Here is a 72,089-nt window from a genome sequence, read left to right on the forward strand (position 1 = left end):
ATGAAGTGTTGTCAGCTGAAGTCGGATGATGCAGACGACGGTAAGGACGAAGTACCCAACAGTACCGCTAGGCCGCGCCTCTTTAGCTCAGCGGTAGAGCTGTGCTCTAATAAACCAGGAGTCGTAAGTTCCATCCTAACAGGAGAAAGATGAATTTTGGAAATCAGTTGCGCGTCGTGGCCGTATAGCAAACAGTATCTGTTATGACGAACAATTAGCGACAGGCGTTTTTTTAAGAATTACTCTCAGATGTGATTAAGGCGAATGGCGCAGATAAAGCATTTACCAAAGCGGTACAGCATACGGTGGTACGAGGCAGTCTGAATTACATTTTATAGATGTATTTCTCACATATCTCAGAGCCTCTCGCGGTCGTCGTCGTCGTCGTCGTCGGCGCTTCTGAAGAAGTAGCAAATGGCCAGCGTAGCAAATCCGGCGAGGGACGCCCTGCCTTCGATTCCGAATGCACAAAGTGTGTGGTCTTGTTTCTCAGTCTATATTTGGTCGGTCTCGTAAGAGGTTGAATGTACCGAGTGGGTGGGAAAGAGCAAGCGGCAGCGGCTGTGTAGAACGAAAACACAAATCCTCAGGGGTGTGAGCGTTTCGAGATGAGTCGTATACATGTTACAGTTGGTCGTCAGTGACCGTGTGGCCTAATGGATAAGGCGTCGGACTTCGGATCTGAAGATTACAGGTTCGAATGCTGTCACGCTCGTGTTTTTCCAGTTCTGAAAAAGAAACATACCGTTTTAATGTAGCAATTGAGCACTACGAAACCGTCTGAATGTTGCTGTTGACCATTTTTTGCTTGGAGATGCTCTTGAGCTTGAAACACACACAACAAGACCGGTGTTAACTAGCGAAATGGTCGGCAGAGTGCCGACACCGCGAGTTTTGACTGGCACTTACACATCTAAAACGGAAAGTAACTCCTTCGGCTTTTGAGTCACATAAAGTATGTGTGTTAATTTTGATGCAACTAGCTCTGCATGTTGTCATGCAATTTCCTTACCTCTCAGAAATGATTATGACATAAAAGTGAAGTACGTGACGAGTGTGACGTTAGGAAAACATTAGGCAGCATGGAGAGATTCTGTATGGGACCAACCAACCCAAACGAGTACTGTGTGACGTGCTACCCGGCAGGTATTCGCCGAGGTAGCCGGCTAGCGCAGTCGGTAGAGCGTCAGACTCTTAATCCCAGGGTCGTGGGTTCGAGCCACACGCTGGGAGGAACGGAATTTTGTTCCGCTGCAGATGTAAATTACCGTTTTTCTGATTAACGAGATGTAATGGAAAAAGCAACTTTAAACTTTGCCTATGTCTCTGTCAGTCACAAGAAAACTGTATTTGAAGGTGAAGGTGATTTTGTAGACATGTGTGAAAGACATGTTCTGAAATGCAAGTGTTGTTGTTTGGAGAGAACATTGGTTAGGTGTTAGATGTGTAGCTTAGCAGTAATGGGTCGTCATAGCTGCAAATATTAGCCGGTAATATGAAGTGTTGTCAGCTGAAGTCGGATGATGCAGACGACCGTAAGGACGAAGTACCCAAGAGTACCGCTAGGCCGCGCCTCTTTAGCTCAGCGGTAGAGCAGTGTTCTAATAAACCAGGAGTCGTAAGTTCCATCCTAACAGGAGAAAGATGAATTTTGGAAATCAGTTGTGCGTCGTGGCCGTATAGCAAACAGTATCTGTGATGACGAACAATTAGCGACAGGCGTTTTTTTAAGAATTACTCTCAGATGTGATTAAGGCGAATGGCGCAGATAAAGCATTTACCAAAGCGGTACAGCATACGGTGGGACGAGGCAGTCTGAATTACGTTTTACAGATGTATTTCTCACATATCTCAGAGCCTCTCGCGGTCGTCGTCGTCGTCGGCGCGGCCGCCGCCGCTTCTGCAGAAGTAGCAAATGGCCAACGTAGCAAATCCGGCGAGGGACGCCCTGCCTTCGATTCCGAATGCACAAAGTGTGTGGTCTTGTTTCTCAGTCTATATTTGGTCGGTCTCGTAAGAGGTTGAATGTACCGAGTGGGTGGGAAAGAGCAAGCGGCAGCGGCTGTGTAGAACGAAAACACAAATCCTCAGGGGTGTGAGCGTTTCGAGATGAGTCGTATACATGTTATAGCTGGTCGTCAGTGACCGTGTGGCCTAATGGATAAGGTGTCGGACTTCGGATCTGAAGATTACAGGTTCGAATGCTGTCACGCTCGTGTTTTTCCAGTTCTGAAAAAGAAACGTACCGTTTTAATGTAGCAATTGAGCACTACGAAACCGTCTGAATCTTGCTGTTGACCATTTTTTGCTTGGAGATGCTCTTGAGCTTGAAACACACACAAAAAGACCGGTGTTAACTAGCGAAATGGTCGGCAGAGTGCCGACACGGCGAGTTTTGACTGGCACTTACACATCTGAAACAACGTCGGAAAGTAACTCGTTCGGCTTTTGAGTCACATAAAGTATGTGTGTTAATTTTGACGCAACTAGCTCTGCATGTTGTCATGCAATTTCCTTACCTCTCAGAAATGATTATGACATAAAAGTGAAGTACGTGACGAGTGTGACGTTAGGAAAACATTAGGCAGCATGGAGGGATTCTGTATGGGACCACCCAACCCAAACGAGTACTGTGTGACGTGCTACCCGGTAGGTATTCGCCGAGGTAGCCGGCTAGCGCAGTCGGTAGAGCGTCAGACGCTTAATCCCAGGGTCGTGGGCTCGAGCCACACGCTGGGAGGAACGGAATTTTGTTCCGCTGCAGATGTAAATTACCGTTTTTCTGATTAACGAGATGTAATGGAAAAAGCAACTTTAAACTTTGCCTATGTCTCTGTCAGTCACAAGAAAACTGTATTTGAAGGTGAAGGTGATTTTGTAGACATGTGTGAAAGACATGTTCTGAAATGCAAGTGTTGTTGTTTGGAGAGAACATTGGTTACGTGTCAGATGTGTAGCTAAGCAGTAGTGGGTCGTCATAGCTGCAAATATTAGCCAGTAATATGAAGTGCTGTCAGCTGAAGTCGGATGATGCAGACGACCGTAACGACGAAGTACCCAAGAGTACCGCTAGGCCGCGCCTCTTTAGCTCAGCGTTAGAGCAGTGTTCTAATAAACCAGGAGTCGTAAGTACCATCCTAACAGGAGAAAGATGAATTTTGGAAATCAGTTGTGCGTCGTGGCCGTATAGCAAACAGTATCTGTGATGACGAACAATTAGCGACAGGCGTTTTTTTAAGAATTACTCTCAGAAGTGATTAAGGCGAATGGCGCAGATAAAGCATTTACCAAAGCGGTACAGCATACGGAGGGACGAGGCAGTCTGAATTACATTTTATAGATGTATTTCTCACATATCTCAGAGCCTCTCGCGGTCGTCGTCGTCGTCGTGGTCGTCGTTGCCGTCGTCGTCGTCGTCGCCGTCGCCGCCGCCGCCGCTTCTGCAGAAGTAGCAAATGGCCAGCGTAGCAAATCCGACGAGGGACGCCCTGCCTTCGATTCCGAATGCACAAAGTGTGTGGTCTTGTTTCTCAGTCTATATTTGGTCGGTCTCGTAAGAGGTTGAATGTACCGAGTGGGTGGGAAAGAGCAAGCGGCAGCGGCTGTGTAGAACGAAAACACAAATCCTCAGGGGTGTGAGCGTTTTGAGATGAGTCGTATACATGTTATAGTTGGTCGTCAGTGACCGTGTGGCCTAATGGATAATGCGTCGGACTTCGGATCTGAAGATTACAGGTTCGAATGCTGTCACGCTCGTGTTTTTCCAGTTCTGAAAAAGAAACATACCGTTTTAATGTAGCAATTGAGCACTACGAAACCGTCTGAATGTTGCTGTTGACAATTTTTTGCTTGGAGATGCTCTTGAGCTTGAAACACACACAACAAGACCGGTGTTAACTAGTGAAATGGTCGGCAGAGTGCCGACACCGCGAGTTTTGAATGGCACTTACACATCTAAAACAACGTCGGAAAGTAACTCGTTCGGCTTTTGAGTCACATAAAGTATGTGTGTTAATTTTGACGCAACTAGCTCTGCATGTTGTCATGCAATTTCCTTACCTCTCAGAAATGATTATGACATAAAAGTGAAGTACGTGACGAGTGTGATGTTAGGAAAACATTAGGCAGCATGGAGAGATTCTGCATGGGACCACCCAACCCAAACGAGTACTGTGTGACGTGCTACCCGGCAGGTATTCGCCGAGGTAGCCGGCTAGCGCAGTCGGTAGAGCGTCAGACTCTTAATCCCAGGGTCGTGGGTTCGAGCCACACGCTGGGAGGAACGGAATTTTGTTCCGCTGCAGATGTAAATTACCGTTTTTCTGATTAACGAGATGTAATGGAGAAAGCAACTTTAAACTTTGCCTATGTCTCTGTCAGTCACAAGAAATCTGTATTTGAAGGTGAAGGTGATTTTGTAGACATGTGTGAAAGACATGTTCTGAAATGCAAGTGTTGTTGTTTGGAGAGAACATTGGCTACGTGTCAGATGTGTAGCTAAGCAGTAATGGGTCGTCATAGCTGCAAATATTAGCCGGTAATATGAAGTGTTGTCAGCTGAAGTCGGATGATGCAGACGACGGTAAGGACGAAGTACCCAACAGTACCGCTAGGCCGCGCCTCTGTAGCTCAGCGGTAGAGCAGTGCTCTAATAAACCAGGAGTCGTAAGTTCCATCCTAACAGGAGAAAGATGAATTTTGGAAATCAGTTGCGCGTCGTGGCCGTATAGCAAACAGTATATGTGATGACGAACAATTAGCGACAGGCGTTTTTTTAAGAATTACTCTCAGATGTGATTAAGGCGAATGGCGCAGATAAAGCATTTACCAAAGCGGTACAGCATACGGTGGGACGAGGCAGTCTGAATTACATTTTATAGATGTATTTCTCACATATCTCAGAGCCTCTCGCGGTCGTCGTCGTCGTCGTCGTCGGCGCTTCTGCAGAAGTAGCAAATGGCCAGCGTAGCAAATCCGGCGAGGGACGCCCTGCCTTCGATTCCGAATGCACAAAGTGTGTGGTCTTGTTTCTCAGTCTATATTTGGTCTGTCTCGTAAGAGGTTGAATGTACCGAGTGGGTGGGAAAGAGCAAGCGGCAGCGGCTGTGTAGAACGAAAACACAAATCCTCAGGGGTTTGAGCGTTTTGAGATGAGTCTTATACATGTTATAGTTGGTCGTCAGTGACCGTGTGGCCTAATGGATAAGACGTCGGACTTCGGATCTGAAGATTACAGGTTCGAATGCTGTCACGCTTGTGTTTTTCCAGTTCTGAAAAAGAAACATACCGTTTTAATGTAGCAATTGAGCACTACGAAACCGTCTGAATGTTGCTGTTGACAATTTTTTGCTTGGAGATGCTCTTGAGCTTGAAACACACACAACAAGACCGGTGTTAACTAGTGAAATGGTCGGCAGAGTGCCGACACCGCGAGTTTTGAATGGCACTTACACATCTAAAACAACGTCGGAAAGTAACTCGTTCGGCTTTTGAGTCACATAAAGTATGTGTGTTAATTTTGACGCAACTAGCTCTGCATGTTGTCATGCAATTTCCTTACCTCTCAGAAATGATTATGACATAAAAGTGAAGTACGTGACGAGTGTGACGTTAGGAAAACATTAGGCAGCATGGAGAGATTCTGTATGGGACCACCCAACCCAAACGGGTACTGTGTGACGTGCTACCCGGCAGGTATTCGCCGAGGTAGCCGGCTAGCGCAGTCGGTAGAGCGTCAGACTCTTAATCCCAGGGTCGTGGGTTCGAGCCACACGCTGGGAGGAACGGAATTTTGTTCCGCTGCAGATGTAAATTACCGTTTTTCTGATTAACGAGATGTAATGGAAAAAGCAACTTTAAACTTTGCCTATGTCTCTGTCAGTCACAAGAAAACTGTATTTGAAGGTGAAGGTGATTTTGTAGACATGTGTGAAAGACATGTTCTGAAATGCAAGTGTTGTTGTTTGGAGAGAACATTGGTTACGTGTCAGATGTGTAGCTAAGCAGTAATGGGTCGTCATAGCTGCAAATATTAGCCGGTAATATGAGGTGTTGTCAGCTGAAGTCGGATGATGCAGACGACCGTAAGGATGAAGTACCCAACAGTACCGCTAGGCCGCGCCTCTTTAGCTCAGCGGTAGAGCAGTGTTCTAATAAACCAGGAGTCGTAAGTTCCATCCTAACAGGAGAAAGATTAATTTTGGAAATCAGTTGCGCGTCGTGGCCGTGTAGCAAACAGTATCTGTGATGACGAACAATTAGCGACAGGCGTTTTTTTAAGAATTACTCTCAGATGTGATTAAGGCGAATGGCGCAGATAAAGCATTTACCAAAGCGGTACAGCATACGGTGGGACGAGGCAGTCTGAATTACATTTTATAGATGTATTTCTCACATATCTCAGAGCCTCTCGCGGTCGTCGTCGTCGTCGTCGTCGTCGCCGTTTCTGCAGAAGTAGCAAATGGATAGCGTAGCAAATCCGGCGAGGGACGCCCTGCCTTCGATTCCGAATGCACAAAGTGTGTGGTCTTGTTTCTCAGTCTATATTTGGTCGGTCTCGTAAGAGGTTGAATGTACCGAGTGGGTGGGAAAGAGCAAGCGGCAGCGGCTGTGTAGAACGAAAACACAAATCCTCAGGGGTGTGAGCGTTTCGAGATGAGTCGTATACATGTTATAGTTGGTCGTCAGTGACCGTGTGGCCTAATGGATAAGGCGTCGGACTTCGGATCTGAAGATTACAGGTTCGAATGCTGTCACGCTCGTGTTTTTCCAGTTCTGAAAAAGAAACATACCGTTTTAATGTAGCAATTGAGCACTACGAAACCGTCTGAATGTTGCTGTTGACCATTTTTTGCTTGGAGATGCTCTTGAGCTTGAAACACACACAACAAGACCGGTGTTAACTAGCGAAATGGTCGGCAGAGTGCCGACACCGCGAGTTTTGACTGGCACTTACACATCTAAAACGGAAAGTAACTCCTTCGGCTTTTGAGTCACATAAAGTATGTGTGTTAATTTTGATGCAACTAGCTCTGCATGTTGTCATGCAATTTCCTTACCTCTCAGAAATGATTATGACATAAAAGTGAAGTACGTGACGAGTGTGACGTTAGGAAAACATTAGGCAGCATGGAGAGATTCTGTATGGGACCACCCAACCCAAACGAGTACTGTGTGACGTGCTACCCGGCAGGTATTCGCCGAGGTAGCCGGCTAGCGCAGTCGGTAGAGCGTCAGACTCTTAATCCCAGGGTCGTGGGTTCGAGCCACACGCTGGGAGGAACGGAATTTTGTTCCGCTGCAGATGTAAATTACCGTTTTTCTGATTAACGAGATGTAATGGAAAAAGCAACTTTAAACTTTGCCTATGTCTCTGTCAGTCACAAGAAAACTGTATTTGAAGGTGAAGGTGATTTTGTAGACATGTGTGAAAGACATGTTCTGAAATGCAAGTGTTGTTGTTTGGAGAGAACATTGGTTAGGTGTTAGATGTGTAGCTTAGCAGTAATGGGTCGTCATAGCTGCAAATATTAGCCGGTAATATGAAGTGTTGTCAGCTGAAGTCGGATGATGCAGACGACCGTAAGGACGAAGTACCCAAGAGTACCGCTAGGCCGCGCCTCTTTAGCTCAGCGGTAGAGCAGTGTTCTAATAAACCAGGAGTCGTAAGTTCCATCCTAACAGGAGAAAGATGAATTTTGGAAATCAGTTGTGCGTCGTGGCCGTATAGCAAACAGTATCTGTGATGACGAACAATTAGCGACAGGCGTTTTTTTAAGAATTACTCTCAGATGTGATTAAGGCGAATGGCGCAGATAAAGCATTTACCAAAGCGGTACAGCATACGGTGGGACGAGGCAGTCTGAATTACGTTTTACAGATGTATTTCTCACATATCTCAGAGCCTCTCGCGGTCGTCGTCGTCGTCGGCGCGGCCGCCGCCGCTTCTGCAGAAGTAGCAAATGGCCAGCGTAGCAAATCCGGCGAGGGACGCCCTGCCTTCGATTCCGAATGCACAAAGTGTGTGGTCTTGTTTCTCAGTCTATATTTGGTCGGTCTCGTAAGAGGTTGAATGTACCGAGTGGGTGGGAAAGAGCAAGCGGCAGCGGCTGTGTAGAACGAAAACACAAATCCTCAGGGGTGTGAGCGTTTTGAGATGAGTCGTATACATGTTATAGTTGGTCGTCAGTGACCGTGTGGCCTAATGGATAATGCGTCGGACTTCGGATCTGAAGATTACAGGTTCGAATGCTGTCACGCTCGTGTTTTTCCAGTTCTGAAAAAGAAACATACCGTTTTAATGTAGCAATTGAGCACTACGAAACCGTCTGAATGTTGCTGTTGACAATTTTTTGCTTGGAGATGCTCTTGAGCTTGAAACACACACAACAAGACCGGTGTTAACTAGTGAAATGGTCGGCAGAGTGCCGACACCGCGAGTTTTGAATGGCACTTACACATCTAAAACAACGTCGGAAAGTAACTCGTTCGGCTTTTGAGTCACATAAAGTATGTGTGTTAATTTTGACGCAACTAGCTCTGCATGTTGTCATGCAATTTCCTTACCTCTCAGAAATGATTATGACATAAAAGTGAAGTACGTGACGAGTGTGATGTTAGGAAAACATTAGGCAGCATGGAGAGATTCTGCATGGGACCACCCAACCCAAACGAGTACTGTGTGACGTGCTACCCGGCAGGTATTCGCCGAGGTAGCCGGCTAGCGCAGTCGGTAGAGCGTCAGACTCTTAATCCCAGGGTCGTGGGTTCGAGCCACACGCTGGGAGGAACGGAATTTTGTTCCGCTGCAGATGTAAATTACCGTTTTTCTGATTAACGAGATGTAATGGAGAAAGCAACTTTAAACTTTGCCTATGTCTCTGTCAGTCACAAGAAATCTGTATTTGAAGGTGAAGGTGATTTTGTAGACATGTGTGAAAGACATGTTCTGAAATGCAAGTGTTGTTGTTTGGAGAGAACATTGGCTACGTGTCAGATGTGTAGCTAAGCAGTAATGGGTCGTCATAGCTGCAAATATTAGCCGGTAATATGAAGTGTTGTCAGCTGAAGTCGGATGATGCAGACGACGGTAAGGACGAAGTACCCAACAGTACCGCTAGGCCGCGCCTCTGTAGCTCAGCGGTAGAGCAGTGCTCTAATAAACCAGGAGTCGTAAGTTCCATCCTAACAGGAGAAAGATGAATTTTGGAAATCAGTTGCGCGTCGTGGCCGTATAGCAAACAGTATATGTGATGACGAACAATTAGCGACAGGCGGTTTTTTTAAGAATTACTCTCAGATGTGATTAAGGCGAATGGCGCAGATAAAGCATTTACCAAAGCGGTACAGCATACGGTGGGACGAGGCAGTCTGAATTACATTTTATAGATGTATTTCTCACATATCTCAGAGCCTCTCGCGGTCGTCGTCGTCGTCGTCGTCGGCGCTTCTGCAGAAGTAGCAAATGGCCAGCGTAGCAAATCCGGCGAGGGACGCCCTGCCTTCGATTCCGAATGCACAAAGTGTGTGGTCTTGTTTCTCAGTCTATATTTGGTCTGTCTCGTAAGAGGTTGAATGTACCGAGTGGGTGGGAAAGAGCAAGCGGCAGCGGCTGTGTAGAACGAAAACACAAATCCTCAGGGGTTTGAGCGTTTTGAGATGAGTCGTATACATGTTATAGTTGGTCGTCAGTGACCGTGTGGCCTAATGGATAAGACGTCGGACTTCGGATCTGAAGATTACAGGTTCGAATGCTGTCACGCTTGTGTTTTTCCAGTTCTGAAAAAGAAACATACCGTTTTAATGTAGCAATTGAGCACTACGAAACCGTCTGAATGTTGCTGTTGACAATTTTTTGCTTGGAGATGCTCTTGAGCTTGAAACACACACAACAAGACCGGTGTTAACTAGTGAAATGGTCGGCAGAGTGCCGACACCGCGAGTTTTGAATGGCACTTACACATCTAAAACAACGTCGGAAAGTAACTCGTTCGGCTTTTGAGTCACATAAAGTATGTGTGTTAATTTTGACGCAACTAGCTCTGCATGTTGTCATGCAATTTCCTTACCTCTCAGAAATGATTATGACATAAAAGTGAAGTACGTGACGAGTGTGACGTTAGGAAAACATTAGGCAGCATGGAGAGATTCTGTATGGGACCACCCAACCCAAACGGGTACTGTGTGACGTGCTACCCGGCAGGTATTCGCCGAGGTAGCCGGCTAGCGCAGTCGGTAGAGCGTCAGACTCTTAATCCCAGGGTCGTGGGTTCGAGCCACACGCTGGGAGGAACGGAATTTTGTTCCGCTGCAGATGTAAATTACCGTTTTTCTGATTAACGAGATGTAATGGAAAAAGCAACTTTAAACTTTGCCTATGTCTCTGTCAGTCACAAGAAAACTGTATTTGAAGGTGAAGGTGATTTTGTAGACATGTGTGAAAGACATGTTCTGAAATGCAAGTGTTGTTGTTTGGAGAGAACATTGGCTACGTGTCAGATGTGTAGCTAAGCAGTAATGGGTCGTCATAGCTGCAAATATTAGCCGGTAATATGAGGTGTTGTCAGCTGAAGTCGGATGATGCAGACGACCGTAAGGATGAAGTACCCAACAGTACCGCTAGGCCGCGCCTCTTTAGCTCAGCGGTAGAGCAGTGTTCTAATAAACCAGGAGTCGTAAGTTCCATCCTAACAGGAGAAAGATTAATTTTGGAAATCAGTTGCGCGTCGTGGCCGTGTAGCAAACAGTATCTGTGATGACGAACAATTAGCGACAGGCGTTTTTTTAAGAATTACTCTCAGATGTGATTAAGGCGAATGGCGCAGATAAAGCATTTACCAAAGCGGTACAGCATACGGTGGGACGAGGCAGTCTGAATTACATTTTATAGATGTATTTCTCACATATCTCAGAGCCTCTCGCGGTCGTCGTCGTCGTCGTCGTCGTCGCCGTTTCTGCAGAAGTAGCAAATGGATAGCGTAGCAAATCCGGCGAGGGACGCCCTGCCTTCGATTCCGAATGCACAAAGTGTGTGGTCTTGTTTCTCAGTCTATATTTGGTCGGTCTCGTAAGAGGTTGAATGTACCGAGTGGGTGGGAAAGAGCAAGCGGCAGCGGCTGTGTAGAACGAAAACACAAATCCTCAGGGGTGTGAGCGTTTCGAGATGAGTCGTATACATGTTATAGTTGGTCGTCAGTGACCGTGTGGCCTAATGGATAAGGCGTCGGACTTCGGATCTGAAGATTACAGGTTCGAATGCTGTCACGCTCGTGTTTTTCCAGTTCTGAAAAAGAAACATACCGTTTTAATGTAGCAATTGAGCACTACGAAACCGTCTGAATGTTGCTGTTGACCATTTTTTGCTTGGAGATGCTCTTGAGCTTGAAACACACACAACAAGACCGGTGTTAACTAGCGAAATGGTCGGCAGAGTGCCGACACCGCGAGTTTTGACTGGCACTTACACATCTAAAACGGAAAGTAACTCGTTCGGCTTTTGAGTCACATAAAGTATGTGTGTTAATTTTGACGCAACTAGCTCTGCATGTTGTCATGCAATTTCCTTACCTCTCAGAAATGATTATGACATAAAAGTGAAGTACGTGACGAGTGTGACGTTAGGAAAACATTAGGCAGCATGGAGAGATTCTGCATGGGACCACCCAATCCAAACGAGTACTGTGTGACGTGCTACCCGGCAGGTATTCGCCGAGGTAGCCGGCTAGCGCAGTCGGTAGAGCGTCAGACTCTTAATCCCAGGGTCGTGGGTTCGAGCCACACGCTGGGAGGAACGGAATTTTGTTCCGCTGCAGATGTAAATTACCGTTTTTCTGATTAACGAGATGTAATGGAAAAAGCAACTTTAAACTTTGCCTATGTCTCTGTCAGTCACAAGAAAACTGTATTTGAAGGTGAAGGTGATTTTGTAGACATGTGTGAAAGACATGTTCTGAAATGCAAGTGTTGTTGTTTGGAGAGAACATTGGCTACGTGTCAGATGTGTAGCTAAGCAGTAATGGGTCGTCATAGCTGCAAATATTAGCCGGTAATATGAAGTGTTGTCAGCTGAAGTCGGATGATGCAGCCGACCGTAAGGAGGAAGTACCCAACAGTACCGCTAGGCCGCGCCTCTTTAGCTCAGCGGTAGAGCAGTGCTCTAATAAACCAGGAGTCGTAAGTTCCATCCTAACAGGAGAAAGATGAATTTTGGAAATCAGTTGCGCGTCGTGGCCGTATAGCAAACAGTATCTGTGATGACGAATAATTAGCGACAGGCGTTTTTTTAAGAATTACTCTCAGATGTGATTAAGGCGAATGGCGCAGATAAAGCATTTACCAAAGCGGTACAGCATACGGTGGGACGAGGCAGTCTGAATTACATTTTATAGATGTATTTCTCACATATCTCAGAGCCTCTCGCGGTCGTCGTCGTCGTCGGCGGCGGCGCTTCTGCAGAAGTAGCAAATGGCCAGCGTAGCAAATCCGGCGAGGGACGCCCTGCCTTCGATTCCGAATGCACAAAGTGTGTGGTCTTGTTTCTCAGTCTATATTTGGTCGGTCTCGTAAGAGGTTGAATGTACCGAGTGGGTGGGAAAGAGCAAGCGGCAGCGGCTGTGTAGAACGAAAACACAAATCCTCAGGGGTGTGAGCGTTTTGAGATGAGTCGTATACATGTTATAGTTGGTCGTCAGTGACCGTGTGGCCTAATGGATAAGACGTCGGACTTCGGATCTGAAGATTACAGGTTCGAATGCTGTCACGCTCGTGTTTTTCCAGTTCTGAAAAAGAAACATACCGTTTTAATGTAGCAATTGAGCACTACGAAACCGTCTGAATGTTGCTGTTGACCATTTTTTGCTTGGAGATGCTCTTGAGCTTGAAACACACACAACAAGACCGGTGTTAACTAGCGAAATGGTCGGCAGAGTGCCGACACCGCGAGTTTTGACTGGCACTTACACATCTGAAACAACGTCGGAAAGTAACTCGTTCGGCTTTTGAGTCACATAAAGTATGTGTGTTAATTTTGACGCAACTAGCTCTGCATGTTGTCATGCAATTTCCTTACCTCTCAGAAATGATTATGACATAAAAGTGAAGTACGTGACGAGTGTGACGTTAGGAAAACATTAGGCAGCATGGAGAGATTCTGTATGGGACCACCCAACCCAAACGAGTACTGTGTGACGTGCTACCCGGCAGGTAATCGCCGAGGTAGCCGGCTAGCGCAGTCGGTAGAGCGTCAGACTCTTAATCCCAGGGTCGTGGGTTCGAGCCACACGCTGGGAGGAACGGAATTTTGTTCCGCTGCAGATGTAAATTACCGTTTTTCTGATTAACGAGATGTAATGGAAAAAGCAACTTTAAACTTTGCCTATGTCTCTGTCAGTCACAAGAAAACTGTATTTGAAGGTGAAGGTGATTTTGTAGACATGTGTGAAAGACATGTTCTGAAATGCAAGTGTTGTTGTTTGGAGAGAACATTGGTTACGTGTCAGATGTGTAGCTAAGCAGTAATGGGTCGTCATAGCTGCAAATATTAGCCGGTAATATGAAGTGTTGTCAGCTGAAGTCGGATGATGCAGACGACCGTAAGGATGAAGTACCCAACAGTACCGCTAGGCCGCGCCTCTTTAGCTCAGCGGTAGAGCAGTGTTCTAATAAACCAGGAGTCGTAAGTTCCATCCTAACAGGAGAAAGATTAATTTTGGAAATCAGTTGCACGTCGTGGCCGTGTAGCAAACAGTATCTGTGATGACGAACAATTAGCGACAGGCGTTTTTTTAAGAATTACTCTCAGAAGTGATTAAGGCGAATGGCGCAGATAAAGCATTTACCAAAGCGGTACAGCATACGGTGGGACGAGGCAGTCTGAATTACATTTTATAGATGTATTTCTCACATATCTCAGAGCCTCTCGCGGTCGTCGTCGTCGTCGTCGTCGTCGTCGGCGTTTCTGCAGAAGTAGCTAATGGATAGCGTAGCAAATCCGGCGAGGGACGCCCTGCCTTCGATTCCGAATGCACAAAGTGTGTGGTCTTGTTTCTCAGTCTATATTTGGTCGGTCTCGTAAGAGGTTGAATGTACCGAGTGGGTGGGAAAGAGCAAGCGGCAGCGGCTGTGTAGAACGAAAACACAAATCCTCAGGGGTGTGAGCGTTTCGAGATGAGTCGTATACATGTTATAGTTGGTCGTCAGTGACCGTGTGGCCTAATGGATAAGGCGTCGGACTTCGGATCTGAAGATTACAGGTTCGAATGCTGTCACGCTCGTGTTTTTCCAGTTCTGAAAAAGAAACATACCGTTTTAATGTAGCAATTGAGCACTACGAAACCGTCTGAATGTTGCTGTTGACCATTTTTTGCTTGGAGATGCTCTTGAGCTTGAAACACACACAACAAGACCGGTGTTAACTAGCGAAATGGTCGGCAGAGTGCCGACACCGCGAGTTTTGACTGGCACTTACACATCTAAAACGGAAAGTAACTCGTTCGGCTTTTGAGTCACATAAAGTATGTGTGTTAATTTTGACGCAACTAGCTCTGCATGTTGTCATGCAATTTCCTTACCTCTCAGAAATGATTATGACATAAAAGTGAAGTACGTGACGAGTGTGACGTTAGGAAAACATTAGGCAGCATGGAGAGATTCTGCATGGGACCACCCAATCCAAACGAGTACTGTGTGACGTGCTACCCGGCAGGTATTCGCCGAGGTAGCCGGCTAGCGCAGTCGGTAGAGCGTCAGACTCTTAATCCCAGGGTCGTGGGTTCGAGCCACACGCTGGGAGGAACGGAATTTTGTTCCGCTGCAGATGTAAATTACCGTTTTTCTGATTAACGAGATGTAATGGAAAAAGCAACTTTAAACTTTGCCTATGTCTCTGTCAGTCACAAGAAAACTGTATTTGAAGGTGAAGGTGATTTTGTAGACATGTGTGAAAGACATGTTCTGAAATGCAAGTGTTGTTGTTTGGAGAGAACATTGGCTACGTGTCAGATGTGTAGCTAAGCAGTAATGGGTCGTCTTAGCTGCAAATATTAGCCGGTAATATGAAGTGTTGTCAGCTGAAGTCGGATGATGCAGCCGACCGTAAGGAGGAAGTACCCAACAGTACCGCTAGGCCGCGCCTCTTTAGCTCAGCGGTAGAGCAGTGCTCTAATAAACCAGGAGTCGTAAGTTCCATCCTAACAGGAGAAAGATGAATTTTGGAAATCAGTTGCGCGTCGTGGCCGTATAGCAAACAGTATCTGTGATGACGAATAATTAGCGACAGGCGTTTTTTTAAGAATTACTCTCAGATGTGATTAAGGCGAATGGCGCAGATAAAGCATTTACCAAAGCGGTACAGCATACGGTGGGACGAGGCAGTCTGAATTACATTTTATAGATGTATTTCTCACATATCTCAGAGCCTCTCGCGGTCGTCGTCGTCGTCGGCGGCGGCGGCGCTTCTGCAGAAGTAGCAAATGGCCAGCGTAGCAAATCCGGCGAGGGACGCCCTGCCTTCGATTCCGAATGCACAAAGTGTGTGGTCTTGTTTCTCAGTCTATATTTGGTCGGTCTCGTAAGAGGTTGAATGTACCGAGTGGGTGGGAAAGAGCAAGCGGCAGCGGCTGTGTAGAACGAAAACACAAATCCTCAGGGGTGTGAGCGTTTTGAGATGAGTCGTATACATGTTATAGTTGGTCGTCAGTGACCGTGTGGCCTAATGGATAAGACGTCGGACTTCGGATCTGAAGATTACAGGTTCGAATGCTGTCACGCTCGTGTTTTTCCAGTTCTGAAAAAGAAACATACCGTTTTAATGTAGCAATTGAGCACTACGAAACCGTCTGAATGTTGCTGTTGACCATTTTTTGCTTGGAGATGCTCTTGAGCTTGAAACACACACAACAAGACCGGTGTTAACTAGCGAAATGGTCGGCAGAGTGCCGACACCGCGAGTTTTGACTGGCACTTACACATCTGAAACAACGTCGGAAAGTAACTCGTTCGGCTTTTGAGTCACATAAAGTATGTGTGTTAATTTTGACGCAACTAGCTCTGCATGTTGTCATGCAATTTCCTTACCTCTCAGAAATGATTATGACATAAAAGTGAAGTACGTGACGAGTGTGACGTTAGGAAAACATTAGGCAGCATGGAGAGATTCTGTATGGGACCACCCAACCCAAACGAGTACTGTGTGACGTGCTACCCGGCAGGTAATCGCCGAGGTAGCCGGCTAGCACAGTCGGTAGAGCGTCAGACTCTTAATCCCAGGGTCGTGGGTTCGAGCCACACGCTGGGAGGAACGGAATTTTGTTCCGCTGCAGATGTAAATTACCGTTTTTCTGATTAACGAGATGTAATGGAAAAAGCAACTTTAAACTTTGCCTATGTCTCTGTCAGTCACAAGAAAACTGTATTTGAAGGTGAAGGTGATTTTGTAGACATGTGTGAAAGACATGTTCTGAAATGCAAGTGTTGTTGTTTGGAGAGAACATTGGTTACGTGTCAGATGTGTAGCTAAGCAGTAATGGGTCGTCATAGCTGCAAATATTAGCCGGTAATATGAAGTGTTGTCAGCTGAAGTCGGATGATGCAGACGACCGTAAGGACGAAGTACCCAAGAGTACCGCTAGGCCGCGTCTCTTTAGCTCAGCGGTAGAGCAGTTTTCTAATAAACCAGGAGTCGTAAGTTCCATCCTAACAGGAGAAAGATGAATTTTGGAAATCAGTTGTGCGTCGTGCCCGTATAGCAAACAGTATCTGTGATGACGAACAATTAGCGACAGGCGTTTTTTTAAGAATTACTCTCAGATGTGATTAAGGCGAATGGCGCAGATAAAGCATTTACCAAAGCGGTACAGCATACGGTGGGACGAGGCAGTCTGAATTACATTTTATAGATGTATTTCTCATATATCTCAGAGCCTCTCGCGGTCGTCGTCGTCGTCGTCGTCGGCGGCGGCGGCGGCGGCGCCTCCGCCGCCGCTTCTGCAGAAGTAGCAAATGGCCAGCGTAGCAAATCCGTCGAGGGACGCCCTGCCTTCGATTCCGAATGCACAAAGTGTGTGGTCTTGTTTCTCAGTCTATATTTGGTCGGTCTCGTAAGAGGTTGAATGTACCGAGTGGGTGGGAAAGAGCAAGCGGCAGCGGCTGTGTAGAACGAAAACACAAATCCTCAGGGGTGTGAGCGTTTCGAGATGAGTCGTATACATGTTATAGTTGGTCGTCAGTGACCGTGTGGCCTAATGGATAAGGCGTCGGACTTCGGATCTGAAGATTACAGGTTCGAATGCTGTCACGCTCGTGTTTTTCCAGTTCTGAAAAAGAAACGTACCGTTTTAATGTAGCAATTGAGCACTACGAAACCGTCTGAATGTTGCTGTTGACCATTTTTTGCTTGGAGATGCTCTTGAGCTTGAAACACACACAACAAGACCGGTGTTAACTAGCGAAATGGTCGGCAGAGTGCCGACACCGCGAGTTTTGACTGGCACTTACACATCTGAAACAACGTCGGAAAGTAACTCGTTCGGCTTTTGAGTCACATAAAGTATGTGTGTTAATTTTGACGCAACTAGCTCTGCATGTTGTCATGCAATTTCCTTACCTCTCAGAAATGATTATGACATAAAAGTGAAGTACGTGACGAGTGTGACGTTAGGAAAACATTAGGCAGCATGGAGAGATTCTGTATGGGACCACCCAACCCAAACGAGTACTGTGTGACGTGCTACCCGGCAGGTATTCGCCGAGGTAGCCGGCTAGCGCAGTCGGTAGAGCGTCAGACTCTTAATCCCAGGGTCGTGGGTTCAAGCCACACGCTGGGAGGAACGGAATTTTGTTCCGCTGCAGATGTAAATTACCGTTTTTCTGATTAACGAGATGTAATGGAAAAAGCAACTTTAAACTTTGCCTATGTCTCTGTCAGTCACAAGAAAACTGTATTTGAAGGTGAAGGTGATTTTGTAGACATGTGTGAAAGACATGTTCTGAAATGCAAGTGTTGTTGTTAGGAGAGAACATTGGCTACGTGTCAGATGTGTAGCTAAGCAGTAATGGGTCGTCATAGCTGCAAATATTAGCTGGTAATATGAAGTGTTGTCAGCTGAAGTCGGATGTTGCAGACGACCGTAAGGACGAAGTACCCAACAGTACCGCTAGGCCGCGCGTCTATAGCTCAGCGGTAGAGCAGTGCTCTAATAAACCAGGAGTCGTAAGTTCCATCCTAAAAGGAGAAAGATGAATTTTGGAAATCAGTTGCGCGTCGTGGCCGTATAGCAAACAGTATCTGTGATGACAAACAATTAGCGACAGGCGTTTTTTTAAGAATTACTCTCAGTTGTGATTAAGGGGAATGGCGCAGATAAAGCATTTACCAAAGCGGTACAGCATACGGTGGGACGACGCAGTCTGAATTACATTTTATAGATATATTTCTCACATATCTCAGAGCCTCTCGCGGTCGTCGTCGTCGTCGTCGTCGTCGTCGGCGCTTCTGCAGAAGTAGCAAATGGCCAGCGTAGCAAATCCGGCGAGGGACGCCCTGCCTTCGATTCCGAATGCACAAAGTGTGTGGTCTTGTTTCTCAGTCTATATTTGGTCTGTCTCGTAAGAGGTTGAATGTACCGAGTGGGTGGGAAAGAGCAAGCGGCAGCGGCTGTGTAGAACGAAAACACAAATCCTCAGGGGTTTGAGCGTTTTGAGATGAGTCGTATACATGTTATAGTTGGTCGTCAGTGACCGTGTGGCCTAATGGATAAGACGTCGGACTTCGGATCTGAAGATTACAGGTTCGAATGCTGTCACGCTTGTGTTTTTCCAGTTCTGAAAAAGAAACATACCGTTTTAATGTAGCAATTGAGCTCTACGAAACCGTCTGAATGTTGCTGTTGACAATTTTTTGCTTGGAGATGCTCTTGAGCTTGAAACACACACAACAAGACCGGTGTTAACTAGTGAAATGGTCGGCAGAGTGCCGACACCGCGAGTTTTGACTGGCACTTACACATCTAAAACGGAAAGTAACTCGTTCGGCTTTTGAGTCACATAAAGTATGTGTGTTAATTTTGACGCAACTAGCTCTGCATGTTGTCATGCAATTTCCTTACCCCTCAGAAATGATTATGACATAAAAGTGAAGTACGTGACGAGTGTGACGTTAGGAAAACATTAGGCAGCATGGAGAGATTCTGTATGGGACCACCCAACCCAAACGAGTACTGTGTGACGTGCTACCCGGCAGGTATTCGCCGAGGTAGCCGGCTAGCGCAGTCGGTAGAGCGTCAGACTCTTAATCCCAGGGTCGTGGGTTCGAGCCACACGCTGGGAGGAACGGAATTTTGTTCCGCTGCAGATGTAAATTACCGTTTTTCTGATTACCGAGATGTAATGGAAAAAGCAACTTTAAACTTTGCCTATTTCTCTGTCAGTCACAAGAAAACTGTATTTGAAGGTGAAGGTGATTTTGTAGACATGTGTGAAAGACATGTTCTGAAATGCAAGTGTTGTTGTTTGGAGAGAACATTGGTTACGTGTCAGATGTGTAGCTAAGCAGTAATGGGTCGTCATAGCTGCAAATATTAGCCGGTAATATGAAGTGTTGTCAGCTGAAGTCGGATGATGCAGACGACCGTAAGGATGAAGTACCCAACAGTACCGCTAGGCCGCGCCTCTTTAGCTCAGCGGTAGAGCAGTGTTCTAATAAACCAGGAGTCGTAAGTTCCATCCTAACAGGAGAAAGATTAATTTTGGAAATCAGTTGCACGTCGTGGCCGTGTAGCAAACAGTATCTGTGATGACGAACAATTAGCGACAGGCGTTTTTTTAAGAATTACTCTCAGAAGTGATTAAGGCGAATGGCGCAGATAAAGCATTTACCAAAGCGGTACAGCATACGGTGGGACGAGGCAGTCTGAATTACATTTTATAGATGTATTTCTCACATATCTCAGAGCCTCTCGCGGTCGTCGTCGTCGTCGTCGTCGTCGTCGGCGCCGCCGCCGCCGTTTCTGCAGAAGTAGCTAATGGATAGCGTAGCAAATCCGGCGAGGGACGCCCTGCCTTCGATTCCGAATGCACAAAGTGTGTGGTCTTGTTTCTCAGTCTATATTTGGTCGGTCTCGTAAGAGGTTGAATGTACCGAGTGGGTGGGAAAGAGCAAGCGGCAGCGGCTGTGTAGAACGAAAACACAAATCCTCAGGGGTGTGAGCGTTTCGAGATGAGTCGTATACATGTTATAGTTGGTCGTCAGTGACCGTGTGGCCTAATGGATAAGGCGTCGGACTTCGGATCTGAAGATTACAGGTTCGAATGCTGTCACGCTCGTGTTTTTCCAGTTCTGAAAAAGAAACATACCGTTTTAATGTAGCAATTGAGCACTACGAAACCGTCTGAATGTTGCTGTTGACCATTTTTTGCTTGGAGATGCTCTTGAGCTTGAAACACACACAACAAGACCGGTGTTAACTAGCGAAATGGTCGGCAGAGTGCCGACACCGCGAGTTTTGACTGGCACTTACACATCTAAAACGGAAAGTAACTCGTTCGTCTTTTGAGTCACATAAAGTATGTGTGTTAATTTTGACGCAACTAGCTCTGCATGTTGTCATGCAATTTCCTTACCTCTCAGAAATGATTATGACATAAAAGTGAAGTACGTGACGAGTGTGACGTTAGGAAAACATTAGGCAGCATGGAGAGATTCTGCATGGGACCACCCAATCCAAACGAGTACTGTGTGACGTGCTACCCGGCAGGTATTCGCCGAGGTAGCCGGCTAGCGCAGTCGGTAGAGCGTCAGACTCTTAATCCCAGGGTCGTGGGTTCGAGCCACACGCTGGGAGGAACGGAATTTTGTTCCGCTGCAGATGTAAATTACCGTTTTTCTGATTAACGAGATGTAATGGAAAAAGCAACTTTAAACTTTGCCTATGTCTCTGTCAGTCACAAGAAAACTGTATTTGAAGGTGAAGGTGATTTTGTAGACATGTGTGAAAGACATGTTCTGAAATGCAAGTGTTGTTGTTTGGAGAGAACATTGGCTACGTGTCAGATGTGTAGCTAAGCAGTAATGGGTCGTCATAGCTGCAAATATTAGCCGGTAATATGAAGTGTTGTCAGCTGAAGTCGGATGATGCAGCCGACCGTAAGGAGGAAGTACCCAACAGTACCGCTAGGCCGCGCCTCTTTAGCTCAGCGGTAGAGCAGTGCTCTAATAAACCAGGAGTCGTAAGTTCCATCCTAACAGGAGAAAGATGAATTTTGGAAATCAGTTGCGCGTCGTGGCCGTATAGCAAACAGTATCTGTGATGACGAATAATTAGCGACAGGCGTTTTTTTAAGAATTACTCTCAGATGTGATTAAGGCGAATGGCGCAGATAAAGCATTTACCAAAGCGGTACAGCATACGGTGGGACGAGGCAGTCTGAATTACATTTTATAGATGTATTTCTCACATATCTCAGAGCCTCTCGCGGTCGTCGTCGTCGTCGTCGTCGGCGGCGGCGCTTCTGCAGAAGTAGCAAATGGCCAGCGTAGCAAATCCGGCGAGGGACGCCCTGCCTTCGATTCCGAATGCACAAAGTGTGTGGTCTTGTTTCTCAGTCTATATTTGGTCGGTCTCGTAAGAGGTTGAATGTACCGAGTGGGTGGGAAAGAGCAAGCGGCAGCGGCTGTGTAGAACGAAAACACAAATCCTCAGGGGTGTGAGCGTTTTGAGATGAGTCGTATACATGTTATAGTTGGTCGTCAGTGACCGTGTGGCCTAATGGATAAGACGTCGGACTTCGGATCTGAAGATTACAGGTTCGAATGCTGTCACGCTCGTGTTTTTCCAGTTCTGAAAAAGAAACATACCGTTTTAATGTAGCAATTGAGCACTACGAAACCGTCTGAATGTTGCTGTTGACCATTTTTTGCTTGGAGATGCTCTTGAGCTTGAAACACACACAACAAGACCGGTGTTAACTAGCGAAATGGTCGGCAGAGTGCCGACACCGCGAGTTTTGACTGGCACTTACACATCTGAAACAACGTCGGAAAGTAACTCGTTCGGCTTTTGAGTCACATAAAGTATGTGTGTTAATTTTGACGCAACTAGCTCTGCATGTTGTCATGCAATTTCCTTACCTCTCAGAAATGATTATGACATAAAAGTGAAGTACGTGACGAGTGTGACGTTAGGAAAACATTAGGCAGCATGGAGAGATTCTGTATGGGACCACCCAACCCAAACGAGTACTGTGTGACGTGCTACCCGGCAGGTAATCGCCGAGGTAGCCGGCTAGCGCAGTCGGTAGAGCGTCAGACTCTTAATCCCAGGGTCGTGGGTTCGAGCCACACGCTGGGAGGAACGGAATTTTGTTCCGCTGCAGATGTAAATTACCGTTTTTCTGATTAACGAGATGTAATGGAAAAAGCAACTTTAAACTTTGCCTATGTCTCTGTCAGTCACAAGAAAACTGTATTTGAAGGTGAAGGTGATTTTGTAGACATGTGTGAAAGACATGTTCTGAAATGCAAGTGTTGTTGTTTGGAGAGAACATTGGTTACGTGTCAGATGTGTAGCTAAGCAGTAATGGGTCGTCATAGCTGCAAATATTAGCCGGTAATATGAAGTGTTGTCAGCTGAAGTCGGATGATGCAGACGACCGTAAGGACGAAGTACCCAAGAGTACCGCTAGGCCGCGCCTCTTTAGCTCAGCGGTAGAGCAGTTTTCTAATAAACCAGGAGTCGTAAGTTCCATCCTAACAGGAGAAAGATGAATTTTGGAAATCAGTTGTGCGTCGTGCCCGTATAGCAAACAGTATCTGTGATGACGAACAATTAGCGACAGGCGTTTTTTTAAGAATTACTCTCAGATGTGATTAAGGCGAATGGCGCAGATAAAGCATTTACCAAAGCGGTACAGCATACGGTGGGACGAGGCAGTCTGAATTACATTTTATAGATGTATTTCTCATATATCTCAGAGCCTCTCGCGGTCGTCGTCGTCGTCGTCGTCGGCGGCGGCGGCGGCGGCGGCGGCGCCTCCGCCGCCGCTTCTGCAGAAGTAGCAAATGGCCAGCGTAGCAAATCCGTCGAGGGACGCCCTGCCTTCGATTCCGAATGCACAAAGTGTGTGGTCTTGTTTCTCAGTCTATATTTGGTCGGTCTCGTAAGAGGTTGAATGTACCGAGTGGGTGGGAAAGAGCAAGCGGCAGCGGCTGTGTAGAACGAAAACACAAATCCTCAGGGGTGTGAGCGTTTCGAGATGAGTCGTATACATGTTATAGTTGGTCGTCAGTGACCGTGTGGCCTAATGGATAAGGCGTCGGACTTCGGATCTGAAGATTACAGGTTCGAATGCTGTCACGCTCGTGTTTTTCCAGTTCTGAAAAAGAAACGTACCGTTTTAATGTAGCAATTGAGCACTACGAAACCGTCTGAATGTTGCTGTTGACCATTTTTTGCTTGGAGATGCTCTTGAGCTTGAAACACACACAACAAGACCGGTGTTAACTAGCGAAATGGTCGGCAGAGTGCCGACACCGCGAGTTTTGACTGGCACTTACACATCTGAAACAACGTCGGAAAGTAACTCGTTCGGCTTTTGAGTCACATAAAGTATGTGTGTTAATTTTGACGCAACTAGCTCTGCATGTTGTCATGCAATTTCCTTACCTCTCAGAAATGATTATGACATAAAAGTGAAGTACGTGACGAGTGTGACGTTAGGAAAACATTAGGCAGCATGGAGAGATTCTGTATGGGACCACCCAACCCAAACGAGTACTGTGTGACGTGCTACCCGGCAGGTAATCGCCGAGGTAGCCGGCTAGCGCAGTCGGTAGAGCGTCAGACTCTTAATCCCAGGGTCGTGGGTTCGAGCCACACGCTGGGAGGAACGGAGTTTTGTTCCGCTGCAGATGTAAATTACCGTTTTTCTGATTAACGAGATGTAATGGAAAAAGCAACTTTAAACTTTGCCTATGTCTCTGTCAGTCACAAGAAAACTGTATTTGAAGGTGAAGGTGATTTTGTAGACATGTGTGAAAGACATGTTCTGAAATGCAAGTGTTGTTGTTTGGAGAGAACATTGGCTACGTGTCAGATGTGTAGCTAAGCAGTAATGGGTCGTCATAGCTGCAAATATTAGCCGGTAATATGAATAGTTGTCAGCTGAAGTCGGATGTTGCAGACGACCGTAAGGACGAAGTACCCAACAGTACCGCTAGGCCGCGCCTCTATAGCTCAGCGGTAGAGCAGTGCTCTAATAAACCAGGAGTCGTAAGTTCCATCCTAACAGGAGAAAGATGAATTTTGGAAATCAGTTGCGCGTCGTGGCCGTATAGCAAACAGTATCTGTGATAACAAACAATTAGCGACAGGCGTTTTTTTAAGAATTACTCTCAGATGTGATTAAGGCGAATGGCGCAGATAAAGCATTTACCAAAGCGGTACAGCATACGGTGGGACGAGGCAGTCTGAATTACATTTTATAGATGTATTTCTCACATATCTCAGAGCCTCTCGCGGTCGTCGTCGTCGTCGTCGGCGGCGGCGCTTCTGCAGAAGTAGCAAATGGCCAGCGTAGCAAATCCGGCGAGGGACGCCCTGCCTTCGATTCCGAATGCACAAAGTGTGTGGTCTTGTTTCTCAGTCTATATTTGGTCGGTCTCGTAAGAGGTTGAATGTACCGAGTGGGTGGGAAAGAGCAAGCGGCAGCGGCTGTGTAGAACGAAAACACAAATCCTCAGGGGTGTGAGCGTTTTGAGATGAGTCGTATACATGTTATAGTTGGTCGTCAGTGACCGTGTGGCCTAATGGATAAGACGTCGGACTTCGGATCTGAAGATTACAGGTTCGAATGCTGTCACGCTCGTGTTTTTCCAGTTCTGAAAAAGAAACATACCGTTTTAATGTAGCAACTGAGCACTACGAAACCGTCTGAATGTTGCTGTTGACCATTTTTTGCTTGGAGATGCTCTTGAGCTTGAAACACACACAACAAGACCGGTGTTAACTAGCGAAATGGTCGGCAGAGTGCCGACACCGCGAGTTTTGACTGGCACTTACACATCTGAAACAACGTCGGAAAGTAACTCGTTCGGCTTTTGAGTCACATAAAGTATGTGTGTTAATTTTGACGCAACTAGCTCTGCATGTTGTCATGCAATTTCCTTACCTCTCAGAAATGATTATGACATAAAAGTGAAGTACGTGACGAGTGTGACGTTAGGAAAACATTAGGCAGCATGGAGAGATTCTGTATGGGACCACCCAACCCAAACGAGTACTGTGTGACGTGCTACCCGGCAGGTAATCGCCGAGGTAGCCGGCTAGCGCAGTCGGTAGAGCGTCAGACTCTTAATCCCAGGGTCGTGGGTTCGGGCCACACGCTGGGAGGAACGGAGTTTTGTTCCGCTGCAGATGTAAATTACCGTTTTTCTGATTAACGAGATGTAATGGAAAAAGCAACTTTAAACTTTGCCTATGTCTCTGTCAGTCACAAGAAAACTGTATTTGAAGGTGAAGGTGATTTTGTAGACATGTGTGAAAGACATGTTCTGAAATGCAAGTGTTGTTGTTTGGAGAGAACATTGGCTACGTGTCAGATGTGTAGCTAAGCAGTAATGGGTCGTCATAGCTGCAAATATTAGCCGGTAATATGAATAGTTGTCAGCTGAAGTCGGATGTTGCAGACGACCGTAAGGACGAAGTACCCAACAGTACCGCTAGGCCGCGCCTCTATAGCTCAGCGGTAGAGCAGTGCTCTAATAAACCAGGAGTCGTAAGTTCCATCCTAACAGGAGAAAGATGAATTTTGGAAATCAGTTGCGCGTCGTGGCCGTATAGCAAACAGTATCTGTGATAACAAACAATTAGCGACAGGCGTTTTTTTAAGAATTACTCTCAGATGTGATTAAGGCGAATGGCGCAGATAAAGCATTTACCAAAGCGGTACAGCATACGGTGGGACGAGGCAGTCTGAATTACATTTTATAGATGTATTTCTCACATATCTCAGAGCCTCTCGCGGTCGTCGTCGTCGTCGTCGGCGGCGGCGCTTCTGCAGAAGTAGCAAATGGCCAGCGTAGCAAATCCGGCGAGGGACGCCCTGCCTTCGATTCCGAATGCACAAAGTGTGTGGTCTTGTTTCTCAGTCTATATTTGGTCGGTCTCGTAAGAGGTTGAATGTACCGAGTGGGTGGGAAAGAGCAAGCGGCAGCGGCTGTGTAGAACGAAAACACAAATCCTCAGGGGTGTGAGCGTTTTGAGATGAGTCGTATACATGTTATAGTTGGTCGTCAGTGACCGTGTGGCCTAATGGATAAGACGTCGGACTTCGGATCTGAAGATTACAGGTTCGAATGCTGTCACGCTCGTGTTTTTCCAGTTCTGAAAAAGAAACATACCGTTTTAATGTAGCAATTGAGCACTACGAAACCGTCTGAATGTTGCTGTTGACAATTTTTTGCTTGGAGATGCTCTTGAGCTTGAAACACACACAACAAGACCGGTGTTAACTAGCGAAATGGTCGGCAGAGTGCCGACACCGCGAGTTTTGACTGGCACTTACACATCTGAAACAACGTCGGAAAGTAACTCGTTCGGCTTTTGAGTCACATAAAGTATGTGTGTTAATTTTGACGCAACTAGCTCTGCATGTTGTCATGCAATTTCCTTACCTCTCAGAAATGATTATGACATAAAAGTGAAGTACGTGACGAGTGTGACGTTAGGAAAACATTAGGCAGCATGGAGAGATTCTGTATGGGACCACCCAACCCAAACGAGTACTGTGTGACGTGCTACCCGGCAGGTATTCGCCGAGGTAGCCGGCTAGCGCAGTCGGTAGAGCGTCAGACTCTTAATCCCAGGGTCGTGGGTTCGAGCCACACGCTGGGAGGAACGGAATTTTGTTCCGCTGCAGATGTAAATTACCGTTTTTCTGATTAACGAGATGTAATGGAAAAAGCAACTTTAAACTTTGCCTATGTCTCTGTCAGTCACAAGAAAACTGTATTTGAAGGTGAAGGTGATTTTGTAGACATGTGTGAAAGACATGTTCTGAAATGCAAGTGTTGTTGTTTGGAGAGAACATTGGTTACGTGTCAGATGTGTAGCTAAGCAGTAATGGGTCGTCATAGCTGCAAATATTAGCCGGTAATATTAAGTGTTGTCAGCTGAAGTCGGATGATGCAGACGACCGTAAGGACGAAGTACCCAAGAGTACCGCTAGGCCGCGCCTCTTTAGCTCAGCGGTAGAGCAGTTTTCTAATAAACCAGGAGTCGTAAGTTCCATCCTAACAGGAGAAAGATGAATTTTGGAAATCAGTTGTGCGTCGTGCCCGTATAGCAAACAGTATCTGTGATGACGAACAATTAGCGACAGGCGTTTTTTTAAGAATTACTCTCAGATGTGATTAAGGCGAATGGCGCAGATAAAGCATTTACCAAAGCGGTACAGCATACGGTGGGACGAGGCAGTCTGAATTACATTTTATAGATGTATTTCTCATATATCTCAGAGCCTCTCGCGGTCGTCGTCGTCGTCGTCGGCGGCCGCGGCGGCGGCGGCGCCTCCGCCGCCGCTTCTGCAGAGGTAGCAAATGGCCAGCGTAGCAAATCCGTCGAGGGACGCCCTGCCTTCGATTCCGAATGCACAAAGTGTGTGGTCTTGTTTCTCAGTCTATATTTGGTCGGTCTCGTAAGAGGTTGAATGTACCGAGTGGGTGGGAAAGAGCAAGCGGCAGCGGCTGTGTAGAACGAAAACACAAATCCTCAGGGGTGTGAGCGTTTCGAGATGAGTCGTATACATGTTATAGTTGGTCGTCAGTGACCGTGTGGCCTAATGGATAAGGCGTCGGACTTCGGATCTGAAGATTACAGGTTCGAATGCTGTCACGCTCGTGTTTTTTCAGTTCTGAAAAAGAAACGTACCGTTTTAATGTAGCAATTGAGCACTACGAAACCGTCTGAATGTTGCTGTTGACCATTTTTTGCTTGGAGATGCTCTTGAGCTTGAAACACACACAACAAGACCGGTGTTAACTAGCGAAATGGTCGGCAGAGTGCCGACACCGCGAGTTTTGACTGGCACTTACACATCTGAAACAACGTCGGAAAGTAACTCGTTCGGCTTTTGAGTCACATAAAGTATGTGTGTTAATTTTGACGCAACTAGCTCTGCATGTTGTCATGCAATTTCCTTACCTCTCAGAAATGATTATGACATAAAAGTGAAGTACGTGACGAGTGTGACGTTAGGAAAACATTAGGCAGCATGGAGAGATTCTGTATGGGACCACCCAACCCAAACGAGTACTGTGTGACGTGCTACCCGGCAGGTAATCGCCGAGGTAGCCGGCTAGCGCAGTCGGTAGAGCGTCAGACTCTTAATCCCAGGGTCGTGGGTTCGAGCCACACGCTGGGAGGAACGGAGTTTTGTTCCGCTGCAGATGTAAATTACCGTTTTTCTGATTAACGAGATGTAATGGAAAAAGCAACTTTAAACTTTGCCTATGTCTCTGTCAGTCACAAGAAAACTGTATTTGAAGGTGAAGGTGATTTTGTAGACATGTGTGAAAGACATGTTCTGAAATGCAAGTGTTGTTGTTTGGAGAGAACATTGGCTACGTGTCAGATGTGTAGCTAAGCAGTAATGGGTCGTCATAGCTGCAAATATTAGCCGGTAATATGAATAGTTGTCAGCTGAAGTCGGATGTTGCAGACGACCGTAAGGACGAAGTACCCAACAGTACCGCTAGGCCGCGCCTCTATAGCTCAGCGGTAGAGCAGTGCTCTAATAAACCAGGAGTCGTAAGTTCCATCCTAACAGGAGAAAGATGAATTTTGGAAATCAGTTGCGCGTCGTGGCCGTATAGCAAACAGTATCTGTGATAACAAACAATTAGCGACAGGCGTTTTTTTAAGAATTACTCTCAGATGTGATTAAGGCGAATGGCGCAGATAAAGCATTTACCAAAGCGGTACAGCATACGGTGGGACGAGGCAGTCTGAATTACATTTTATAGATGTATTTCTCACATATCTCAGAGCCTCTCGCGGTCGTCGTCGGCGGCGGCGCTTCTGCAGAAGTAGCAAATGGCCAGCGTAGCAAATCCGGCGAGGGACGCCCTGCCTTCGATTCCGAATGCACAAAGTGTGTGGTCTTGTTTCTCAGTCTATATTTGGTCGGTCTCGTAAGAGGTTGAATGTACCGAGTGGGTGGGAAAGAGCAAGCGGCAGCGGCTGTGTAGAACGAAAACACAAATCCTCAGGGGTGTGAGCGTTTTGAGATGAGTCGTATACATGTTATAGTTGGTCGTCAGTGACCGTGTGGCCTAATGGATAAGACGTCGGACTTCGGATCTGAAGATTACAGGTTCGAATACTGTCACGCTCGTGTTTTTCCAGTTCTGAAAAAGAAACATACCGTTTTAATGTAGCAATTGAGCACTACGAAACCGTCTGAATGTTGCTGTTGACCATTTTTTGCTTGGAGATGCTCTTGAGCTTGAAACACACACAACAAGACCGGTGTTAACTAGCGAAATGGTCGGCAGAGTGCCGACACCGCGAGTTTTGACTGGCACTTACACATCTGAAACAACGTCGGAAAGTAACTCGTTCGGCTTTTGAGTCACATAAAGTATGTGTGTTAATTTTGACGCAACTAGCTCTGCATGTTGTCATGCAATTTCCTTACCTCTCAGAAATGATTATGACATAAAAGTGAAGTACGTGACGAGTGTGACGTTAGGAAAACATTAGGCAGCATGGAGAGATTCTGTATGGGACCACCCAACCCAAACGAGTACTGTGTGACGTGCTACCCGGCAGATATTCGCTGAGGTAGCCGGCTAGCGCAGTCGGTAGAGCGTCAGACTCTTAATCCCAGGGTCGTGGGTTCGAGCCAGACGCTGGGAGGAACGGAATTTTGTTCCGCTGCAGATGTAAATTACCGTTTTTCTGACTAACGAGATGAAATGGAAAAAGCAACTTTAAACTTTGCCTATGTCTCTGTCAGTCACAAGAAAACTGTATTTGAAGGTGAAGGTGATTTTGTAGACATGTGTGAAAGACATGTTCTGAAATGCAAGTGTTGTTGTTTGGAGAGAACATTGGTTACGTGTCAGATGTGTAGCTAAGCAGTAATGGGTCGTCATAGCTGCAAATATTAGCCGGTAATATGAAGTGTTGTCAGCTGAAGTCGGATGATGCAGCCGACCGTAAGGAGGAAGTACCCAACAGTACCGCTAGGCCGCGCCTCTTTAGCTCAGCGGTAGAGCAGTGTTCTAATAAACCAGGAGTCTTAAGTTCCATCCTAACAGGAGAAAGATGAATTTTGGAAATCAGTTGTGCGTCGTGGCCGTATAGCAAACAGTATCTGTGATGACGAACAATTAGCGACAGGCGTTTTTTTAAGAATTACTCTCAGATGTGATTAAGGCGAATGGCGCAGATAAAGCATTTACCAAAGCGGTACAGCATACGGTGGGACGAGGCAGTCTGAATTACATTTTATAGATGTATTTCTCACGTATCTCAGAGCCTCTCGCGGTCGTCGTCGTCGTCGTCGTCGTCGTCGTCGTCGTCGTCGTCGTCGTCGGCGCCGCCGCCGCCGCTTCTGCAGAACTAGCAAATGGCCAGCGTTGCAAATCCGGCGAGGGACGCCCTGCCTTCGATTCCGAATGCACAAAGTGTGTGGTCTTGTTTCTCAGTCTATATTTGGTCGGTCTCGTAAGAGGTTGAATGTACCGAGTGGGTGGGAAAGAGCAAGCGGCAGCGGCTGTGTAGAACGAAAACACAAATCGTCAGGGGTGTGAGCGTTTCAAGATGAGTCGTATACATGTTATAGTTGGTCGTCAGTGACCGTGTGGCCTAATGGATAAGGCGTCGGACCTCGGATCTGAAGATTACAGGTTCGAATCCTGTCACGCTCGTGTTTTTCCAGTTCTGAAAAAGAAACATACCGTTTTAATGTAGCAATTGAGCACTACGATACCGTCTGAATGTTGCTGTTGACCATTTTTTGCTTGGAGATGCTCTTGAGCTTGAAACACACACAACAAGACCGGTGTTAACTAGTGAAATGGTCGGCAGAGTGCCGACACCGCGAGTTTTGAATGGCACTTACACATCTGAAACAACGTCGGAAAGTAACTCGTTCGGCTTTTGAGTCACATAAAGTATGTGTGTTAATTTTGACGCAACTAGCTCTGCATGTTGTCATGCAATTTCCTTACCTCTCAGAAATGATTATGACATAAAAGTGAAGTACGTGACGAGTGTGACGTTAGGAAAACATTAGGCAGCATGGAGAGATTCTGTATGGGACCACCCAACCCAAACGAGTACTGTGTGACGTGCTACCCGGCAGGTATTCGCCGAGGTAGCCGGCTAGCGCAGTTGGTAGAGCGTCAGACTCTTAATTCCAGGGTCGTGGGTTCGAGCCACACGCTGGGAGGAACGGAATTTTGTTCCGCTGCAGATGTAAATTACCGTTTTTCTGATTAACGAGATGTAATGGAAAAAGCAACTTTAAACTTTGCCTATGTCTCTGTCAGTCACAAGAAAACTGTATTTGAAGGTGAAGGTGATTTTGTAGACATGTGTGAAAGACATGTTCTGAAATGCAAGTGTTGTTGTTTGGAGAGAACATTGGCTACGTGTCAGATGTGTAGCTAAGCAGTAATGGGTCGTCATAGCTGCAAATATTAGCCGGTAATATGAAGTGTTGTCAGCTGAAGTCGGATGTTGCAGACGACCGTAAGGACGAAGTACCCAACAGTACCGCTAGGCCGCGCCTCTATAGCTCAGCGGTAGAGCAGTGCTCTAATAAACCAGGAGTCGTAAGTTCCATCCTAAAAGGAGAAAGATGAATTTTGGAAATCAGTTGCGCGTCGTGGCCGTATAGCAAACAGTATCTGTGATGACAAACAATTAGCGACAGGCGTTTTTTTAAGAATTACTCTCAGTTGTGATTAAGGCGAATGGCGCAGATAAAGCATTTACCAAAGCGGTACAGCATACGGTGGGACGACGCAGTCTGAATTACATTTTATAGATGTATTTCTCACATATCTCAGAGCCTCTCGCGGTCGTCGTCGTCGTCGTCGTCGTCGGCGCTTCTGCAGAAGTAGCAAATGGCCAGCGTAGCAAATCCGGCGAGGGACGCCCTGCCTTCGATTCCGAATGCACAAAGTGTGTGGTCTTGTTTCTCAGTCTATATTTGGTCGGTCTCGTAAGAGGTTGAATGTACCGAGTGGGTGGGAAAGAGCAAGCGGCAGCGGCTGTGTAGAACGAAAACACAAATCCTCAGGGGTGTGAGCGTTTTGAGATGAGTCGTATACATGTTATAGTTGGTCGTCAGTGACCGTGTGGCCTAATGGATAAGGCGTCGGACTTCGGATCTGAAGATTACAGGTTCGAATGCTGTCACGCTCGTGTTTTTCCAGTTCTGAAAAAGAAACATACCGTTTTAATGTAGCAATTGAGCACTACGAAACCGTCTGAATGTTGCTGTTGACCATTTTTTGCTTGGAGATGCTCTTGAGCTTGAAACACACACAACAAGACCGGTGTTAACTAGCGAAATGGTCGGCAGAGTGCCGACACCGCGAGTTTTGACTGGCACTTACACATATGAAACAACGTCGGAAAGTAACTCGTTCGGCTTTTGAGTCACATAAAGTATGTGTGTTAATTTTGACACAACTAGCTCTGCATGTTGTCATGCAATTTCCTTACCTCTCAGAAATGATTGTGACATAAAAGTGAAGTACGTGACGAGTGTGACGTTAGGAAAACATTAGGCAGCATGGAGAGATTCTGTATGGGACCACCCAACCCAAACGAGTACTGTGTGACGTGCTACCCGGCAGGTATTCGCCGAGGTAGCCGGCTAGCGCAGTCGGTAGAGCGTCAGACTCTTAATCCCAGGGTCGTAGGTTCGAGCCACACGCTGGGAAGAACGGAATTTGTTCCGCTGCAGATGTAAATTACCGTTTTTCTGATTAACGAGATGTAATGGAAAAAGCAACTTTAAACTTTGCCTATGTCTCTGTCAGTCACAAGAAAACTGTATTTGAAGGTGAAGGTGATTTTGTAGACATGTGTGAAAGACATGTTCTGAAATGCAAGTGTTGTTGTTTGGAGAGAACATTGGTTACGTGTCAGATGTGTAGCTAAGCAGTAATGGGTCGTCATAGCTGCAAATATTAGCCGGTAATATGAAGTGTTGTCAGCTGAAGTCGGATGATGCAGACGACCGTAAGGACGAAGTACCCAACAGTACCGCTAGGCCGCGCCTCTTTAGCTCAGCGGTAGAGCAGTTTTCTAATAAACCAGGAGTCGTAAGTTCCATCCTAACAGGAGAAAGATGAATTTTGGAAATCAGTTGTGCGTCGTGCCCGTATAGCAAACAGTATCTGTGATGACGAACAATTAGCGACAGGCGTTTTTTTAAGAATTACTCTCAGATGTGATTAAGGCGAATGGCGCAGATAAAGCATTTACCAAAGCGGTACAGCATACGGTGGGACGAGGCAGTCTGAATTACATTTTATAGATGTATTTCTCACATATCTCAGAGCCTCTCGCGGTCGTCGTCGTCGTCGTCGTCGTCGTCGTCGTCGTCGCCGCTTCTGCAGAAGTAGCAAATGGCCAGCGTAGCAAATCCGGCGAGGGACGCCCTGCCTTCGATTCCGAATGCACAAAGTGTGTGGTCTTGTTTCTCAGTCTATATTTGGTCGGTCTCGTAAGAGGTTGAATGTACCGAGTGGGTGGGAAAGAGCAAGCGGCAGCGGCTGTGTAGAACGAAAACACAAATCGTCAGGGGTGTGAGCGTTTCAAGATGAGTCGTATACATGTTATAGTTGGTCGTCAGTGACCGTGTGGCCTAATGGATAAGGCGTCGGACCTCGGATCTGAAGATTACAGGTTCGAATCCTGTCACGCTCGTGTTTTTCCAGTTCTGAAAAAGAAACATACCGTTTTAATGTAGCAATTGAGCACTACGATACCGTCTGAATGTTGCTGTTGACCATTTTTTGCTTGGAGATGCTCTTGAGCTTGAAACACACACAACAAGACCGGTGTTAACTAGTGAAATGGTCGGCAGAGTGCCGACACCGCGAGTTTTGAATGGCACTTACACATCTGAAACAACGTCGGAAAGTAACTCGTTCGGCTTTTGAGTCACATAAAGTATGTGTGTTAATTTTGACGCAACTAGCTCTGCATGTTGTCATGCAATTTCCTTACCTCTCAGAAATGATTATGACATAAAAGTGAAGTACGTGACGAGTGTGACGTTAGGAAAACATTAGGCAGCATGGAGAGATTCTGTATGGGACCACCCAACCCAAACGAGTACTGTGTGACGTGCTACCCGGCAGGTATTCGCCGAGGTAGCCGGCTAGCGCAGTTGGTAGAGCGTCAGACTCTTAATTCCAGGGTCGTGGGTTCGAGCCACACGCTGGGAGGAACGGAATTTTGTTCCGCTGCAGATGTAAATTACCGTTTTTCTGATTAACGAGATGTAATGGAAAAAGCAACTTTAAACTTTGCCTATGTCTCTGTCAGTCACAAGAAAACTGTATTTGAAGGTGAAGGTGATTTTGTAGACATGTGTGAAAGACATGTTCTGAAATGCAAGTGTTGTTGTTTGGAGAGAACATTGGCTACGTGTCAGATGTGTAGCTAAGCAGTAATGGGTCGTCATAGCTGCAAATATTAGCCGGTAATATGAAGTGTTGTCAGCTGAAGTCGGATGTTGCAGACGACCGTAAGGACGAAGTACCCAACAGTACCGCTAGGCCGCGCCTCTATAGCTCAGCGGTAGAGCAGTGCTCTAATAAACCAGGAGTCGTAAGTTCCATCCTAAAAGGAGAAAGATGAATTTTGGAAATCAGTTGCGCGTCGTGGCCGTATAGCAAACAGTATCTGTGATGACAAACAATTAGCGACAGGCGTTTTTTTAAGAATTACTCTCAGTTGTGATTAAGGCGAATGGCGCAGATAAAGCATTTACCAAAGCGGTACAGCATACGGTGGGACGACGCAGTCTGAATTACATTTTATAGATGTATTTCTCACATATCTCAGAGCCTCTCGCGGTCGTCGTCGTCGTCGTCGTCGGCGCTTCTGCAGAAGTAGCAAATGGCCAGCGTAGCAAATCCGGCGAGGGACGCCCTGCCTTCGATTCCGAATGCACAAAGTGTGTGGTCTTGTTTCTCAGTCTATATTTGGTCGGTCTCGTAAGAGGTTGAATGTACCGAGTGGGTGGGAAAGAGCAAGCGGCAGCGGCTGTGTAGAACGAAAACACAAATCCTCAGGGGTGTGAGCGTTTTGAGATGAGTCGTATACATGTTATAGTTGGTCGTCAGTGACCGTGTGGCCTAATGGATAAGGCGTCGGACTTCGGATCTGAAGATTACAGGTTCGAATGCTGTCACGCTCGTGTTTTTCCAGTTCTGAAAAAGAAACATACCGTTTTAATGTAGCAATTGAGCACTACGAAACCGTCTGAATGTTGCTGTTGACCATTTTTTGCTTGGAGATGCTCTTGAGCTTGAAACACACACAACAAGACCGGTGTTAACTAGCGAAATGGTCGGCAGAGTGCCGACACCGCGAGTTTTGACTGGCACTTACACATATGAAACAACGTCGGAAAGTAACTCGTTCGGCTTTTGAGTCACATAAAGTATGTGTGTTAATTTTGACACAACTAGCTCTGCATGTTGTCATGCAATTTCCTTACCTCTCAGAAATGATTGTGACATAAAAGTGAAGTACGTGACGAGTGTGACGTTAGGAAAACATTAGGCAGCATGGAGAGATTCTGTATGGGACCACCCAACCCAAACGAGTACTGTGTGACGTGCTACCCGGCAGGTATTCGCCGAGGTAGCCGGCTAGCGCAGTCGGTAGAGCGTCAGACTCTTAATCCCAGGGTCGTAGGTTCGAGCCACACGCTGGGAAGAACGGAATTTGTTCCGCTGCAGATGTAAATTACCGTTTTTCTGATTAACGAGATGTAATGGAAAAAGCAACTTTAAACTTTGCCTATGTCTCTGTCAGTCACAAGAAAACTGTATTTGAAGGTGAAGGTGATTTTGTAGACATGTGTGAAAGACATGTTCTGAAATGCAAGTGTTGTTGTTTGGAGAGAACATTGGTTACGTGTCAGATGTGTAGCTAAGCAGTAATGGGTCGTCATAGCTGCAAATATTAGCCGGTAATATGAAGTGTTGTCAGCTGAAGTCGGATGATGCAGACGACCGTAAGGACGAAGTACCCAACAGTACCGCTAGGCCGCGCCTCTTTAGCTCAGCGGTAGAGCAGTTTTCTAATAAACCAGGAGTCGTAAGTTCCATCCTAACAGGAGAAAGATGAATTTTGGAAATCAGTTGTGCGTCGTGCCCGTATAGCAAACAGTATCTGTGATGACGAACAATTAGCGACAGGCGTTTTTTTAAGAATTACTCTCAGATGTGATTAAGGCGAATGGCGCAGATAAAGCATTTACCAAAGCGGTACAGCATACGGTGGGACGAGGCAGTCTGAATTACATTTTATAGATGTATTTCTCACATATCTCAGAGCCTCTCGCGGTCGTCGTCGTCGTCGTCGTCGTCGTCGTCGTCGTCGCCGCTTCTGCAGAAGTAGCAAATGGCCAGCGTAGCAAATCCGGCGAGGGACGCCCTGCCTTCGATTCCGAATGCACAAAGTGTGTGGTCTTGTTTCTCAGTCTATATTTGGTCGGTCTCGTAAGAGGTTGAATGTACCGAGTGGGTGGAAAAGAGCAAGCGGCAGCGGCTGTGTAGAACGAAAACACAAATCCTCAGGGGTGTGAGCGTTTCGAGATGAGTCGTATACATGTTATAGTTGGTCGTCAGTGACCGTGTGGCCTAATGGATAAGGCGTCGGACTTCGGATCTGAAGATTACAGGTTCGAATGCTGTCACGCTCGTGTTTTTCCAGTTCAGAAAAAGAAACGTACCGTTTTAATGTAGCAATTGAGCACTACGATACCGTCTGAATGTTGCTGTTGACCATTTTTTGCTTGGAGATGCTCTTGAGCTTGAAACACACACAACAAGACCGGTGTTAACTAGTGAAATGGTCGGCAGAGTGCCGACACCGCGAGTTTTGAATGGCACTTACACATCTGAAACAACGTCGGAAAGTAACTCGTTCGGCTTTTGAGTCACATAAAGTATGTGTGTTAATTTTGACGCAACTAGCTCTGCATGTTGTCATGCAATTTCCTTACCTCTCAGAAATGATTATGACATAAAAGTGAAGTACGTGACGAGTGTGACGTTAGGAAAACATTAGGCAGCATGGAGAGATTCTGTATGGGACCACCCAACCCAAACGAGTACTGTGTGACGTGCTACCCGGCATGTATTCGCCGAGGTAGCCGGCTAGCGCAGTTGGTAGAGCGTCAGACTCTTAATTCCAGGGTCGTGGGTTCGAGCCACACGCTGGGAGGAACGGAATTTTGTTCCGCTGCAGATGTAAATTACCGTTTTTCTGATTAACGAGATGTAATGGAAAAAGCAACTTTAAACTTTGCCTATGTCTCTGTCAGTCACAAGAAAACTGTATTTGAAGGTGAAGGTGATTTTGTAGACATGTGTGAAAGACATGTTCTGAAATGCAAGTGTTGTTGTTTGGAGAGAACATTGGTTACGTGTCAGATGTGTAGCTAAGCAGTAATGGGTCGTCATAGCTGCAAATATTAGCCGGTAATATGAAGTGTTGTCAGCTGAAGTCGGATGATGCAGACGACCGTAAGGATGAAGTACCCAACAGTACCGCTAGGCCGCGCCTCTTTAGCTCAGCGGTAGAGCAGTGTTCTAATAAACCAGGAGTCGTAAGTTCCATCCTAACAGGAGAAAGATTAATTTTGGAAATCAGTTGCGCGTCGTGGCCGTATAGCAAACAGTATCTGTGATGACGAACAATTAGCGACAGGCGTTTTTTTAAGAATTACTCTCAGATGTGATTAAGGCGAATGGCGCAGATAAAGCATTTACCAAAGCGGTACAGCATACGGTGGGACGAGGCAGTCTGAATTACATTTTATAGATGTATTTCTCACATATCTCAGAGCCTCTCTCGGTCGTCGTCGTCGTCGTCGTCGTCGTCTTCGTCGGCGCCGCCGCTTCTGCAGAAGTAGCAAATGGCCAGCGTAGCAAATCCGGCGAGGGACGCCCTGCCTTCGATTCCGAATGCACAAAGTGTGTGGTCTTGTTTCTCAGTCTATATTTGGTCGGTCTCGTAAGAGGTTGAATGTACCGAGTGGGTGGGAAAGAGCAAGCGGCAGCGGCTGTGTAGAACGAAAACACAAATCGTCAGGGGTGTGAGCGTTTCAAGATGAGTCGTATACATGTTATAGTTGGTCGTCAGTGACCGTGTGGCCTAATGGATAAGGCGTCGGACCTCGGATCTGAAGATTACAGGTTCGAATGCTATCACGCTCATGTTTTTCCAGTTCTGAAAAAGAAACATACCGTTTTAATGTAGCAATTGAGCACTACGATACCGTCTGAATGTTGCTGTTGACCATTTTTTGCTTGGAGATGCTCTTGAGCTTGAAACACACACAACAAGACCGGTGTTAACTAGTGAAATGGTCGGCAGAGTGCCGACACCGCGAGTTTTGACTGGCACTTACACATCTGAAACAACGTCGGAAAGTAACTCGTTCGGCTTTTGAGTCACATAAAGTATGTGTGTTAATTTTGACGCAACTAGCTCTGCATGTTGTCATGCAATTTCCTTACCTCTCAGAAATGATTATGACATAAAAGTGAAGTACGTGACGAGTGTGACGTTAGGAAAACATTAGGCAGCATGGAGAGATTCTGTATGGGACCACCCAACCCAAACGAGTACTGTGTGACGTGCTACCCGGCATGTATTCGCCGAGGTAGCCGGCTAGCGCAGTTGGTAGAGCGTCAGACTCTTAATTCCAGGGTCGTGGGTTCGAGCCACACGCTGGGAGGAACGGAATTTTGTTCCGCTGCAGATGTAAATTACCGTTTTTCTGATTAACGAGATGTAATGGAAAAAGGAACTTTAAACATTGCCTATGTCTCTGTCAGTCACAAGAAAACTGTATTTGAAGGTGAAGGTGATTTTGTAGACATGTGTGAAAGACATGTTCTGAAATGCAAGTGTTGTTGTTTGGAGAGAACATTGGTTACGTGTCAGATGTGTAGCTAAGCAGTAATGGGTCGTCATAGCTGCAAATATTAGCCGGTAATATGAAGTGTTGTCAGCTGAAGTCGGATGATGCAGACGACCGTAAGGATGAAGTACACAATAGTACCGCTAGGCCGCGCCTCTTTAGCTCAGCGGTAGAGCAGTGTTCTAATAAACCAGGAGTCGTAAGTTCCATCCTAACAGGAGAAAGATTAATTTTGGAAATCAGTTGCGCGTCGTGGCCGTATAGCAAACAGTATCTGTGATGACGAACAATTAGCGACAGGCGTTTTTTTAAGAATTACTCTCAGATGTGATTAAGGCGAATGGCGCAGATAAAGCATTTACCAAAGCGGTACAGCATACGGTGGGACGAGGCAGTCTGAATTACATTTTATAGATGTATTTCTCACATATCTCAGAGCCTCTCTCGGTCGTCGTCGTCGTCGTCGTCGTCGTCTTCGTCGGCGCCGCCGCCGCTTCTGCAGAAGTAGCAAATGGCCAGCGTAGCAAATCCGGCGAGGGACGCCCTGCCTTCGATTCCGAATGCACAAAGTGTGTGGTCTTGTTTCTCAGTCTATATTTGGTCGGTCTCGTAAGAGGTTGAATGTACCGAGTGGGTGGGAAAGAGCAAGCGGCAGCGGCTGTGTAGAACGAAAACACAAATCGTCAGGGGTGTGAGCGTTTCAAGATGAGTCGTATACATGTTATAGTTGGTCGTCAGTGACCGTGTGGCCTAATGGATAAGGCGTCGGACCTCGGATCTGAAGATTACAGGTTCGAATGCTGTCACGCTCATGTTTTTCCAGTTCTGAAAAAGAAACATACCGTTTTAATGTAGCAATTGAGCACTACGATACCGTCTGAATGTTGCTGTTGACCATTTTTTGCTTGGAGATGCTCTTGAGCTTGAAACACACACAACAAGACCGGTGTTAACTAGTGAAATGGTCGGCAGAGTGCCGACACCGCGAGTTTTGAATGGCACTTACACATCTGAAACAACGTCGGAAAGTAACTCGTTCGGCTTTTGAGTCACATAAAGTATGTGTGTTAATTTTGACGCAACTAGCTCTGCATGTTGTCATGCAATTTCCTTACCTCTCAGAAATGATTATGACATAAAAGTGAAGTACGTGACGAGTGTGACGTTAGGAAAACATTAGGCAGCATGGAGAGATTCTGTATGGGACCACCCAACCCAAACGAGTACTGTGTGACGTGCTACGCGGCATGTATTCGCCGAGGTAGCCGGCTAGCGCAGTTGGTAGAGCGTCAGACTCTTAATTCCAGGGTCGTGGGTTCGAGCCACACGCTGGGAGGAACGGAATTTTGTTCCGCTGCAGATGTAAATTACCGTTTTTCTGATTAACGAGATGTAATGGAAAAAGCAACTTTAAACTTTGCCTATGTCTCTGTCAGAAACAAGAAAACTGTATTTGAAGGTGAAGGTGATTTTGTAGACATGTGTGAAAGACATGTTCTGAATTGCAAGTGTTGTTGTTTGGAGAGAACATTGGTTACGTGTCAGATGTGTAGCTAAGCAGTAATGGGTCGTCATAGCTGCAAATATTAGCCGGTAATATGAAGTGTTGTCAGCTGAAGTCGGATGATGCAGACGACCGTAAGGATGAAGTACCCAACAGTACCGCTAGGCCGCGCCTCTTTAGCTCAGCGGTAGAGCAGTGTTCTAATAAACCAGGAGTCGTAAGTACCATCCTAACAGGAGAAAGATTAATTTTGGAAATCAGTTGCGCGTCGTGGCCGTATAGCAAACAGTATCTGTGATGACGAACAATTAGCGACAGGCGTTTTTTTAAGAATTACTCTCAGATGTGATTAAGGCGAATGGCGCAGATAAAGCATTTACCAAAGCGGTACAGCATACAGTGGGACGAGGCAGTCTGAATTACATTTTATAGATGTATTTCTCACATATCTCAGAGCCTCTCTCGGTCGTCGTCGTCGTCGTCGTCGTCGTCTTCGTCGGCGCCGCCGCTTCTGCAGAAGTAGCAAATGGCCAGCGTAGCAAATCCGGCGAGGGACGCCCTGCCTTCGATTCCGAATGCACAAAGTGTGTGGTCTTGTTTCTCAGTCTATATTTGGTCGGTCTCGTAAGAGGTTGAATGTACCGAGTGGGTGGGAAAGAGCAAGCGGCAGCGGCTGTGTAGAACGAAAACACAAATCGTCAGGGGTGTGAGCGTTTCAAGATGAGTCGTATACATGTTATGGTTGGTCGTCAGTGACCGTGTGGCCTAATGGATAAGGCGTCGGACCTCGGATCTGAAGATTACTGGTTCGAATGCTATCACGCTCATGTTTTTCCAGTTCTGAAAAAGAAACGTACCGTTTTAATGTAGCAATTGAGCACTACGAAATCGTCTGAATGCTGCTGTTGACCATTTTTTGCTTGGAGATGCTGTTGAGCTTGAAACACACACAACAAGACCGGTGTTAACTAGCGAAATGGTCGGCAGAGTGCCGACACCGCGAGTTTTGACTGGCACTTACACATCTGAAACAACGTCGGAAAGTAACTCGTTCGGCTTTTGAGTCACATAAAGTATGTGTGTTAATTTTGACGCAACTAGCTCTGCATGTTGTCATGCAATTTCCTTACCTCTCAGAAATGATTATGACATAAAAGTGAAGTACGTGACGAGTGTGACGTTAGGAAAACATTAGGCAGCATGGAGAGATTCTGTATGGGACCACCCAACCCAAACGAGTACTGTGTGACGTGCTACCCGGCAGGTATTCGCCGAGGTAGCCGGCTAGCGCAGTCGGTAGAGCGTCAGACTCTTAATCCCAGGGTCGTGTGTTCGAGCCACACGCTGGGAGGAACGGAATTTTGTTCCGCTGCAGATGTAAATTACCGTTTTTCTGATTAACGAGATGTAATGGAAAAAGCAACTTTAAACTTTGCCTATGTCTCTGTCAGTCACAAGAAAACTGTATTTGAAGGTGAAGGTGATTTTGTAGACATGTGTGAAAGACATGTTCTGAAATGCAAGTGTTGTTGTTTGGAGAGAACATTGGTTACGTGTCAGATGTGTAGCTAAGCAGTAATGGGTCGTCATAGCTGCAAATATTAGCCGGTAATATGAAGTGTTGTCAGCTGAAGTCGGATGATGCAGACGACCGTAAGGACGAAGTACCCAACAGTACCGCTAGGCCGCGCCTCTTTAGCTCAGCGGTAGAGCAGTGTTCTAATAAACCAGGAGTCGTAAGTTCCATCCTAACAGGAGAAAGATGAATTTTGGAAATCAGTTGCGCGTCGTGGCCGTATAGCAAACAGTATCTGTGATGACGAACAATTAGCGACAGGCGTTTTTTTAAAAATTACTCTCAGATGTGATTAAGGCGAATGGCGCAGATAAAGCATTTACCAAAGCGGTACAGCATACGGTGGGACGAGGCAGTCTGAATTACATTTTATAGATGTATTTCTCACGTATCTCAGAGCCTCTCGCGGTCGTCGTCGTCGTCGTCGTCGTCGTCGTCGCCGCCGCCGCTTCTGCAGAACTAGCAAATGGCCAGCGTTGCAAATCCGGCGAGGGACGCCCTGCCTTCGATTCCGAATGCACAAAGTGTGTGGTCTTGTTTCTCAGTCTATATTTGGTCGGTCTCGTAAGAGGTTGAATGTACCGAGTGGGTGGGAAAGAGCAAGCGGCAGCGGCTGTGTAGAACGAAAACACAAATCCTCAGGGGTGTGAGCGTTTCGAGATGAGTCGTATACATGTTATGGTTGGTCGTCAGTGACCGTGTGGCCTAATGGATAAGGCGTCGGACCTCGGATCTGAAGATTACTGGTTCGAATGCTATCACGCTCATGTTTTTCCAGTTCTGAAAAAGAAACGTACCGTTTTAATGTAGCAATTGAGCACTACGAAATCGTCTGAATGCTGCTGTTGACCATTTTTTGCTTGGAGATGCTCTTGAGCTTGAAACACACACAACAAGACCGGTGTTAACTAGCGAAATGGTCGGCAGAGTGCCGACACCGCGAGTTTTGACTGGCACTTACACATCTGAAACAACGTCGGAAAGTAACTCGTTCGGCTTTTGAGTCACATAAAGTATGTGTGTTAATTTTGACGCAACTAGCTCTGCATGTTGTCATGCAATTTCCTTACCTCTCAGAAATGATTATGACATAAAAGTGAAGTACGTGACGAGTGTGACGTTAGGAAAACATTAGGCAGCATGGAGAGATTCTGTATGGGACCACCCAACCCAAACGAGTACTGTGTGACGTGCTACCCGGCAGGTATTCGCCGAGGTAGCCGGCTAGCGCAGTCGTTAGAGCGTCAGACTCTTAATCCCAGGGTCGTGGGTTCGAGCCACACGCTGGGAGGAACGGAATTTTGTTCCGCTGCAGATGTAAATTACCGTTTTTCTGATTAACGAGATGTAATGGAAAAAGCAACTTTAAACTTTGCCTATGTCTCTGTCAGTCACAAGAAAACTGTATTTGAAGGTGAAGGTGATTTTGTAGACATGTGTGAAAGACATGTTCTGAAATGCAAGTGTTGTTGTTTGGAGAGAACATTGGTTACGTGTCAGATGTGTAGCTAAGCAGTAATGGGTCGTCATAGCTGCAAATATTAGCCGGTAATATGAAGTGTTGTCAGCTGAAGTCGGATGATGCAGACGACCGTAAGGACGAAGTACCCAACAGTACCGCTAGGCCGCGCCTCTTTAGCTCAGCGGTAGAGCAGTGTTCTAATAAACCAGGAGTCGTAAGTTCCATCCTAACAGGAGAAAGATGAATTTTGGAAATCAGTTGCGCGTCGTGGCCCTATAGCAAACAGTATCTGTGATGACGAACAATTAGCGACAGGCGTTTTTTTAAGAATTACTCTCAGATGTGATTAAGGCGAATGGCGCAGATAAAGCATTTACCAAAGCGGTAGAGCATACGGTGGGACGAGGCAGTCTGAATTACATTTTATAGATGTATTTCTCACGTATCTCAGAGCCTCTCGCGGTCGTCGTCGTCGTCGTCGTCGTCGTCGTCGTCGTCGTCGTCGCCGCCGCCGCTTCTGCAGAACTAGCAAATGGCCAGCGTTGCAAATCCGGCGAGGGACGCCCTGCCTTCGATTCCGAATGCACAAAGTGTGTGGTCTTGTTTCTCAGTCTATATTTGGTCGGTCTCGTAAGAGGTTGAATGTACCGAGTGGGTGGGAAAGAGCAAGCGGCAGCGGCTGTGTAGAACGAAAACACAAATCCTCAGGGGTGTGAGCGTTTCGAGATGAGTCGTATACATGTTATAGTTGGTCGTCAGTGACCGTGTGGCCTAATGGATAAGGCGTCGGACTTCGGATCTGAAGATTACAGGTTCGAATGCTGTCACGCTCATGTTTTTCCAGTTCTGAAAAAGAAACATACCGTTTTAATGTAGCAATTGAGCACTACGAAACCGTCTGAATCTTGCTGTTGACCATTTTTTGCTTGGAGATGCTCTTGAGCTTGAAACACACACAACAAGACCGGTGTTAACTAGCGAAATGGTCGGCAGAGTGCCGACACCGCGAGTTTTGACTGGCACTTACACATCTGAAACAACGTCGGAAAGTAACTCGTTCGGCTTTTGAGTCACATGAAGTATGTGTGTTAATTTTGACGCAACTAGCTCTGCATGTTGTCATGCAATTTTCTTACCTCTCAGAAATGATTATGACATAAAAGTGAAGTACGTGACGAGTGTGACGTTAGGAAAACATTAGGCAGCATGGAGAGATTCTGTATGTGACCACCCAACCCAAACGAGTACTGTGTGACGTGCTTCCCGGCAGGTATTCGCCGAGGTAGCCGGCTAGCGCAGTTGGTAGAGCGTCAGACTCTTAATTCCAGGGTCGTGGGTTCGAGCCACACGCTGGGAGGAACGGAATTTTGTTCCGCTGCAGATGTAAATTACCGTTTTTCTGATTAACGAGATGTAATGGAAAAAGCAACTTTAAACTTTGCCTATGTCTCTGTCAGTCACAAGAAAACTGTATTTGAAAGTGAAGGTGATTTTGTAGACATGTGTGAAAGACATATTCTGAAATGCAAGTGTTGTTGTTTGGAGAGAACATTGGTTACGTGTCAGATGTGTAGCTAAGCAGTAATGGGTCGTCATAGCTGCAAATATTAGCCGGTAATATGAAGGGTTGTCAGCTGAAGTCGGATGATGCAGACGACCGTAAGGACGAAGTAACCAACAGTACCGCTAGGCCGCGCCTCTTTAGCTCAGCCGTAGAGCAGTGTTCTAATAAACCAGGAGTCGTAAGTTCCATCCTAACAGGAGAAAGATGAATTTTGGAAATCAGTTGCGCGTCGTGGCCGTATAGCAAACAGTATCTGTGATGACGAACAATTAGCGACAGGCGTTTTTTTAAGAATTACTCTCAGATGTGATTAAGGCGAATGGCGCAGATAAAGCATTTACCAAAGCGGTACAGCGCATTCTTCGGCGGACCTCGGAAGAGTTCCGCCCTTCGATACCTTGCAGAGTACTGCTACGTATCGAAGTGCTAGGGCTTCGCAGAAGTCGCAGTCGCAGTCGCAGTCGCAGTCGCAGTTCCGGAACCGCCAGCAGCAGCAGCAGCAGCAGCAGCAGTTTCCAGTGCCGCCAGTTTTGCAGTAGCAGTCGTCGCCGGACCCAGCCGCAGCTTCCGGACCCAGCCGCCGCCGCCGCCGCCGCCGCCGCAGCTTCCGGCCCCCGCCGCCGCCGCCGCCGCCGCCGCCGCCGCAGCTTCCGGCCCCCGCCGCCGCCGCCGCCGCCGCCGCCGCCAGGACCCATTGCTTCGTCTTCCTCTCCTGCTTTCGTTGTCGTCGCTATTCTCGTCTTCGTCTTTGCCTTCATCCTTTCGCTCCTCGACGTCTCTCATCTGTCATCTGTAATCTGTTCCTGACTTTGTCCCTTGTCTGTCCCCATTCTTCTTTTCTGTGTTTCCAGTTTTCCTTACTGCCATCATGACCACCCCCACCACCACCGCCACTACCACCGCCATCGTCTATACGACGCCCTCCCTCGCTGCCACTACTCTTACTTGGTGTGCTCAGTCGCCCCCGTCCTACTATATCCCGCCCCTCCTCACCCTTCCCACCCCAGCTCCCTTTGTCGCCCCATCCCCTGCTCCTTCTCCCCAAGCCTCCACACACGACCCCTTTCCCCCACTCCCCCACACCACTCATGCGGCCCCTGCCAGGGTTGTGTCTCGTCGGGCTACGACCCATGCCGCACCATCGCCGGCGCCAGCACCACCACCTGCAGCAGCGCCACACCCAGCAGCAGCACCAACAGCAGCACCAACAGCAGCACCAGCACCAGCACCGACACCGGGACCTGCCGCTTCCCGTCATCTCCCCGTCACTCCAGTGCCCCACGCCTCCTCCCATCCTGTCCCCGCTGTTAAGCGTCCCAGTGGCACCCCCGCCTCCTCTGCACCCAAGAAGTCCCAGCATCTTCCCCCTCCCCCACCCCTAGATGCCATGGATGTCTCCCCTCCAGCCCCCTCTACTTCCTCTTCTAACTCCCCCTCCTACAAGTATCTCCTCTCCCGTCCTGATCCCTCTCTCCTGGAGGCCCGCAACCTGACCTTGCTCCTCCGCCAATACTTCCCTGCAGCCCCCATCTCCCTTCTTACCCCCCGTAGGGACTCTGTCTTGATCACCTCCCCAAGCCCTACCCTACACTCCGACATCCTCTCCCGAATTCCTCTCACCCGATTTGGACCTAATGCCTCCCTTGCCCCTGCTCCTTCCCCTTCCTCCCCCCGTCAACCCCAACCCCCACGTCGCCCGCCGACCCTCACCGCCGTGATCACTCGGCTTAGCCCGACGATCACGGAGGAAGAGGTGCTGGCGGAGTTGAAGGCCCACCCGTACCTGGAGGTGCGAGCTGTTCGCCGCATTTTCAACTCTGCGGGCCCCACTCGCCTTATGCGAGTTTTCTCCGAACACGCTCCCTCCATCGACCATCTCCTTAAGGAGGGTGCCCTCCTCTTCCACCGCCGGTATAAGGTTGACCCCTCCCGCTCCCCACCACAATCCATTCGCTGCCAGAGGTGTCTGCGTTATAACGCACACCCAACATCAGAGTGCCGCGAGGCCCCAGTCTGCCCGCATTGTAAGCAAGCGCACTTCCTCCGGCAGTGCCCCAACCTTCAGTCTCCTCCCTCCTGCAATACCTGCAACCTCCAACACCCTACCTACTCCCAGAAATGCAAGGCTCGACCTCCTCCATCCGCTCCTGAACTCACTGTTCCTCTCCGCCCTTTGGATGACCCCACCCCTCCTGGCAATTCCCTCCGTCCTCCCCCCACCGCAGAGGACATCATCAGGTTCGTCACAATAGTGCTCCAGAACGTCCATCCCTTTCAGCGTCCCCACACCCTCCACCAGATTACCCTCGCTGCCTGTTCCGTGTTCCACCTCAACACCTACGCCACCTATTCCCACAACCAGGCCCATTTCACCTTCTCCCGTCTCGACACCCTCGTTTAAATTCCCATTATGGCACGACAGCACCGTATCCTGTTCAATAACATCCGCTCCCTTCCCACCAACAAGCACCTCCTTATGCATACCCTTACGACCCACCGTGTGGATGCCTTCCTTCTGAACGAAACCTTTCTTCAGCCCCACCACACCGTCCACACCTCGCCCTACCTCCTTCACCGGTCTGACAATCCACTCCAGATAGCGCGTGGCGGAGTTGCCATTGGCCACCACCGCCAGATCCCTGTCCGGCTCCAACCCCTCCTTCCTGACCCCACAGAACACTTGATCCTTAGTCTCTTCTTCCCCGGCCTTACCCTTACCTGTGCCACCATCTATGTCCGCCCCGCTGCACCTATTCCTTTCGACTTCCTTTCCCACATCGACCGTACCTTCTCCTCCTACGTGATCGCCGCCGACCTTAACATCCATAGTCGTTCTGCCGCCCAGTTACGGCGGTGGCATCGGTTCCTTGCCACCCTCCAAGGCGACGTCCTTCCAATTCCCCAACACACCCGCCCTGAATCCAATACCACTCCCGATGTCGTCCTAGCCTCCCCCACCCTGCTTGGCCGCATAGCGGTGGACGTCCTTGATCCCATTGGCAGTGACCATCTCCCTGTCCTCCTCACTGTATCAGACGGTCGTCGCCCCCGTCCCGACCCGCGCCATGACCCTCCCCCGAAATATGTCCATGACTACTCCCGTGCCAACTGGAATGCCTACCGGGACTCCCTTGCTCTCCAGGTCGATAGCCACCCCCTCACCTACCACCAACCTGATGACGTTACCCGTGCTGCCTCCTTTCTCCAGCAGACCTTGTCTGAGGCCGTGGAGGCCCACGTCCCTACCATTGCCATCCATCCGCACCGCCCCACCTTACCCCCACAGGCCGTCCTTCTCCTGCGTGAATCCCGCCGGCTCTACCGTGCCTTCCTTCACACACGTGACCAGGACACACTACGACGCCACCGGCAACTACAGCGACACATCAGGAACTTACTCACGGCAAAGAAACGCCGGGACTGGCGACAGACATGCACCCGTCTTAATGCCACCTTACCTATCAACTCGTCCAAGTACTGGTCAGCCTTCCGCCGCCTTACCGGATCTAAACCCTCTCCCTACTACCCTCTCCTTCATGATGACCACCCCTTCCCTGATGCCCTTAGTAAGGCCAACCATTTCGCCTCCTACCTCTCCGATATCCTTACCATCCCTGACGATCCCCAGTTCGATTATTCCCTCTTTCCTGATGTCCGTGATCGAACTGATACCTCTGTCCCCCCGCTTGCTCCTGGCTTCCAGTACTTGGACAACATCACACACACAGAACTAAATACCCCAATCACCACTCAAGATATCATTGCTACACTTCGCCCTAAACGCAACACTGCTCCCGGTCACGATCGTGTTACTTACCGTCACCTCCGTGAAGCTCCTGCCTCCTTCCTCTCCACATTGGCCAGGCTCTACAATGTGGTCCTGTCCACCGGCTACTACCCCGACCTGTGGAAAACCTCCCGGATCCTGATGTTCCTCAAGCCCGACAAACCGCCTTCCGCTGTCTCCTCCTACCGTCCCATCAGCCTTACCTCGGTCTTCAGCAAGGTCCTGGAATCCATTCTTACCCACCGCCTACACAAGCACCTTCACCAACACCGCCTCCTCCCCCCTACCCAATGTGGCTTTCGGCCGTCCTTCTCAGCCGATGACCTCCTCCTTCACCTCACTCACCTCCTCTCCGAACAACTCAATTCCCGTCGTTCCGCCATCTTCCTTTCCCTCGACCTCGAACGCGCATATGACCGTGTGTGGCATTCCGGTCTCCTTTTCAAGCTCCAAACCTTTGCTCTTCCTCTCAACTATGTCCGTCTGGTCGCTTCCTTCCTTTCCCACCGTCCTTCCTATGTCACCATCCACAACACTGATTCCTACACCTTCTACCCCTCCGCCGGTGTGCCCCAAGGTTCCGTCCTTTCCCCTCTTCTCTACCTCCTTTACACGGCAGACATGCCTCCACCTGCACCTCCCCTACACCTTCTCCAGTACGCCGATGACACTGCCTTCCTTGCCCTCGCTCCCACCCTGCAACGCTCCCAGCACCTTCTCCAATCCTATCTTGACCGGTTCACCACTTGGTGTAACCAGTGGTTGCTCAAGGTCAATCCTTCCAAGACCCAGGCGATCATTGTAGGCAAAACCACTCGTTCCTTCCGTCTCCTTGATTTCTATCTTACTATTTATGGCCGTCCCATCACCCTCACACCTACTCTCAAGTACCTTGGTGTCACCCTCGACCGTCGCCTCTCCTGGAACCCACATCTCCGGACGATCCAAGCCAAGGCACGCTCCCGCCTCCGCCTCCTTAAGCTCCTTTCTGGCCGTACATGGGGTCTGGACCCTTCCACCATCCTCTACACCTACAAGTCCCTCATCCGTCCTATCCTTTGCTATGCTCATCCCGCCTGGATCTCTGCCCCTCCTACCTTCTACAAGTCCATTCAGATCCTAGAACGCCATGCGCTCCGCCTCGCCTATCGCATCCGTCTCCCTTCCCCCACGCGGATCCTCTATGACCTGATTCCCTTCCCGCACCTCCTCCTTTTCCTCGAACGGTTACGGATCCTCTACACCTCCCGCAAGCTTGATCCTCCACACCCTCTTGTCTCTCCCATCCTCTCCCACCCCAACCCGCTGCCGCGCCTGCATTCCTATATCCCACCTGCTCTCCATCTTTACACCCTCCACACCCTCTCCCTCGGTGGCTTCCGTCAACTCCCCCTCCCTGATGATGCCCTCCTCCCCTCCATCTACCCCTCCTACCAACTTTGAGCCTTACCTTCCCTCTCCTCTCCTTTTCCTGTGGGCACCCTCTCTCCCTTCTCTCCCTCCCTCCCCTCCCCTTTCTCCTTGGGCTTCCACTCCCCCTACCCTCCCCCTTCTCCTCCATCCCTCTCCTCCACTGGCATCTTCCCCTCCCCCTCTCTCTCCTCTTCCCCACACCTTTTCCCCTTGGCAGGCCACGACTCTGCTGTCTTCCATCTGTTACTTTCATCGTCCTACGCCGAAGACCATCGCATGTGTTTGTGCCTCGACTCTCCTGCAGTGTGTTTGTGTTTCGTCGTTTGTGCTCCGCTGGTTCACGTGTGGCCATCTGCCATCTGCGTTTGTGCACCGTGTTTCTCCGCTTTTATCCATTGTGCTACGCACGTGACCGACTCCGTTTTAACTCTGTTTTGTCTACTGTTTGTACCCCGCCGTCTTGATTGTTTTTATATCTCACTCTTCTCTGTTCTGTGTATACTCTGAGGCCGAAGAGCGGCATACCTGGTCCGCTGCCGGCCTACCTGTTTGTCACAGGTATTAAAATCACAATAAAGGAAAAAAAAAAAAAAAAAAAGCGGTACAGCATACAGTGGGACGAGGCAGTCTGAATTACATTTTATAGATGTATTTCTCACATATCTCAGAGCCTCTCTCGGTCGTCGTCGTCGTCGTCGTCGTCGTCTTCGTCGGCGCCGCCGCTTCTGCAGAAGTAGCAAATGGCCAGCGTAGCAAATCCGGCGAGGGACGCCCTGCCTTCGATTCCGAATGCACAAAGTGTGTGGTCTTGTTTCTCAGTCTATATTTGGTCGGTCTCGTAAGAGGTTGAATGTACCGAGTGGGTGGGAAAGAGCAAGCGGCAGCGGCTGTGTAGAACGAAAACACAAATCCTCAGGGGTGTGAGCGTTTCGAGATGAGTCGTATACATGTTGTAGTTGGTCGTCAGTGAACGTGTGGCCTAATGGATAAGGCGTCGGACTTCGGATCTGAAGGTTACAGGTTCGAATGCTGTCACGCTCGTGTTTTTCCAGTTCTGAAAAAGAAACATACCGTTTTAATGTAGCAATTGAGCACTACGAAACCGTCTGAATGTTGCTGTTGACCATTTTTTGCTTGGAGATGCTCTTGAGCTTGAAACACACACAACAAGACCGGTGTTAACTAGCGAAATGGTCGGCAGAGTGCCGACACCGCGAGTTTTGACTGGCACTTACACATCTGAAACAACGTCGGAAAGTAACTCTTTCGGCTTTTGAGTCACATAAAGTATGTGTGTTAATTTTGACGCAACTAGCTCTGCATGTTGTCATGCAATTTCCTTACCTCTCAGAAATGATTATGACATAAAAGTGAAGTACGTGACGAGTGTGATGTTAGGAAAACATTAGGCAGCATGGAGAGATTCTGTATGGGACCACCCAACCCAAACGAGTACTGTGTGACGTGCTACCCGGCAGGTATTCGCCGAGGTAGCCGGCTAGCGCATTCGGTAGAGCGTCAGACTCTTAATCCCAGGGTCGTGGGTTCGAGCCACACGCTGGGAGGAACGGAATTTTGTTCCGCTGCAGATGTAAATTACCGTTTTTCTGATTAACGAGATGTAATGGAAAAAGCAACTTTAAACTTTGCCAATGTCTCTGTCAGTCAAAAGAAAACTGTATTTGAAGGTGAAGGTGATTTTGTAGACATGTGTGAAAGACATGTTCTGATATGCAAGTGTTGTTGTTTGGAGAGAACATTGGTTACGTGTCAGATGTGTAGCTAAGCAGTAATGGGTCGTCATAGCTGCAAATATTAGCCGGTAATATGAAGGGTTGTCAGCTGAAGTCGGATGATGCAGACGACCGTAAGGACGAAGTAACCAACAGTACCGCTAGGCCGCGCCTCTTTAGCTCAGCCGTAGAGCAGTGTTCTAATAAACCAGGAGTCGTAAGTTCTATCCTAACAGGAGAAAGATGAATTTTGGAAATCAGTTGCACGTCGTGGCCGTATAGCAAACAGTATCTGTAATGACGAACAATTAACGACAGGCGTTTTTTTAAGAATTACTCTCAGATGTGATTAAGGCGAATGGCGCAGATAAAGCATTTACCAAAGCGGTACAGCATAAGGTGGGACGAGGCAGTCTGAATTACATTTTATAGATGTATTTCTCACATATCTCAGAGCCTCTCGCGGTCGTCGTCGTCGTCGTCGTCGTCGTCGTCGTCGTCGTCGTCGTCGTCGTCGGCGTCGCCACCGCCGATTCTGCAGAAGTAGCAAATGACCAGCGTAGCAAATCTGGCGAGGGACGCCCTGCCTTCGATTCCGAATGCACCAAGTGTGTGGTCTTGTTTCTCAGTCTATATTTGGTCGGTCTCGTAAGAGGCTGAATGTAACGAGTGGGTGGGAAAGAGCAAGCGGCAGCGGCTGTGTAGAACAAAAACACAAATCCTCAGGGGTGTGAGCGTTTCGAGATGAGTCGTATACATGTTATAGTTGGTCGTCAGTGACCGTGTGAGCTAATGGATATGGCGTCGGACTTCGGATCTGAAGATTACAGGTTCGAATGCTGTCACGCTCGTGTTTTTCCAGTTCTGAAAAAGAAACATACCGTTTTAATGTAGCAATTGAGCACTACGAAACCGTCTGAATGTTGCTGTTGACCATTTTTTGCTTGGAGATGCTCTTGAGCTTGAAACACACACAACAAGACCGGTGTTAACTAGTGAAATGGTCGGCAGAGTGCCGACACCGCGAGTTTTGACTGGCACTTACACATCTGAAACAACGTCGGAAAGTAACTCGTTCGGCTTTTGAGTCACATAAAGTATGTGTGTTAATTTTGACGCAACTAGCTCTGCATGTTGTCATGCAATTTCCTTACCTCTCAGAAATGATTATGACATAAAAGTGAAGTACGTGACGAGTGTGACGTTAGGAAATATTAGGCAGCATGGAGAGATTCTGTATGGGACCACCCAACCCAAACGAGTACTGTGTGACGTGCTACCCGGCAGGTATTCGCCGAGATAGCCGGCTAGCTCAGTCGGTAGAGCGTCAGACTCTTAATCCCAGGGTCGTGGGTGCGAGCCACACGCTGGGAGGAACGGTATTTTGTTCCGCTGCAGATGTAAATTACCGTTTTTCAGATTAACGAGATGTAATGGAAAAAGCAACTTTAAACTTTGCCTATGTCTCTGTCAGTCACAAGAAAACTGTATTTGAAGGTGAAGGTGATTTTGTAGACATGTGTGAAAGACATTTTCTGAAATGCAAGTGTTATTGTTTGGAGAGAACATTGGTTACGTGTCAGATGTGTAGCTAAGCAGTAATGGGTCGTCATAGCTGCAAATATTAGCCGGTAATATGAAGTGTTGTCAGCTGAAGTCGGATGATGCAGACGACCGTAAGGACGAAGCACCCAAAAGTACAGCTAGGCCGCGCCTCTTTAGCTCAGCGGTCGAGCAGTGTTCTAATAAACCAGGAGTCGTAAGTTCCATCCTAACAGGAGAAAGATGAATTTTGGAAATCAGTTGCGCGTCGTGGCCGTATAGCAAACAGTATCTGTGATGACGAACAATTGGCGACAGGCTTTTTTTTAAGAATTACTCTCAGATGTGATTAAGGCTAATGGCGCAGATAAAGCATTTACCAAAGCGGTACAGCATAAGGTGGGACGAGGCAGTCTGAATTACATTTTATAGATGTATTTCTCACATATCTCAGAGCCTCTCGCGGTCGTCGTCGTCGTCGGCGTCTCCACCGCCGCTTCTGCAGAAGTAGCAAATGACCAGCGTAGCAAATCCGGCGAGGGACGCCCTGCCTTCGATACCGAATGCACCAAGTGTGTGGTCTTGTTTCTCAGTCTATATTTGGTCGGTCTCGTAAGAGGTTGAATGTAACGAGTGGGTGGGAAAAAACAAGCGGCAGCGGCTGTGTAGAACGAAAACACAAATCGTCAGGGGTGTGAGCGTTTCGAGATGAGTCGTATACATGTTATAGATGGTCGTCAGTGACCGTGTGGCATAATGGATATGGCCTCGGACTTCGGATCTGAAGAATACAGGTTCGAATGCTGTCACGCTCGTGTTTTTCCAGTTCTGAAAAAGAAACATACCGTTTTAATGTAGCAACTGAGCACTACGAAACCGTCTGAATGTTGCTGTTGACCATTTTTTGCTTGGAGATGCTCTTGAGCTTGAAACACACACAACAAGACCGGTGTTAACTAGCGAAATGGTCGGCAGAGTGCCGACACCGCGAGTTTTGACTGGCAATTACACATCTAAAACAACGTCGAAAAGTAACTCGTTCGGCTTTTGAGTCACATAAAGTATGTGTGTTAATTTTGACGCCACTAGCTCTGCAAGTTGTCATGCAATTTCTTTACCTCTCAGAAATGATTATGACATAAAAGTGAAGTACGTGACGAGTGTGACGTTAGGAAAACATTAGGCAGCATGGAGAGATTCTGTATGGGACCACCCAACTCAAACGAGTACTGTGTGACGTGCTACCCGGCAGGTATTCGCCGAGGTATCCGGCTAGCGCAGTCGGTAGAGCGTCAGACACTTAATCCCAGGGTCGTGGGTTCGAGCCACACGCTGGGAGGCACGGAATTTTGTTCCGCTGCAGATGTAAATTACCGTTTTTCTGATTAACGAGATGTAATGGAAATAGCATCTTTAAACTTTGCCTATGTCTCTGTCAGTCACAGGAAACTGTATTTGAAGGTGTAGGTGATTTAGTAGACATGTGTGAAAGACATGTTCTGAAATGCAAGTGTTGTTGTTTGGAGAGCATATCTGTTACGTGTCAGATGTGTATCCAAACAGTAATGGGTCGTCATAGCTGCAAATATTAGCTGGTAATATGAAGTGGTGTCAGCTGAAGTCGGATGATGCAGACGACCGTAAGGACGAAGTACCCAAGAGTATCGCTAGGCCGCGCCTCTTTACCTCAGCGGTAGAGCAGTGTTCTAATAAACCAGGAGTCGTAAGTTCCATCCTAACAGGAGAAAGATGAACTTTGGAAATCAGTTGCGCGTCGTGGCCGTATAGCAAACAGTATCTGTGATGACGAACAGTTAGCGACAGGCGTTTTTTTAAGAATTACTCTCAGATGTGATTAAGGCGAATGGCGCAGATAAAGCATTTACCAAAGCGGTACAACATAAGGTGGGACGAGGCAGTCTGAATTACATTTTATAGATGTATTTCTCACATATCTCAGAGCCTCTCGCGGTCGTCGTCGTCGTCGGCGTCGCCACCGCCGCTTCTGCAGAAGTAGCAAATGACCAGCGTAGCAAATCTGGCGAGGGACGCCCTGCCTTCGATTCCGAATGCAAAATTGTGTGGTTTTGTTTCTCAGTCTATATTTGGTCGGTCTCGTAAGAGGTTGAATGTACCGAGTGGGTGGGAAAGAGCAAGCGGCAGCGGCTGTGTAGAACGAAAACACAAATCCTCAGGGGTGTGAGCGTTTCGAGATGAGTCGTATACGTGTTATAGATGGTCGTCAGTGACCATGTGGCCTAATGGATATGGCGTCGGACTTCGGATCTGAAGATTACAGGTTCGAATGCTATCACGCTCCTGTTTCTCCAGTTCTGAAAAAGAAACATACCGTTTTAATGTAGCAATTGAGCACTACGAAACCGTCTGAATGTTGCTGTTGACCATTTTTTGCTTGGAGATACTCTTGAGCTTGTAACACACACAACAAGACCGGTGTTAACTAGCGAAATGGTCGGCAGGGTGCCGACACCGCGAGTTTTGACTGGCACTTACACATCTAAAACAACGTCGGAAAGTGACTCGTTCGGCTTTTGAGTCACATAAAGTATGTGTGTTAATTTTGACGCCACTAGCTCTGCATGTTGTCATGCAATTTCTTTACCTCTCAGAAATGATTATGACATAAAAGTGAAGTACGTGACGAGTGTGACGTTAGGAAAACATTAGGCAGCATGGAGAGATTCTGTATGGGACCACCCAACCCAAACGAGTACTGTGTGACGTGCTACCCGGCAGGTATTCGCCGAGGTAGCCGGCTAGCGCAGTCGGTAGAGCGTCAGACTCTTAATCCCAGGGTCGTGGGTTCGAGCCACACGCTGGGGGGAACGGAATTTTGTTCCGCTGCAGATGTAAATTACCGTTTTTCTGATTAACGAGATGTAATGGAAATAGCAACTTTAAACTTTGCCTATATCTCTGTCAGTCACAAGGAAACTGTATTTGAAGGTGAAGGTGATTTTGTAGACATGTGTGAAAGACATGTTCTGAAATGCAAGTGTTGTTGCTTGGAGAGCACATCTGTTACGTGTCAGATGTGTAGCCAAACAGTAATGGGTCGTCATAGCTGCAAATATTAGCTGGTAATATGAAGTGTTGTCAGCAGAAGTCGGATGATGCAGACGACCGTAAGGAGGAAGTACCCAAGAGTACCGCTAGGCCGCGCCTCTTTATCTCAGCGTTAGAGCAGTCTTCTAATAAACCAGGAGTCGTAAGTTCCATCCTAACAGGAGAAAGATGAATTTTGGAAATCAGTTGCGCGTCGTGCCCGTATAGCAAACAGTATCTGTGATGACGAACAATTGGCGACAGGCGTTTTTTTTAAGAATTACTCTCAGATGTGATTAAGGCGAATGGCGCAGATAAAGCATTTACCAAAGCGGTACAGCATAAGGTGGGACGAGGCAGTCTGAATAACATTTTATAGATGTATTTCTCACATATCTCAGAGCTTGTCGTCGTCGTCGCCGCCGCTTCTGCAGAAGTAGCAAATGGCCATCGTAGCAAATCCGGCGAGGGACGCCCTGCCTTCGATTCCGAATGCACAAAGTGTGTGGTCTTGTTTCTCAGTCTATATTTTTTCGGTCTCCTAAGAGGTTGAATGTACCGAGTGGGTGGGAAAGAGCAAGCGGCAGCGGCTGTGTAGAACGAAAACACAAATCCTCAGAGGTGTGAGCGTTTCGAGATGAGTCGTATATATGTTATAGTTGGTCGTCAGTGACCGTGTGGCCTAACAGTTGCGAGTCAGCCGCCGAGCGGGACGGACGTGTGGCGGAGCTGGACGTCTGGCTGTAGTAAACACAGGCTGAGTCGCTCCGTTTGAGGTTAGTGGTGCTGCTAAGCCGCTATTCGTGTTGCACTTGTATTCATGAAGTTCTAGAATGAATAGGTCGAATTATTGGAGGAAAGACACAATCAAGTTTACTTTCGATCGAAATTTCGTTCGACCTAAAGCATTTGAAATTAAAGCATGGTTTATCGAAAAAGTATTGATTAACGGTGATGATGTTGTCGGAGTTTATCTCTCGTTTGTGACAAATGCTGTGTATCTGAAGATGAAAAGTCCAGAATTATGTAGTTCCATTGTGGATCGTTGCGGAGGTAGCGTGAAGTTTAATCATTCTGATGGGAATGTGAGTGACGTTGCTGTTAGTCATGCTGGGTACGGGATTCGTACGATCAGAGTGTTTGAGCTCCCTTTTGAAATTCCGCCCGAAGAACTTAATGTTGCCCTTCGGCCTTATGGCAGAATTATTTCCAATGTGGCAGAAAGGTGGTCTGAAGCTCATATGTTTCCTGTCTTGAACGGCGTAAGGCAAATTAAGATTGAATTACAGAAGCATGTCCCCTCTTATCTTAATATTTGTGGGTATCGTGCTTTGATTATCTATGAAGGGCAACCGCGGACTTGCGCTTTATGCAATTCCACGGAACACATTCGTGCAGAATGTTCACGGAGGCGTGTCCCGCAGTTACCGCGTGACGAGATGCCGAGTTCCGGCCCTGTTGTTGGTATGAAGTTGTCATACGCTGCCGCTGCTGACTTCCGCAGCCGAGGCGAGTCGGTGCCGCCTGTGCGCGGGGAGCCTGCTGCCTCGCGGGCGGTTGTCGATGATACTCCGGCTTCCAGCTCTAGATTTGCGGATGGTCTGCCGACGCCAACTTTTTCCAACTCTCCCACTGTGGTTGCTCGTTCTTCCGCGGACTCGGCCGAAGATCCCCAAATACCCGCAACGGAGGTTTCCTTGCGTCGTCAGGATTCCCACCAACGTGAGGATATTGCCACTAGCTTCCGAGGAGTGGACGCTCCAGGCATCCACTCTGCGGGAACTATGAACGAAGATAGCAATCTGGACATTGGTTTCACGTTGGCGCCCACAGAAGACACTTGCGTCAAGGAAACCACAACGAGCGATAGTGTAGAATTGGAGACTGGGTTGCTACCAGTGGGAGCCATGGAAAAAGATGCGCCTCCTTCTGCCGTTGTGGAATGCGATACGCGGACTTTTGTCCGAAAAAAGGAACAGGCGACGTCAGACGTATCATCCGGTACTTCTCCTGACAGGTCGCAAACTTCATCTCCTGCTAGATCGCCGAAGAGATCTTCGAAGAAAGGCAAGAAGAGGAGATTGGCACACAAAGCAGCAGAGAGTTTAGCTCCTGCATTGCGGGAAAAGTTAAAACATTTAAGAGATAATGAACGACTACGAGAACAATGCCCAGTATCACGAGTTAACGAGTGTACTGAAGCGGAGATGAGTCGTGCCGATGCAGATGATCTTCAACAACAACCTCGCGCACCGCTTGGCGTCGCAGGTTTGCAGACCGGCACTACTATGGATTTAGACCGAACTGTCTCAGGAAAAGGACTTGATTGGGCCGATGCCCAAGAAGATCGCACCGACCACGGAATGGAGATGGACCTGACACATGCTAGTGGCATTTAATTTTTTTTTTAATGTCTATTTTTCTTTCTGACAGACAGAATGGAATGGTACAGACGTGACTCTGCATGGGGTATACTTCATTAGCCAATTTCTTTTACCTGCACCTATGCCAACGGAACTGACATATAATGGGACCACGATCAATATAAATCGGATTCGCAGTGAAACGAAAGTCGCTTCTTTAAAAGATTTCCTTTACCAGTCGGATACTGATATAGCCCTCCTACAGGAATTTAATGTCCACAACTTTTATGTCCCAGGTTTTCAAGAGATTTTAAATATTGCACCGGAAGCCACATGTGGGACTGCGATCCTTGTCAAAGATGGTATTGATGTGAAGGATATCTGTCTGTTAGAAAATGGGAGGGGCATCAGTTGTAAAATTTTTACTACTACTGTTTTAAATGTATATGTCCCCTCTGGTAACAACGTTAGAGATGATAGGGCTAATTTTTTTAAGAACGATATGGTCTATTTACTTAAGGGGAATCCGGCGGAAGCTTTAATCGGTGGTGACTTTAATTGTGTACTTCACAAAAAGGATCAGCGACCAAATTTTAACTTCTCCAGGGAACTGGCGGCTTTGGTGACAAACATGAAGTGGACAGACGTGTGGGAAAGCAAATACCCCACGTTAGTAAAATTTACGTACATCAGTAGTCGCTCGCAAAGCAGAATAGACAGAATATACGTCACAGCAAACCTGGAAAATAAAATCAGTAGTATCGAAGTAATTCCCACTACCTTTTCGGACCATCTCGCAGTGAAATGCAGCATTCGGTTTCAGAAACAAGGAACGTATTGGGGTCGCCCCTTATGGAAGCTGAATACCCATATGTTGTTCGAGGGTGCCCTATCAAGAACAGTAGCGGAGGTATGGCAGGCTGCTCTACGTATGCGCCATAAATACAGCTCTCGCCTTGCGTGGTGGACCTCATGTGCTAAAAAGAAATTGAGATCATCCCTAATAGCTTACGGGAGGGAGCGAGCGATGTGGTCTCGCAATACCGTTGAATTTTACTATACATGCTTAAGGGAACTATCAGCTCAGCAGATGACTGATGAGGTTTTCATTGAAATAAAGAAGATCAAGGCTCACCTCATAAGTCTCAAGCGACAACAGCTGGAGGGTTTAAAAATTAAATCTCGTGTCCCGACAACGGTGGAGGACGAAAACGCATCGCTGTACCACTTACTCGAACATGAAAGAAATAGAAGACGAGCGTTTATTGCTTGTCTTAGAGTGGGCGATAACCGGGTGCTGACGGAACACTCTGACATTTTAAATGCAGTTTATGGATTTTATCGTACGTTATATACTGATACCCGGTATAATCTAGACTGTGCGAACGATTTGCTACGAACTACAGGTATCGACAACGTTATCAATGACGAGGACAATGTGTCCCTTACCACTGCGATCACATGTGAGGAGGTGTTTGATATACTTAAATATTCGCCTACCCGTAAGTCCCCAGGGCCTGATGGCTTGCCTGTAGAGTTTTATTGTACATTTTGGCCTCTCATCGGTAATCAATTCACAGAAGTGATAAATGAAGTGTTGCAAGGTGTTACTGTTCCACGCGAGTTCAAAGAAAGCGTAACTGTGCTAATACCAAAGGGAAGGAACGCGACAGTTAAAGATCTCAATCAATTGAGACCAATATGTTTGATGAACTCGGATTATAAAATAATTGCACGTGTACTGAAGGAAAGACTGAGACCTCTAATGGAGAAGATCATAGGTGACCACCAAACCTGTCTCTCGGGGCGGAATATTTTTAAAACTGTTTGTGAATATAGGGATGTCTCTGCAATTTTTGCAACGTCATCCTCACCAGGAGGCCTTGCCTTTATCGACTTCTCAAAGGCTTTTGACAGGGTCAACCACTTATTTTTGTTCAGAACGTTGACCTATGTGGGTTTTAGTCAACATTTTGTGCAAGTTTTAATTAACATTGTTGAAGGCATCCAAACACAAGTGTCTGTAAATGGGCATTTCACTCCACCCATTGAAATTCGCAACGGCGTCCCGCAGGGAAGTCCTTTGTCAATGCTCCTGTATGTTGTTGCACTGGAGCCTTTACTAAGGAGACTCGATGTCGATCTTGAGGGCATCACGATATCTGGCGTTAACAACGTCACCAATGCATATGCTGATGACGTTGGGGTGGTTATTCGTAGTAACGAAGATTTAGAGAAATTAACTACGAATATTCAGATCTTTTGTGAAGCTACAGGCGCTAGGGTTAACGAGGTGAAGAGTTCGTTTTTAAATCTTAAAGGTCTTCAAGATGTCCGTTTGGAATGGGCACGCTCCGTCGATCGTCACACCGCTCTGGGTGTCACCTTTTACCGATGTCCGCTTCAGACCATGACCTACAATTGGAAGAAAGTACTGGATACAATCAGAGGAGCCACAATACTCAATCAGACCAGACATCTGATCATTAAACAACGAATCAGAATAATTAATTGGTCCATTTTATCAAAAGCTATATATATAGGTCAAATATTGCCAGTTTCGAAACCCATTGCCAAACGTATAATGAGTATCATTTGCCGATTTATATGGACAGGGAATATTTTTAGAGTAGCAGTCGGTACAGTTACGTTACCTTCCGCTGAAGGTGGCCTAGGTTTAACAGATATATGGCGGAAGACTACGGCGTTATATATAAAGAGGACCCTACAAATTATAGAAAAACATCCACATAGTATTACAGCCAGGCTGTATCGACTCCTACAGCCAGAAAATTTACGTCCACCCATAAATATAGGCGGAATTAATTATAAATTGAAATATATTCGCCAGTTCTTTTTAGAGATTAGCTACATGGACAGTATTGTCACGAATCCACAATCAAGGAATTGCAGGAAATTAATGGAACTCTTAACAACGAAAGAACATGTCAACAAAATGGAGTGCAGATATCCCGACAAAGACTGGAAAAGAATTTGGAAAAATATTAGTAATCGTGAACTGTCTTCCGACATTCAGGCAACCTGGTACCGAGTTGTTAATAACGTAGTTTCCACTAACGAAAAGTTGCACTCCATTGGTCTTAGTGACACGATTGTGTGCACCCGATGTGACGCAGTTGACACATTGATCCACCGCTTTCTCTGTGGCGGATACGCCGAAATATGGAGGGGACTCCAACGGCGGGTAGCCTTTATAACCAGAACTGTTAGTACTGAGATCAATGTTGAAAAATTACTCTTCCCCGATGGTGTTTTCTTCCCTGTCCAGAAAACCAATGCTGTGTTGTGGTTGTTTGGCAATTATGTACATTACGTTATATCTGAACACGGCAATGACCGTGTTTTAGAATACGAATTATACGAACGAGCAAAATATTATCAGATATGTACGCGCAGGGACCACAAAAAAACTTTTGGTAACATGTTACACATTCTGTTTCAGAGACAAGGGATTGGATAAACATCTTCATAGCCCTCGTCTATGAAAAATGTAGTCACAGGCCAAAGTAGGGGATCGCTGTTGAGGGTGAAGTACGGTGGGGACTTCGTGTGCCCCAGGGCCGCTACGGTAGCCGTGAAGGCCTCGGACAGAACCCCGAAACGGCACTGCGGCTTCACACTTACTGCTGGATGAACCCCATATCTCCAGCAACTACTTTCATCTATGATGATTTTCCAGGATCTCGGTAATATCGGAAGGTGGTTTCGTTGCACACAATGCAGTGGAAGCTTCTTGCACGTGTTCCTCAGTTACGATCTTTCTATTTTTGTTTAATTTTTTTCAGTATGAAGCAAGGGTGACAATTTATTAATTCCCAAGAAGCCTTTATTTTTCAATTTTCAGTTCTACGGAGGAGAAGCCTCACATGGCGAAGAAGCCAAACAACATTTCATTTCCCTAACTGTCACAGTAAATTTGAAAAAAAAAAAATCTGTCGATATAGCATAGAAGCTCGCCGAAGAAGGCATAAAAGGAGAGCGAATGGATGGGCTGTGTGGGGAGAAGGGAGGCCTTCGAAAAAAAAAAAAAAAAAAAAAAATGGATATGGCGTCGGACTTCGGATCTGAAGATTACAGGTTCGAATGCTGTCACGCTCGTGTTTTTCCAGTTCTGAAAAAGAAACATACCGTTTTAATGTAGCAACTGAGCACTACGAAACCGTCTGAATGTTGCTGTTGACCATTTTTTGCTTGGAGATGCTCTTGAGCTTGAAACACACACAACAAGACCGGTGTTAACTAGCGAAATGGTCGGCAGAGTGCCGACACCGCGAGTTTTGACTGGCACTTACACATCTAAAACAACGTCGGAAAGTAACTCGTTCGACTTTTGAGTCACATAAAGTATGTGTGTTAATTTTGACGCCACTAGCTCTGCATGTTGTCATGCAATTTCTTTACCTCTCAGAAATGATTATGACATAAAAGTGAAGTACGTGACGAGTGTGACGTTAGGAAAACATTAGGCAGCATGGAGAGATTCTGTATGGGACCACCCAACCCAAACGAGTACTGTGTGACGTGCTACCCGGCAGGTATTCGCCGAGGTAGCCGGCTAGCGCAGTCGGTAGAGCGTCAGATACTTAACCCCAGGGTCGTGGGTTCAAGCCACACGCTGGGAGGAACGGAATTTTGTTCCGCTGCAGATGTAAATTACCGTTTTTCTGATTAACGAGATGTAATGGAAATAGCAACTTTAAACTTTGCCTATATCTCTGTCAGTCACAAGGAAACTGTATTTGAAGGTGAAGGTGATTTTGTAGACATGTGTGAAAGACATGTTCTGAAATGCAAGTGTTGTTGCTTGGAGAGCACATCTGTTACGTGTCAGATGTGTAGCCAAACAGTAATGGGTCGTCATAGATGCAAATATTAGCTGGTAATATGAAGTGTTGTCAGCTGAAGTCTGATGATGCAGACGACCGTAAGAACGACGTACCCAGGAGCACCGCTAGGCCGCGCCTCTTTAGCTCAGCGTTAGAGCAGTGTTCTAATAAACCAGGAGTCGTAAGTTCCATCCTAACAGGAGAAAGATGAATTTTGGAAATCAGTTGCGCGTCGTGGCCGTATAGCAAACAGTATCTGTGATGACGAACAATTAGCGACAGTCGTTTTTTTAAGAATTACTCTCAGATGTGATTAAGGCGAATGGCGCAGATAAAGCATTTACCAAAGCGGTACAGCATAAGGTGGGACGAGGCAGTCTGAATTACATTTTATAGATGTATTCCTCACATATCTCAGAGCCTCTCGCGGTCGTCGTCGTCGTCGTCGTCGTCGTCGTCGTCGTCGTCGTCGTCGTCGTCGTCGCCGCCGCCGCCGCCGCTTCTGCAGAAGTAGCAAATGGCCATCGTAGCAAATCCGGCGAGGGACGCCCTGCCTTTGATTCCGAATGCACAAAGTGTGTGGTCTTGTTTCTCAGTCTATATTTGGTCGGTCTCGTAAGAGGTTGAATGTAACGAGTGGGTGGGAAAGAGCAAGCGGCAGCGGCTGTGTAGAACGAAAACACAAATCCTCAGGGGTGTGAGCGTTTCGAGATTAGTCGTATACATGTTATAGTTGGTCGTCAGTGACCGTGTGGCCTAATGGATAAGGCGTCGGACTTTGGATCTGAAGATTACAGGTTCGAATGCTGTCACGCTCGTGTTTTTCCAGTTCTGAAAAAGAAACATACCCTTTTAATGTAGCAACTGAGCACTACGAAACCGTCTGAATCTTGCTGTTGACCATTTTTTGCTTGGAGATGCTCTTGAGCTTGAAACACACACAACAAGGCCGGTGTTAACTAGCGAAATGGTCGGCAGAGTGCCGACACCGCGAGTTTTGACTGGCACTTACACATCTAAAACAACGTCGGAAAGTAACTCGTTCGGCTTTTGAGTCACATAAAGTATGTGTGTTAATTTTGACGCCACTAGCTCTGCATGTTGTCATGCAATTTCTTTACCTCTCAGAAATGATTATGACATAAAAGTGAAGTACGTGACGAGTGTGACGTTAGGAAAACATTAGGCAGCATGGAGAGATTCTGTATGGGACCACCCAACCCAAACGAGTACTGTGTGACGTGCTACCCGGCAGGTATTCGCCGAGGTAGCCGGCTAGCGCAGTCGGTAGAGCGTCAGTCTCTTAATCCGAGGGTCGTGGGTTCGAGCCACACGCTGGGAGGAACGGAATTTAGTTCCGCTGCAGATGTAAATTACCGTTTTTCTTATTAACGAGATGTATTGGAAATAGCAACTTTAAACTTTGCCTATGTCTCTGTCAGTCACAAGGAAACTGTATTTGAAGGTGAAGGTGATTTTGTAGACATGTGTGAAAGACATGTTCTGAAATGCAAGTGTTGTTGTTTGGAGAGCACATCTGTTACGTGTCAGATTTGTAGCCAAACAGTAATGGGTCGTCATAGCTGCAAATATTAGCCGGTAATATGAAGTGTTGTCAGCTGAAGTCAGATGATGCAGACGACCGTAACAACGAAGTAGCAAGAGCACCGCTAGGCCGCGCCTCTTTAGCTCAGCGGTAGAGCAGTGCTCTAATAAACCAGTAGTCGTAATTTCCATCCTAACAGGAGAAAGATGAATTTTGGAAATCAGTTGCGCGTCATGGCCGTATAGCAAACAGTATCTGTGATGACGAACAATTAGCGACAGCCGTTTTTTTTTAAGAATTACTCTCGGATGTGATTAAGGCGAATGGCGCAGATAAAGCATTTGCCAAAGCGATACAGCATAATGTGGGACGAGGCAGTCTGAATTACATTTTATAGATGTATTTCTCACATATCTCAGAGCCTCTCGTCGTCGTCGTCGTCGTCGGCGTCGTCGTCGCCGCCGCCGCTTCTGCAGAAGTAGCAAATGGCCATCGTAGCAAATCCGGCGAGGGATGCCCTGCCTTCGATTCCGAATGCACAAAGTGTGTGGTCTTGTTTCTCAGTCTATATTTGGTCGGTCTCGTAAGAGGTTGAATGTACCGAGTCTGTGGGAAAGAGCAAGCGGCAGCGGCTGTGTAGAACGAAAACACAAATCCTCAGGGGTGTGAGCGTTTCGAGATGAGTCGTATACATGTTATAGTTGGTCGTCAGTGACCGTGTGGCCTAATGGATAAGGCGTCGGACTTTGGATCTGAATATTACACTTTCGAATGCTGTCACGCTCATGTTTTTCCAGTTCTGAAAAAGAAACATACCCTTTTAATGTAGCAACTGTGCACTACGAAACCGTCTGAATGTTGCTGTTGACCATTTTTTGCTTGGAGATGCTCTTAGGCTTGAAACACACACAACAAGACCGGTGTTAACTAGCGAAATGGTCGGCAGAGTGCCGACACCGCGAGTTTTGACTGGCACTTACACATCTAAAACAACGTCGGAAAGTAACTCGTTCGGCTTTTGAGTCACATAAAGTATGTGTGTTAATTTTGACGCCACTAGCTCTGCATGTTGTCATGCAATTTCTTTACCTCTCAGAAATGATTATGACATAAAAGTGAAGTACGTGACGAGTGTGACGTTAGGAAAACATTAGGCAGCATGGAGAGATTCTGTATGGGACCACCCAACCCAAACGAGTACTGTGTGACGTGCTACCCGGCAGGTACTCGCCGAGGTAGCCGGCTAGCGCAGTCGTTAGAGCGTCAGACTCTTAATCCCAGGGTCGTGGGTTCGAGCCACACGCTGGGAGGACCGGAATTTTGTTCCGCTGCAGATGTAAATTACCGTTTTTCTTATTAACGAGATGTATAGGAAATAGCAACTTTAAACTTTGCCTATGTCTCTGTCAGTCACAAGGGAACTGTATTTGAAGGTGAAGGTGATTTTGTAGACATGTGTGAAAGACATGTTCTAAAATGCAAGTGTTGTTGCTTGGAGAGCACATCTGTTACGTGTCAGATGTGTAGCCAAACAGTAATGGGTCGTCATAGCTGCAAATTTTAGCTGGTAATATGAAGTGTTGTCAGCTGAAGTCTGATGATGCAGACGACCGTAAGAACGACGTACCCAAGAGTACCGCTAGGCCGCGCCTCTTTAGCTCAGCGTTAGAGCAATGTTCTAATAAACCAGGAGTCGTAAGTTCCATCCTAACAGGAGAAAGATGAATTTTGGAAATCAGTTGCGCGTCGTGGCCGTATAGCAAACAGTATCTGTGATGACGAACAATTAGCGACAGGCGTTTTTTTAAGAATTACTCTCAGATGTGATTAAGGCGAATGGCGCAGATAAAGCATTTACCAAAGCGGTACAGCATAAGGTGGGACGAGGCAGTCTGAATTACATTTTATAGATGTATTTCTCACATATCTCAGAGCCTCTCGCGGTCGTCGTCGTCGTCGTCGTCGTCGTCGTCGTCGTCGGCGCTGCCGCCGCCGCCGCCGCTTCTGCAGAAGTAGCAAATGGCCAGCGTAGCAAATCCGGCGAGGGACGCCCTGCCTTCGATTCCGAATGCACAAAGTGTGTGGTCTTGTTTCTCAGTCTATATTTGGTCGGTCTCGTAAGAGGTTGAATGTACCGAGTGGGTGGGAAAGAGCAAGCGGCAGCGGCTGTGTAGAACGAAAACACAAATCCTCAGGGGTGTGAGCGTTTCGAGATGAGTCGTATACATGTTATAGTTGGTCGTCAGTGACCGTGTGGCTTAATGGATAAGGCGTCGGACTTCGGATCTGAAGATTACAGGTTCGAATGCTGTCACGCTCGTGTTTTTCCAGTTCTGAAAAAGAAACATACCGTTTTAATGTAGCAATTGAGCACTACGAAACCGTCTGAATGTTGCTGTTGACCATTTTTTGCTTGGAGATGCTCTTGAGCTTGAAACACACACAACAAGACCGGTGTTAACTAGCGAAATGGTCGGCAGAGTGCCGACACCGCGAGTTTTGACTGGCACTTACGCATCTAAAACAACGTCGGAAAGTATCTCGTTCGGCTTTTGAGTCACATAAAGTATGTGTGTTAATTTTGACGCCACTAGCTCTGCATGTTGTCATGCAATTTCTTTACCTCTCAGAAATTATTATGACATAAAAGTGAAATAGGTGACGAGTGTGACGTTAGGAAAACGTTAGGCAGCATGGAGAGATTCTGTACGGGACCACCCAACCCAAACGAGTACTGTGTGACGTGCTAAACGGCAGCTACTCATCGAGGTAGCAGGCTAGCTCAGTCGGTAGAGCGTCAGACTTTTAATCCCAGGGTCGTGGGTTCAAGCCACACGCTGGGCCGAATGGAATATTGTTCCGCTGCAGATGTAAATTACCGTTTTTCTGATTAACGAGATGTAATGGAAATATCAACTTTAAACTTTGTCTACGTCTCTGTCAGTCGCAAGGAAACTGTATTTGAAGGTGAAGGTGATTTAGTAGACATGTGTGAAAGACATGTTCTGAAATGCAAGTGTTGTTGTTTGGAGAGCACATCTGTTACGTGTCAGATGTGTAGCCAAACAGTAATGGGTCGTCATAGCTGCAAATATTAGCTGGTAATATGAAGTGTTGTCAGCTGAAGTCGGATGATGCAGACGAACGTAAGAACGAAGTACCCAAGAGTATCGCTAGGCAGCGCCTATTTAGCTCAGCGGTAGAGCAGTGTTCTAATAAACCAGGAGTCGTAAGTTCCATCCTAACAGGAGAAAGATGAATTTTGGAAATCAGTTGCGCGTCGTGGCCGTATAGCAATCAGTATCTGTGACGACGAACAATTAGCGACAGGCATTTTTTTTTAAGAATTACTCTCAGATGTGATTAAGGCGAATGGCGCAGATAAAGCATTTACCAAAGCGGTACAGCATAAGGTGGGACGAGGCAGTCTGAATTACATTTTATAGATGTATTTCTCACATATCTCAGAGCCTCTCGCGGTCGTCGTCGTCGTCGTCGTCGTCGTCGTCGTCGTCGTCGTCGTCGTCGTCGTCGTCGGCGCCGCCGCCGCCGCTTCTGCAGAAGTAGCAAATGGCCAGCGTAGCAAATCCGGCGAGGGACGCCCTGCCTTCGATTCCGCATGCACAAAGTGTGTGGTCTTGTTTCTCAGTATATTTGGTCGGTCTCGTAAGAGGTTGAATGTACCGAGTGGGTGGGAAAGAGCAAGCGGCAGCGGCTGTGTAGAACGAAAACACAAATCCTCAGGGGTGTGAGCGTTTCGAGATGAGTCGTATACATGTTATAGTTAATCGTCAGTGACCGTGTGGCCTAATGGATAAGGTGTCGGACTTCGGATCTGAAGATTACAGGTTCGAATGCTGTCACGCTCGTGTTTTTCCAGTTCTGAAAAAGAAACATACCGTTTTAATGTAGCAATTGAGCACTACGAAACCGTCTGAATGTTGCTGTTGACCATTATTTGCTTGTAGATGCTCTTGAGCTTGGAACACACACAACAAGACCGGTGTTAACTAGCGAAATGGTCGGCAGAGTGCCGACACCGCGAGTTTTGACTGGCACTTACACATCTGAAACAACGTCGGAAAGTAACTCGTTCGGCTTTTGAGTCACATAATGTATGTGTGTTAATTTTGACGCCACTAGCTCTGCATGTTGTCATGCAATTTCTTTACCACTCAGACATTATTATGACATAAAAGTGAAGTAGGTGACGAGTGTGACGTTAGGAAAACGTTAGGCAGCATGGAGAGATTCTGTATGGGACCACCCAACCCAAACGAGTACTGAGTGACGTGCTACCCGGCAGCTACTCACCGAGGTAGCAGGCTAGCTCAGTCGGTAGAGCGTCAGACTTTTAATCCCAGGGTCGTGGGTTCAAGCCACACGCTGGGCCGAACGGAATATTGTTCCGCTGCAGATGTAAATTACCGTTTTTCTGATTAACGAGATGTAATGTAAATAGCAACTTTAAACTTTGCCTACGTCTCTGTCAGTCGCAAGGAAACTGTATTTGAAGGTGAAGGTGATTTAGTAGACATGTGTGAAAGACATGTTCTGAAATGCAAGTGTTGTTGTTTGGAGAGCACATCTGTTACGTGTCAGATGTGTAGCCAAACAGTAATGGGTCGTCATAGCTGCAAATATTAGCTGGTAATATGAAGTGTTGTCAGCTGAAGTCGGATGATGCAGACGAACGTAAGAACGAAGTACCCAAGAGTATCGCTAGGCCGCGCCTATTTAGCTCAGCGGTAGAGCAGTGTTCTAATAAACCAGGAGTCGTAAGATCCGTCCTAACAGGAGAAAGATGAATTTTGGAAATCAGTTGCGCGTCGTGGCCGTATAGCAAACAGTATCTGTGATGACGAACAATTAGCGACAGGCGTTTTTTTAAGAATTACTCTCAGATGTGATTAAGGCGAATGGCGCAGATAAAGCATTTACCAAAGCGGTACAGCATAATGTGGGACGAGGCAGTCTGAATTACATTTTATAGATGTATTTCTCACATATCTCAGAGCCTGTCGTCGTCGTCGTCGTCGTCGTCGTCGTCGTCGTCGTCGTCGTCGCCACTTCTGCAGAAGTAGCAAATGGCCATCGTAGCAAATGCAGCGAGGGACGCCCTGCATTCGATTCCGAATGCACAAAGTGTGTGGTCTTGTTTCTCAGTCTATATTTGGTCGGTCTCGTAAGAGGTTGAATGTAACGAATGGGTGGGAAAGAGCAAGGGGCAGCGGCTGTGTAGAACGAAAACACAAATCCTCAGGGATGTGAGCGTTATGAGATGAGTCGTATACATGTTATAGTTAATCGTCAGTGACCGTGTGGCCTAATGGATAAGGCGTCGGACTTCGGATCTGAAGATTACAGGTTCGAATGCTGTCACGCTCGTGTTTTTCCAGTTCTGAAAAAGAAACATACCGTTTTAATGTAGCATTTGAGCACTACGAAACCGTCTGAATGTTGCTGTTGACCATTATTTGCTTGGAGATGCTCTTGAGCTTGAAACACACACAACAAGACCGGTGTTAACTAGTGAAATGGTCGGCAGAGTGCCGACACCGCGAGTTTTGACTGGCACTTACACATATGAAACAACGTCGGAAAGTAACTCGTTCGGCCTTTGAGTCACATAAAGTATGTGTGTTAATTTTGACGCCACTAGCTCTGCATGTTGTAATGCAATTTCTTTACCACTCAGAAATTATTATGACATAAAAGTGAAGTAGGTGACGAGTGTGACGTTAGGGAAACGTTAGGCAGCATGGAGAGATTCTGTATGGGACCACCCAACCCAAACGAGTACTGTGTGACGTGCTACCCGGCAGCTACTCACCGAGGTAGCAGGCTAGCTCAGTCGGTAGAGCGTCAGACTTTTAATCCCAGGGTCGTGGGTTCAAGCCACACGCTGGGCCGAACGGAATATTGTTCCGCTGCAGATGTAAATTACCGTTTTTCTGATTAACGAGATGTAATGTAAATAGCAACTTTACACTTTGCCTACGTCTCTGTCAGTCGCAAGGAAACTGTATTTGAAGGTGAAGGTGATTTAGTAGACATGTGTGAAAGACATGTTCTGAAATGCAAGTGTTGTTGTTTGGAGAGCACATCTGTTACGTGTCAGATGTGTAGCCAAACAGTAATGGGTCGTCATAGCTGCAAATATTAGCCGGTAATATGAAGTGTTGTCAGCTGAAGTCGGATGATGCAGACGACCGTAAGGACGAAGTACCCAAGAGTACCTCTAGGCCGCGCCTCTTTAGCTCAGCGGTATAGCAGTGTTCTAATAGACCAGGAGTCGTAAGTTTCATCCTAACAGGAGAAAGATGAATTTTGGAAATCAGTTGCGCGTCGTGCCCGTATAGCAAACAGTATCTGTGATGACGAACAATTAGCGACAGGCGTTTTTTTAAGAATTACTCTCAGATGTGATTAAGGCGAATGGCGCAGATAAAGCATTTACCAAAGCAGGCTGAATTACATTTTATAGATGTATTTCTCAC

This window comes from Schistocerca gregaria, chromosome 3 (assembly GCF_023897955.1).
Source record: "Schistocerca gregaria isolate iqSchGreg1 chromosome 3, iqSchGreg1.2, whole genome shotgun sequence".
Lineage (NCBI taxonomy): Eukaryota > Metazoa > Arthropoda > Insecta > Orthoptera > Acrididae > Schistocerca > Schistocerca gregaria.